The sequence below is a fragment of the Tasmannia lanceolata genome, unplaced genomic scaffold (assembly GCF_043159265.1).
Source record: "Tasmannia lanceolata isolate RefF3 unplaced genomic scaffold, GAP_Taslan_0.1 ptg000015l, whole genome shotgun sequence".
NCBI classification, from domain to species: domain Eukaryota; kingdom Viridiplantae; phylum Streptophyta; class Magnoliopsida; order Canellales; family Winteraceae; genus Tasmannia; species Tasmannia lanceolata.
In genome coordinates this window covers 12,768,580-12,840,668 of record NW_027518692.1, presented here as the reverse complement: position 1 = coordinate 12,840,668, position 72,089 = coordinate 12,768,580, and the positions used below count along the sequence as shown (strand labels likewise).

The window sequence follows — 72,089 nt, the reverse complement described above, 5'->3', positions numbered from 1 at the left end:
TCTTTTATGTTACCTTTAGTTTGCTTACTTCTCTAGCGTGTGATTGATTGATATTTCTCAAACTTGTCTCTCGCATAGGCTCTCATGCTAGTGTGTTTACTTTACTGCTTTAGTTGCTTAACTATAGCATTTATATATTCGTCTTATCCTGATTATCTGTCTAGATCTAGCTCTTTATTGCTTTCTTTATCTCATTATATCTATCTTTGTCTGATTAGTTATAGCTCTGCATGCGGATGTTACTGCTTTCCTAGAATGTGATGAGTTAGGATTAGATGCGATGAGTTAGGATTTGGATGTTTATTTTCTTTTGCCCATCCCGAGTCATGCATGCTTAGATAGACGTTTTCTCGGGGATGCTCATTCCCATTTCACATGATTTTCGCCCAAAACTCTTCAAAGTTAATTAAAAATGGCATAAGAGACCAGGTGCTTGCACTTGGGTGAATTGGGGGTGCTCTTCGGATCTTCCACATTCGTCACCAGGCACAGACCTTTTGTATCTCTGGTTATCCATTGCAACAGAGTATTTTATGAGGTTCCATGGCCCATTTCCTTGGATGGTAACTCTTCTTTATTTTCAGGTGCATCTTGGTTTCGAGGCTTTTGTCTCCGGATCAAGAGGTATCTCATGCATATACATTGCCACCCATGCTATGAGTGGCATCTATTTTGAAAGTTCTTTGGTTGAGCTCTCCTTCACATTGTGGAGATCTTAGAGGATTGACAGGGGATCTCACGTCCCTCGCTCACCGTCCTAGAGATTCTGGGTCCACAGGCTAGCGATTCTGCTGTGGAGTTCTTGAAACATTGCTTAACTCTGTAAATATGCCATTTTTACTAATTTTGAAGCAATTTGGGCCAAAATCAAGTTAAATGGGAACTTTTTTTCGCTTAGAATCCAGGGGCACCAGATAGGTGCGTAAATAAAACGAGGGAATCAGACACTGCACAGCATGTATTATCATATTCTTTATTTCTTTTATTGATTTTCATTATCATTGGTTCCATGGGATAGATACAATGCGTGCCAGGTGGGATGTCATTACCCTAATGGTGCTGTTGAATCTATTTCCAAGCTATGCGCGCTGTAGCCGTAAACACTAGGTGTATTTGTGTTTACAGCAGCCGATGAGCGATGAAGCATACTATGTATAACACTAAGTGTACTTGTGTTATACATCTTAAGTATGGTTCACACGCATAGTACCCGATAGATTAAGTCTAGAGCCCTACTTTGTTTTATATATTATGTATATACTTACTGACTTAGTGAAACTCCACTAGGAAGTACCCGTGTTTATATATGTATATATTGCATTCATATAAGGACGAACATGTGTTGCTTACACATGTGAAGCATAGAGTTAGGAGCCTTGTCCCATTTGTAGACTAGGGTAGCTCACCTTGCGTGGCTACAACACGGTCCTAGTACACTCATCAGTCTGTCATGAGTCGAGACTCTCTCAACTCCGCTAGATTAGACTAGGGTTGGTGCCCCTGGTTAGGATGTATATATATATTATTAAATTAGAGCTTTCCTTCTTAGTTAGATTTTCCTTCCTAATCTAATCAGCTATCCCTATCTATCCGTCTTTCGGATTATGATCAGATCATTGGTTTCATCTCATCATCTTTATAGCCATGATCTATCTTCTATGAGCCTAATCTTTTGATTGATCGTGATCAGATGGCATTCCACTTATCGATTGCGAGTCTATCTTGCCACCATTATTAGAGTACATGTTTTCTTTGCTGAGAGCCTTGCTTTATCTTGACCATGTCAGCATACCCCTCATGTTTAGTGGTTTAGATCCCTAATACAGCCGTCATGCTGCCGGAATTTTCCTAAAAACCTTGAGCGTAATCATTATCCTTTGGGTTTGTTGACAAACCATGTGCTTACCTTACCACATCTCCAAGTATAGCCGTCATGCTGCCGAATTTTCTCTAAATACCTTGAGTGTGGTCGTCATCCTTTTAGGCTTGTTAACAAACCATATGCTTACGTTACCCCATCTCCATGTACTGCCGTTATGCTGCCGGATTTTATCTAAAAACTTTGGGAGTAATCACTATCCTTTGGGGTTATTGATAAACCATGAGTTTACCATGCCATGATCCTTTCGTAAGGTCGTCCTGTTGCCGGATTTTTTTTATCTGAAACACCTTTAGTGTGATGGCTATTCTTTTAGGTGTGAGAGGTCGTCATGACCCTTCTCACGATTGCTATGCTGCTAGTTTTACCGAAGAGGAGGGATGCACTTGTATCATCTTTTGTTTCAATTTGTATGTAATATTGTCATATGATTACCTCTTATTAAAACCTAGTGTTTGTGATGTCCATGACAGGAGTCTTGCCCGATCGCTTAAACATCGCTCCCCGAAAAGTTACCGCTTCTAAGCCTATTTGGTCTCGTCAAACATCGAGACTAAGTCGTTACTCTGATTCACCAGTATCTACTAATCCTGACCTCATGGCTGAGTCTACTGAGAATAGTTTCACGGCCGAAATGAGGGAAATGATGTTGAACCTTACTAGAAGAATAGTTTTACAGCCGAAATGAGGGAAATGATGTTGAACCTTACCAGACATGTGTCAACCCTTACTGAAAAGGTGATACGTCTGGAGGGTCAAGCAAATGAGAGGTCTGCAACCTCAAAGGACCCTGCGGTCCAGAATCCTTCAACTGGAGTCCATATCCCAATCAAATCCATGCAAGCTCTTGCCTATGATTACGATGATGAACAGTACGTTGAGGAAAATCTTCTGCCATCTCCTGCTAGAGCCGGAAAAGAGAAGGAGTTATCCGAGAAAGTAGACCAGTTGGCCCTCGAGCTTCTGAATTTGAAAAATCACAATCCAAGGAAAATAGACATGTCTGAATTCTCAATCTTCCCTGGCGTCACTCTCCCTCCCAAGTTCAAAATCCCTGACTTTGCCAAGTATGACGGAACTAGGAGTCCTAGAAGCCATCTGAAGATGTACATCAATGCGCTTGAGCAGTACAGTCTGAATTCTCAGCAGATGGCTAAATTGTTCCAAATGTCTCTATCAGGCGTGGCGTGTAAATGGTTTCTGACTTTGGATTCAGCTTATACCAAGACTTGGGAGGACATTGTTGAAAAGTTTATTGAACAATTCTCTGATGATGACAGAGTTGAGGTCACTCGTTGAGATCTAAAAATGCTCAAGCAGCAGCTCCATGAGCCGTTTAGTACTTTTGTTAAGAAGTGGAGGAGAAAGGCAGCTCAGATGACTAACCGCCCATCTGAAGAAGACCAGCTCAGCATTATTATCAAAAATCTCTCCGGCTCTTATGCGCAGTATATGGCTACTCAGTACTATCTGGATTTTAAGCATTTCATCCACACTGGGAACATGATAGAAGATGCTTTAGCACAGGGTGTAGTTCTGAAGCATTATGTGAATCCGAAGGAGGGTAAAAGACTTATCAATGCTCCCAAAGAAGTGAATCAATTGGGGACTTCTCGTCCACCTCCAAGAAATATAGTAATGGGAGGAGAAAAACCCATACAAAAGCCAAAGAAAGAGTTCACTCCGTTGCCTTATACCCCATCTTCCATCATGAGAAATCTCGTCAAAGATGGTGTAATTGAAATCTTACCACCAAGACCCCCCCCAGACCCTCTTCCCAGAGATTTCAGAGAACAATTCTGTCAGTACCACCAAGGTCCTGGACACCATACTGATCGTTATAGCCCTGAGATACAGAATTGAAAAACTGCTAGCGGTGGGTGATCTTGTTCTACCTGAACCTAACGTTACTCGAAATCCCTTACCCAGACATACCGCTCCCCCTCCACCTGAGATAGGAGCCATCTCTGACGACAAGCCCTTTGTTGATCCAACCTCTCTTATTTGTGCCATAACTCCTGCAACTCCCTATGTCTTAAATTTTGAAGAAGAGGAAGAAGAATGTCTTGCTGAGCCTGTCATCAATCGTACCACCCAAATTCCTTATGTTTTCCAGCCTAATGAGGAAGACCAGGTGATTTACCCATGTGTCCATGTTGAACGCGCTATCCATCAAGTAGCACGAACTCCATATGTTTTCCAGCCCGATGAGGAAGATCAGGAAGCCCGAATTCCCTATGTTTTCCAGCCTAATGAGGAAGATCATGAAGTTCGTCTTTATGTTTTTCAGCCCGATGAAGAGGATCTGGAGATTGTTTGTGATGAGGTCCACCATGTTACTCGTGGTGGGCATGTCTTTAAGCCAGCCGAGTTAAGGGTTGAGAATCAAGCTGAGTTGGCCAGAGGATCTGAGTTGTTTAAGTCGAAGGCAGATGAAGAAGACGAAAACCTCCTCCGACAGTTAAAGAAAACTCAAGCAAATGTCTCAATCTGGGGTTTGCTTATATACTTTGCAAAGCACCGAGAGGTTATACTTAGAGAGCTGAATGCTGATAAAGTGTCTGTTGATATCACTCCAGATCAGTTGGTCGGACTTGTAGCTATGGCCCGAGTTTCCAAAACCTTGTCTTTCACTGATGAAGACTTGACTCACGAAGGTTGCAATCATACCCGCCCGCTCCGAGTCACCATTTTCTGTAATGAAAAGGAAGTTCTTGAGGTTTTAGTTGACAATGGATCTGCTTTCAATGTTTGTCCTCTGAGTACCGCTATTGCTTTAGGATTTGAAGTTGGTGATTTCATCCCTTCTGAACAAGACATCTTAGCTTATGATGGTACGAGGCGTGATGTTGTTGGGACTTTAGCCACAAAAATCCAGATTGGAGGCGGAATGTTTGAAATCGAGTTTCAAGTGTTAGAGATTAAACCATCATTCAATTTGCTCTTGGGCCGACCTTGGCTTCATAAATATGGAGTTGTACATTCATCATTGCATCAAAAGCTGAAATTCATCAAGGGTAATAGAGTGCTAACAGTTAGAGGAGACCCAGACCTAGAAGTTGGCCAAATTTCTCAGGAGCTCATCATCCCGTCCGCTTTAGAAAAGAATGAAGATGTCAGTCTGACTGGTTTCTCGCTGGAAGTCACAGCTATATCAGTAGAAGAAGCTATGAATGAACCTCTCACTTTCCTTACAAGCTCGAATCCCGCAGTAGTCCGAATGATACGTAAGCAGGGCTATGTTCCAGGGGCAGGGTTAGGTCGCCACCATCAGGGTGTAACTGAGTGGCCGAATATGGGCAGAGCAATTGGACTGTTTGGGTTGGGCTATGAACCTACAAGTGAAGAGATCAGTGAGATGAAGAAGTATATGCGCAGAAAGGCTGCACTTCGTTGTTTGGGGCTAGATGAGCCGAACAGGTCTTACAGTTTGTTGAGGAATGGACATTACAGGAAAGAAGGGGAGGATTTCGCCTTTTGTGGTTTTGCTGAGCCATGGGTCAATCCAATAACCAATGAAAAGCTGCCGGGGTTTGAGATATTCTTCGACATGGAATTACCAGATGAATTCCAATCCTTGCAGATTAATGAGGAGGAATCTGAATCCGACTGGGCTGACCTTATAGAGCCGTACCTTCTGGAATCTCTGTTTAAGATTGATTCGCTTGTTGTAGCTATGATCGGAGAAGATGCGCCGTTTCTGAACCCGCAAGCCATGATCGCCTCAGCTGAAGGAGACCTCACCAACTGGAGTTCTTATGTCTTTCCTCAGGTTGTTATGGAGTATGATGATATCCTAGCCAATAAGTCTTCCAATGACATGAAGTCTGATCATGAATCAGAGTCTGTTGATGTGTCTGAAGTTGAGTTTGAGTTGTCTGATGTAGCTACTGTTAGGCTCGAGTCCACTGATGGGACCGATGCTCAATCTGTTTCTTTCTTTGTTGAGTCCGATGTTGAGCCTGAGTCAGGCGCATCCAATGATGTACTTGCAGTTTCCGATGAAATGAATATCTCTTCTCAGTATGTCTCTGTGTCTGCTTCTTTATCTGATGAATTCAATGATAATAATAATAATAATAAAGAACCCTCCTCGGATGAGAATGCCGACGAAACTCCCCCTGAAATCAAGTATATGATTAAACAGGGGAAGGAGCGTCGAGCAAAGCCACTCGAAGAAGAAATTAAGACCATAAATATCGGCGATGAAACCGAAACTCGGGAAATACGAATTGGCAAAACATTATCCCCTGAGGAACGGAAGGAATTAATTGACCTACTTAGGGAATTCAAAGAAGTCTTTGCTTGGTCCTATAAAGACATGTCGGGATTAAGTGAAGACATTGTCCAACATCGGCTTCCCTTAATCCCGGGTGCCAAACCGAAAAAGCAAAAGCTTCGGAGAATGAAACCTGAGTGGGCTTTGAAAATTAAAGATGAAGTTACCAAGCAACTAGAAGTGGGTTTTCTCGAGGTGGTGGAATACCCTGAATGGCTTGCGAACATAGTACTGGTGTCCAAAAAGGATGGAAAAGTTCGTATGTGTGTAGACTTCAGAGACCTGAATAGGGCAAGTCCGAAGGATGACTTCCCTCTGCCGCACATAGATATCCTGGTGGACAATACAGCCGGTCACGCATTGCTTTCCTTCATGGATGGGTTTTTGGGATACAATCAGATCAAGATGGCGCCCGAAGATATGGTCAAAACAGCTTTCATAACTGAATGGGGAACATATTATTACAAAGTGATGCCGTTCGGACTTAAGAACGCAGGAGCGACCTATCAAAGAGCTACTACTACCTTGTTGCATGATATAATGTACAAAGAGGTAGAGGTTTATGTGGATGACATGATAGTCAAGGCTAAGACCAGAGAAGAGCGTGTTGTGTCATTGAGGAAGTTCTTTCAACGTACCCAAATGTATCAGCTTCGTCTTAATCCAAACAAGTGCGTGTTTGGTGTTACATCAGGGAAGTTATTAGGTTTCTTGGTGAGTTAGAGAGGAATCGAAGTCGATCCTCAGAAGATAAAAGCTATTCAAGAAATGACTCCACCAAAAACGGAGAAGCAAATCAGAGGATTTCTTGGCAAGGTGCAATACTTGAGATGATTCATAGCACAATTGAGTACTATTTGTGAGCCGATCTTCAAGCTTTTGAAGAAGAATGCATCAAAGAAATGGGATGAAGAGTGTCAGCAAGCTTTTGAAAAGATCAAGTTGTGTCTGACCTCGCCGCCAGTGTTGTCACCAATTACGCCAGGCCAGCCATTGTTGTTGTACCTATCTGTGACTAATACAGCGATGGAATGCATGTTAGCCCAACAAGATCCAGAGTCGAAGCGAGAAAAGGCTGTATATTATCTCAGTAAGAAGATGCTTGAGTATGAACAGAAGTACACCCTGCTCGAGAAAGCTTGTTTGGCGCTGGTTTGGGCTACACAAAGGTTGAGGCATTATCTGTTATCAAATAGGGTCTCCTTTCACGAATGGATCCCTTGAAGTATTTGTTTGAAATACTAGCTCTCACCGGAAGAACTGCAAGGTGGTTGTTATTGTTGTCTGAGTTTGACATCACTTACGTCACTCAGAAGTCAATCAAGGGGAGGGTAGTAGCGGAGCAGCTGGCTGAGATACCCATAGAAGAGGTTGAGTATTTGAAAACAGAGTTTCCAAATGAAGAGATAATGACCGTAGAAGATGAAGCCCCAGGGGCGACCTGGTCTATGTACTTCGATGGAGCTGTGAACAAGCAAGGTTGTGGTATAGGGGCAGTACTGGTATCGCCGAGAAAGGAGTATTCCTCTATATCAATCAAGCTACAATTTGAGTGTACAAACAACATGGCGGAGTATGAGGCATGCATTGCTGGTCTTGAAGCAGCTCTAGTTTTAAACATCCAAGACATTGATGTGTTCAGAGACTCGATCCTGATTATTTGTCAAACCAAAGGATGTTGGAGAACAAGAGAAGATAAACTGATCCGTATCACGAGTACTTGGGGTCTCTGGTCAGCAAATTCCGAAACATCTCATTTACTCACCTGCCTCGAGTGAAGAATCATTTCGCTGACGCCCTTGCTACTTTAGCGTCGATGTTGGAACTATCTGCGATAATGGAGGTCCAGCCTTTGGCACTACGATTGCAATGGGCCCCGGTGCATGTTAATGCAATAGAGATAGCAGCAAGATGTCCAGACGGCAAGCCATGGTACACAGATATAAAAGATCTCATTTCGGGCAAGGGGCATTCAGCCGAAGCCTCGGGAAAAGAGAGGAGAACACTTCAGAGATTGGCCTCTAATTTTATCATATGTGGTGGAGAATTGTATAATAGATCGTTCGACGGGATCCAACTCTTGTGTATAGATGAAGATCGAGCCGCTGAAATCATAGAACAAATTCATGAAGGTGTCTGTGGACCGCACATGAATGGAAAAATGCTATCAAGAAAGATCACAAGACTTGGGTATTACTGGCCGACGATGGAAACAGATTGTCATGCTTTTGTAAAGAAGTGTCACAAATGCCAAGTTTATGCTAATCTCATCCACGTGCCGCCATCTCAGTTGCATTCTCTTACATCGCCCTGGCCTTTCTCAGTATGGGGAATAGACATTATTGGGAAGATATCACCGAAGTCATCGAGCGGACATGAGTACATTTTGGTTGCCATTGACTACTTCACCAAGTGGGTAGAAGCAGCTTCCTATGCCTCATTATCCTCTACTTCAGTTGCAAGGTTTATCAGAGCAAATATTATATGCAGATACGGAGTACCACATGAGCTGATTTCAGATAACGGATCTCACTTCAAGAAGGAGGTGGCACACTTATGTGAAGAGTTCAAAATTAAGCACCACAAGTCCTCGCCCTATAGGCCCCAAACCAATGGAGCTGTCGAGGCAGCCAATAAGAATGTCAAAGTTATCATTAGCAAAATGACCGAAACTTACAAAGATTGGTCAAACAAGCTCCCATATGCTCTATGGGCCTATAGGACGTCAATCAGGGCCTCCACAGGTGCAACTCCGTATTCACTGGTGTACGAAATGAAAGTTGTCCTGCCTGTAGAACTATGAATTCCTTCTTTGAGAGTGATGATGGAGGCTGACTTGCCAGAATCAGAATGGGCACGAGCCAGATACCAGAAGCTTCATATGATTGATGAGAAACAGTTGAAAGCTCTATATCATGTCCAAGGATATCAGCGCCGCATCGAGAAAGCTTTTAACAAAAAAGTTCGCGTCAGAGACTTGCAGAAAGGAGATCTCGTGTTGAAAACTTTTCGGGCATCAGTCTATGATCCCAGGGGGAAGTTTAAGCCCAATTGGACAGGCCCCTACATTGTGGATGAAGTCCTACCAGGAAAAGCCATTAAACTCCTCGATCAAAATGATGAAAAATTAACAGAGCCAACAAACCTAGAGCAACTCAAGAAATATTATGCTTAGAGCACCAGAAGGCCTCCTTTGGCCAGCCAGAACCTTCAAAAAAAAAAAAAAAACCTGAAAAACCAATACAACAATCTTCGCAACCCCTTTGAGCTTTACAAAATCAAAAAGTCTTTCAAAAACCCAAGACAGGGGACATTTTGCCTTGAACTACGCCCGACCTGATCCCTATTCTTCCAGGGTACGTAGGCACCCTGGTTTATCCAGGTTCGGTCGCTCTTTCGAAACAAAATTTAGTCACCTTCAAACCTTGAGAACCAAAGAAAAATTCCATCCTTTGAACCCATAACCCACCTAAAAAGTCCTTTTGGTGCAATAGGCAAAGGTTTGCGGCATAAAAAAAAAGAAAAGAGATGGAGCCTGAAGACCCGCTAGGCCAAAAAATCATGGCCTCTCATATGTGTATTGGAAAGAGGGCATGACCAATTGATTTTTTCTGGGACACATTTTCTTTATTTGATAAAGTTTAGGTGCTCAGCTGAAATATCAGAGCTTCATGAATCTGACCCATTATGTCCAATTCGACCATGAATTAGATGCCCCTTTTTTTGTCTTTTGTGAGGTGATATTAGCGCAACCGTGGCTTGTTATGCGCACCATCCTAACTTACATTCCAACCATGTCTTGATAGTGGCATGGCTCAGGTGCAAGTGTCAAAGCTGGGCACTGCAGATGTCTTTTAACATTTAAGCCGACCACATTTGGTTAGTTGTATGCTCCAGTTTATCTGTTCCCGTTAATTATTTTGTGGGAGCTGTTGGGAACTATAGCAACATTCGGCAACTCTTTAAGTATAAAAAAAGAAAGAACCAAGAGGCATCAATTTACACAACAAACATGGTTGTGCTAATATTATTTTTCCTTGAATAATTGCATGAGTTTGGTTTTGTCTTAGCAAATGTCGAAGTGCGTAGGTTAGCCGTCGATCATATATTGTATGAGCATATACCCATGTCATGCCCCTTTCAGTTTGGATTCTGTCAAGAGAAGGGGTAATTTTAAATATTAGTGAATCTTCTGTAGATGTCTTAGTCCATGGGCCATAAGCAAATGAAGCTATATCTCCATTACAAAAGACAGAAATAGAGTTACTTCCAATGTGAACTTCACTTTGATACATGGCTTTTGAAGTGTGCTGAGGCGGCATAGTAGCAGGGCCTCATTCCCCCACATACTTTCATTTTCACCTCTTGATCTTTACAGTAGGCATTCAAAAGACACGTGGATGTTTGGATAGAAATGTATTAGGCTTTGTCTTCCGTTCTAGTTCCTTGTTTTGAGCATTAGGGGTAACTCGCACATCTCATGTCTCAATTCCAACTATATTTGAGCTCCAATGCTCCCTTTTCATTGTCTCATTCTCTCCCTCTTCGGGTTCTTCTACAATTTATCGGACCCCCTTCCGTTTCTGCACTTCCTTCGGCCTTTAGGACTTTGATCGGCTTAGGGCGATCCATCGATTTCCAAAGACTTTATGTTAGGGACAGGCGATGACGGAATACTTCTTGAGCCAACCCCTTACCCTTCCTATCATTTTCCCCCATCTTAGGGTCTTCACAGGGTTAGAGGGGTTTCCTTTCTTTTCGGGACTATTCTTTGAACGTTCCTCGGGATCCTTTTCGAGTTTCGGGATTCATCGATGTTGGGAACACTTCTCTCGGGTTAAGGCGACGATGGACAGAAACTTCCTGAGCCAAAACCCCCTTTCAATCAAAGGGATAAAATATCAAAAATCTAAAACAACAAAAATCTAAAAACATAAAAAACACCAAAAACTTCTTCTTTCGAACTACATTGGCTTGATCCCTTTTCACAGGGTACGTAGGTAGCTTGGGTCCACCCAAGTCCAGTCAAACCTTTTCAAACAAAAACTAAAAACGGGCAAGGATGGTGATTGCCAGGTCACTCGAAGCCCTCTTTTCATTCTATTTCCGATTTAGATCGTTGTTTTCTGATTTTCATCGGTTTTCCGACGTTTTATCGGGTTTTGGGTCGGGCGATGACGTAGCGTGGCCCCTTCACAGGGATTGTCCTCGCTGAAGCCCAACGATAGGTCATGACGATCGCGAGACTTGTCCGATCTTCAGCAGATTATGATCACTGGGCTTGATTCCTTTTTGAATCGCCCTCTGAGCCTATCGTGTGTTTCATTTTCTTTTCCCTGGCATTTCTAGTTCTTGTATACCGCCGACTTTCTGATTCCTTTCTTTTCGTGCATCTCTTAGCGTGTTTGTCTTTAGTTTCTTTTATGTTACCTTTAGTTTGCTTACTTCTCTAGCGTGTGATTGATTGATATTTCTCAAACTTGTCTCTCGCATAGGTTCGCATGCTAGTGTGTTTACTTTACTGCTTTGGTTGCTTAGCTATAGCATTTATTTATTCGTCTTATCCTGATTATCTGTCTAGATCTAGCTCTTTATTGCTTTCTCTATCTCATTATATCTATCGTTGTCTGATTAGTTATATCTCTGCATGCGAATGTTACTGCTTTCCTAGAATGTGATGAGTTAGGATTAGATGCGATGAGTTAGGATTTGGATGTTTATTTTCTTTTGCCCATCTCCGGGTCATGCATGCTTAGATAAATATTTTCTCGGGGATGCTCGTTCCTATTTCACATGATTTTCGCCCAAAACTCTTCAAAGTTAATTAAAAACGGCATAAGAGACCAGGTGCTTGCACTTGGGTGAATTGGGGGTGCTCTTCGGATCTTCCTCATTCGTCACCAGGCACAGACCTTTTGTATCTCTGGTTATCCGGTGCAACATAGTATTTTATGGGGTTCCAGGGCCCATTTCCTTGGATGGCGACTCTTCTTTATTTTCAGGTGCGTCTTGGTTTCGAGGCTTTTGTCTCCGGATCAAGAGGTATCTCATGCATATACATCGCCATCTATGCTATGAGTGGCATCTGTTTTGAGAGTTCCTTGGTGGAGCTCTCCTTCACATTGTGGAGATCTTAGAGGATTGACGAGGGATCTCGCGTCCCTCGCTCACTGTCCTCGAGATTTTGGGTCCACACTTTCATCGGACGTCCGAAGATAGATTCGAACTTTCGACTCGGAGTTCCAAACTCAGTGTCGGACTTCCGAGGGGTTCCAAAAAATGGTTCCAACATGTTTAAAAGACCAATGATGTACTCATGATCAGTTGTACAACCAATTTAATACTATTAGAATGTCCCAACCACAACTTGCACTCTTGGAACCTTAATTTAGACTCTTGGAACCACTTAATACCTCGAACCACTACATTGTGGTTCCATAGTGGTTCTGGGGCGTACGTAGTGGTTCTAACATGTTTAAAACACCAATAATCAGTTGTACAACCAAATTACTGCTATTAGAATGTTCCAATCACAACTTGCACTCTTGGAACCATAATTTGGACTCTTGGAACCACTTAATACCTTTGAACCACTACAATGTGGTTCCCTAGTGGTCCCGGGGCCTACGTAATGGTTTCAACATGTTTAAAACACCAATAATCAGTTGTACAACCAATTTAATACTATTAGAATGTCCCAACCACAACTTGCACTCTTGGAACCACTTAATACCTCGGAACCACTACATTGTGGTTCCCTAGTGGTTCTGGGGCGTACGTAATGGTTCCAAGATGTTTAAAACACCAATAATACAATCATAATCAATTTTACAACCAATACAATACTATTACAATGTAGGAACCACTACTTAACCTGTAGAACCACTATTTATCCCCTCTTGGAACCATAATTTAGTGGTTCCGAGGCATACATAATGGTTCCAAGATATTTAAGACAGCGATGATACACTATTCATCACTATTACAATTATACAACTACCACATTCAGTCTTGGAACCATACTTTACTCTCTTGGAACCACTATGTAACCTCTCGGAACCACTAAATTGTGGTTCTGAGGCCTACGTAATGGTTCCAAGTTGTTTGAAATACCAATTATACAGTCATGACCACTTTGACAGCCAATAAAATACTATTATAATGTACCAACCACTTTGGAACCATAATTTAAACTCTTGGAACGACTATTTAACCTCATTGGAACTACTAAATTGTGGTTCTGAGACCTACATAATGGTTTCAAGATGTTTAGAACACCAATGATATAGTACTGACCACTTCGAAAATCAATAAAATAGTATTACAATGTACCAATCACTTGGGAACCATAATTTACAGTCTTGGAACCACTATTTAACCTCCTCGGAACCACTAAATTGTGGTTCTGAGGCTTACGTAATGGTTCCAATATGTTCCAAACACCAATGATACAATCATGATCCCTTTGACAACTAATAAAGTAGCTTTTCAATGTACTAACCACTTAGGAACCATAATTTACAGTCTTGGAAGCACTATTTAACCTTTCCGAGGCCTACGTAATGGTTCCAATAGGTTTAAAACGCCAATGATACATCCATGATGACTTTTAAAACCACTAAAATACTGTTATAATGTACCAAACACTAGTTGGACTCTTGGAACCACAATTTAGAGTCTTGGGACCACTATATAACCTTAATGGTTCCGAGGCCTACGTAATGGTTCCAATATGTTCCAAACACCAATGATACAGTCATGATCCCTTTGACAACCAATAAAGTAGTATTACAATGTACCAACCACTTGGGAACCAGAATTTACACTCTTGGAACCACTATTTAACCTCCTCAGAACCACTAAATTGTGGTTTCGAGGCCTAAGTAATGGTTCCAATAGGTTTTAAACACCAATGATACAGCCATGATGACTTTTAAAACTACTAAAATACTGTTATAATGTACCAAACACTAGTTGGACTCTTGGAACCACAATTTTGAGTCTTGAAATCACCATGTAACCTCTCTGAACTACTAAATTGTGGTTCTGAGGCCTATGTAATGGTTCCAATAGGTTTAAAACACCAATGATACAACCATGATGACTTTTAAAACCACTAAAATACTGTTATAATATATCAAACACTAGTTGGAGTCTTGGAACCACTATGTAACCTCTCGGAACCACTAAATTGTGGTTCCGATGCCTACGTAATGGTTCCAATATGGTCCAAATACCAATGATACAGTCATGATCCCTTTGACAACCAATAAAATAGTATTACAATGTACCAACGACTTGGGAACCATAATTTACAGTCTTGGAACCACTATTTAACCTCCTCGGAACCACTAAATTATGGTTCTGAGACCTAAGTAATGGTTCTAAGAGTATAGGTATACATACGATGTCCAATCAGGCTTCTCTCTATACACAGAGAGAGAGAGAGGATAGAGAGAGTTAGAGAGAGAGAAAGAGAGGTCAAGATAAACATGGTAATAACCAAACAAAGAGGCTGGTAGACCATGAAAACATGAAAACAACCCACAAATAACATGAAAAAATGAAAACATGAAAAGAAGATGTAAACCCTATTCGAGTAGAGAAGAATGGACATACTTGGAGCTATGTTTATCACCCAAGTAGAAACAAGTAATGGTGTTTTTTTTCCAAAATACAATGGTTGTTATTCACATTGGATAACCTAGCAAGGTGTGGCAATGGTTGTTTTTCACGTTGGAACTTGGTTGGGGAAGAAGAAAGAAAAAGAAAAGGTGGTAGGTGAAATAGCTTAGGGATTAGAGCCTACAAAGTTGGTGGGAAAAGGCAAGGGGGTATATTTGTCCTAAAGGGCCTTTTTTCGTACCTGACAGCCCCTTTTTATAAATTTGAAATCACTACCCTTTATTCACAATATAATGAAAACTTTGCATTATTTTAATAATTTTCCCTAATTTATTTATAGCCATTCCATCTATCTCAATACAAAATTGGTAGCCGAATTCAATCAATGGCCATCTGGTCAGTAAAAGAACTGCCCCCAACAAAAGGAAATTTCATAAATGCCCCTCCAACAAAGAGGACTTGGGTATTACAACCGCCACTACACTAAAATAACTTACCAAAAACCAAACTCTAATAACTGCAAAGATAACTAAAGTTTAAATAGAGTTTTTAAACCCTACATTCTAAACGGAGTTTTTTTTTTTTTTTAAACAGCAATGTGACATTAATGAGAAAGAAAGAATATACAATCCGACCGTGCAGGTCATCGAAAAGAAAAGAAGGAAAAAAGAACAAAGCAACAAGTAAGTCATACAACATCTTAAGGGGGGAGAAAATAAAAAAGTTTAACTCCCTTTTAGAGACTCCTTCTTTAGCCAACCTATTTGCTTCCGAGTTTGCCGATCTTTTTATGTGATGGAATAAGACTCCTAAGTCCTGACTCCCCCACCCTCTCCATGATCTCGTCTATCCAAGAGGAAAATCTCTGAGGCAAACTACTACACTTTAGCCATCAAATTACATTTAGGGAGTCTCCCTCCACAATCACCTGTACATGACGGATGACTTAACCAGTTTCAAGCCTTGGAGGATCGCCCTGACCCCCGCCTCATTAGAATCTGTGTATAGAAGCACCAGTGTTCCAAAAAGTTTTTCAACACGTGTCAAGCATCCATCCGTATCTAGTTATTTCTAACGGCCAAGATAGAAACGAACCCAAAGTTCTATTAGTTCAAATACACATTCAGATGAACCAAAAGAAGCCTCGTGAAGAGCACCATTTAATGGGCAGTAATGAAAAAGGAGATTTTTGTTGATGTCAGAAGGGTATCAGGGTCTTTTTCCCACCTGATTTTGAAGAATCACCCGTGTTTGATGCTTGTTTAAAAAGGTACATCAAATCCGTAATTCCTCGAAACTTCTGCCACATTCCGTACTTTTATCCCAAAACAAATAAGGTGCACTTTGAGGGTGGTACTTTTATTGTACCATCTACACTTGACATCACGGTCGGGCACCACATAATTTCAATTTTGGGCTCACAAACTGTTGCAATAATTTCAATTTTTTTCTTTATATGACTAAGATTAAAATTCATGTTTTTAGTTATATTAATCTCAGTCATTAACGAAAACTGATTTTGGGTGACACAAAAGCAACCTTCCCTAGTTTTACGAAGGGTTGTGATTAAAAACATGGGATTTGCTAGGGACCATCGTAGAAGGCATTTCACACTTGGGCCGTTGCATGTGAGAGCACCAATGGGGCTAGATTTTGACTTCATTCATTTAATTCATTTGAGGTGGCTGCTCTCACATGCAACAGCCTAGGCGCAAAATGCCTTCTTCAATGGTCCCTGGCAAACCCCTAAAAATATATCCTTTTAGCTACTACTACTAGCACTGCCTTTCGAGGTTGTCACGTTGGCTGGCGTAGTGGGTTTGCTCCCCGCTGACACGAGTTCGACCATTCCCGGGGTTTACGAGTGATTGTGAGCATCCGTAGGGAAGTAAACAATATGGGGTACCCTATGTCATAAGAAGAGAGAGAATCATCTAGAAATGAAGTAAGCATGAATAGGAGGAAAGACCAGAAAACACAATAAATACATATTGAAAATATGAGAATTTGTATGGTCTAAGCCCTTAGTCCAGTATTTTTTTCAAAAAGTACTATACAGCTTACAACATAGGATGATCCAAACCATCCATTTGGTGGGCCACAACGTAGATAGGTTGTGCCCAAAAAATCATTTCCATACATGATTCTAGAACTCCGAACTATAGAGGAACTGCATATTATGGAAAACTATAGATTGGAAGGTAGGGATCATCCTATAGAAATTATACTAGTGGGCAACCCGTGCGATGCACGGGGTGAAAAAGAAAAAGTTAGATGATATTTGTTACGTGTCTGTAGTCTGTTAGTTTGTTGAGGTAAAGAAAAAGTAGATGATATTTGTTACGTGTCTGTAGTCTGTTAGTTTGTTGAGGTCAGTAGATTAGGATTCTCTATTTTTATCTATTATTAGATTATAATTGCAATATTTTATTTCATTGGTCTTTGGAGTCTTAGTGTTTTAGGATTCTATGTTGGATGAGTTTTGTTCCTATTCTCAAGGGGTTGAAAGGTACATGTGTGGACCCCGATCTGAGAGAGACGGGGGACGAGCCCCCACGAGAAGGTCTCTCTGGATCATCCACGTGAATGGAGAGCTCTAGCAAAGAACTCTCGAAAGAAATGCCCCTCACAGCATGAGTGGCGATACAAAGGGAGATACCTCTCGATTCGGGGACTAGCCCGGATTCGAGGCGTACCTTAAACAAAGAAGAGTCGTCATCCAAGGAAGTGGGCCCTGGATCCCATAATATGCTCTGTTGCAATGGATAACCAAAGATATAAAAGAAGGTTCGTGCCTGGTTACGAATTTGGAAGGTCCGAAGAGCACCCCATCCGCCCAAGTGCAAACACCTGGTCTCTTATGCCATTTACTTATTGATTTTGAAGAATTTTGGGCAAAAGTCAAATGAAATGGGAACATATATCTCCGAGAAGACGTCTACCTAATCATGCATATCTTAGAGATGATTAATAAGCACACACAAATTAAATAAGTGTCACCTAAGAATAACTAGGTTATGAGTGTCGTACATAATTGGTCTCTAAGTTCTGATGTGCAAACACATGCATGCTACAGCTAAAGGTATAAGGTTTGCATAAGAAAATAAGAAAACACAACAAAACATACATCACTACCTAACTCCACACACAACTCGACTCGATGAACCCTAAGACTCTAATGCAATACTTGACTCGGACCAGGATGGCCATTCATCCTGGCTGCTCTACGTATCCCGGCCTCAGAAAAAATCAGAATCAACGTAGTTCGATGACCTATTCTAAATTACAATGCCTAACCATCTAGAACCGCTATCCTAAACTCGATCAACTAGACTCGACTGATTTTTAAAGTTTTTTGTACGATTGCTTAAGTTCAAGTGGATTGTAATTTTTATGACTCTCTATATGCCCTAACTAATGCAGGTGAGCCCTACATCATGTGTACCCAGGCTGTGCATCCTAAAGAAAACTATGGGCTAACTAAATGCTTCCTAGTCTAGCCATCGGTTCGACTAAATGTCTAACCGACCATGACTCGAGGCCTCCTAACTCTAGGGACACTCACACGACAGGACACACAAATCAACACAAACAGGACAGACTCCTAACTCTAAGACACCCCAAATATCTAGGGCAGACTCCTAACTCTAGGGGAAGATCTTTTTTTGAAAAAGGTTTTAAAGAGGTTTTGTATTTTTGGAAGGTTTGAAATGTTTATTTTTAAAGGTTTGACTGGACCTGGGATAAGAACCCCAAGCTGCACTACATACCCTTTGAAAAGGGATCAAGCCAACGTAGTTCAGAACAGATTTTCCTAACTACTCCTAATGACTCAAGATTTTTGAGATTTTTAGATTTTTAGATGTTTTTGTTATTTGAAATGTTTTTGACACAAAATGACAGAATCCTATCATCATAAGAGTATGACAGACTCCTGATATCCCACAAAGGTTGGACAGCATCCTATGCTTTGCAGGGAAATTGAACAGAATTACGAAAATGCAAGGGTTGGACAGCATCCTATACCTTGCACGAGTGGATAAAAATCACATGACTTGATGAGAGGCTGGATAAAATCCTAACCCCTATGATGATAGGACAGACTCCTGAAAGACTAACTCTCTAACAAAAGACAGACTCATATTCGAAAGGACTGACTCCTAGTGCACAACCCTAAGAAGGGAGTGCAAATGAGACTAGACTAGTCTCCTGAAAGAAGAGGAGATAAATAAGGGTATTAGTGAGACTGGGCAAGTCTCCTAAATGCCGAGATGGGCTCCAAGTAACCTTATCATTGCCCTTGCAATGATAAGTATGGTTAGGGCAACTATTAGACCACGTTGGTCTTCAACTAGTAAGGTGCAACTTGTGAGACTAGAGGTAGTCTCCTATAGGTTGACTCACTAATGAGACAATGCCTGTCTTCAAAGGGTGCGACATTTCTACACGAGACATAGTTTGTCTCCTGAAAATGGTAGGCTCCAGCTAGCGCTATTATCGCCTTCACCCGGAGAAATGTTCCTAAAATCAATTGATCGCCCTAAGTTGACCGAAGTCGACCAAAGAAAATCCCGAACCGAAGAAGAACCCGCAGAGGGAGAGAATGAAACCACGGAAAGGGGATATTGAAGAACAATTCTAGTTGAAACTAGGAGGTGAAATTTACAAGTTATCAATGCAGACTAAGTGAAAACTACACTAAGCAACTCAATCTGAGAGATGGAGAAGATGTGCACAAGACAAGGCAAGTTGAGTGAGAGGTAAGTAGAACTTCAAACCTTAGATGCACAAGAATGGGATTCCCAAAACCCAAAATGAAAACTAAGAATTGACAACACTTGGTGACTGGGAAACAGGAATCAGAACATGACCATGGTAAAGGGACTACTTTTGAAGCAATGTAGACGAGCCATGAATGTCCTAACCGAGGAAAAGAATTTTGATGTACTCATTAATAGGAAGCAATTCCAGCATCAACACCTGTCATATTTATCTGCACTACAATATAGGGATAGAGTCCCTGCTAACATTGACATACACTCATCTGTTTGAATGTTGATTGAATGACATAGTATGTAAATCAATCGTTAAACCTGGTGAATGTAAAAGAATATAACAATATCATCATCATAACAGAGTAGTTGCCAATATTAGCCATCTAACACTACCTTAGGGAAATTATATCACTACGACTGTATTTTCTAAAGATATATCAACTTATCTTCCCCCTTTCATCCAATATAATAATCAATATTATCACAGATTTCAAAGGAAAACTTCCATACAATCATTCTAACAGAGAGGATAAGCTAAGCTCAATTAGCATGGTCAGTGACATGCTTCAATACTCCTACCTAGCCCACCTCAAATCTTATCACCAAAGGATCATTCAAATTATTTAAAACCCCAAAACCTTCTTGAAACACAAAAGGATTAATTGCATGCCGCTTCAGAACCATATTGCAAATACCAATAGTCAAGAGATATCATTCTAAGCAATCATTACATCCCAGCCATTTTACTTCATACCATTGGCATCCATGACATCATTACTGAAAATCCGATATAGGGGGTCCCAAGTTATAATAGAAATGGCAACTATGAGGAGGGAGAATACGGTTGTTCAAGAAAACTAGATTTTACCAATTTGAAAAACTTAAACCGATTAAGAGATCAAAAACAATATTTTAAGCATACAAGTTAAATCTAATGGTGCAATGCAAATGAAAGAGCAAAGAGATAGAAAGAGTGCACCCGAGATTTAAAGTGGTTCGGTCCTCAAACCCGAGGCCTACTCCACTCCACCAACCAAACCCGTTGATGGCTTCACTATTTGATCTTCTTAACCTTGGCGAAGATCGGTGCCAATTACAATTGCTTTAACCTTGGTGGTAATCCTCACCACGGAGAAAAAAGGGCTCCGCTTCTCCGAATACTCGCCCGAATACAAATCTTGAAAGATGAAAGAAAGAACTAAAAAATCCCTTCACAAGGGTTACAAAAGATGTACAATTGAGAGCCTATGATCCAAATCCTAGAGTTGGTGATGAGAGGCACAATTGAAGCTTGATTCACTCTTGGGTATTCAAATGAAGTTTGTGAGTGTTAGGATTGATAGTTTGTATGTTTAGAACACCCATATTTATAGGAAAAACAAAATATGACCGTTCAGTGGCATTACGGTAATTCCAGCAAAATTCCAAACGGCTCTTTTTCAGACCGTTGGAGTGTTCTCGGAGTTCCGAGAATAATTCTCGGAGTTCCGAGAAAAAATCTCGGAGTTCCGAGAAGCCACACAGAAATTGGAAAAAGTCTACTGGACCATTTCTCGGAGTTCCGAGAATAATTCTCGGAGTTCTGAGAATTCTCGGAGTTCCGAGAAAACCTCTCGGAGTTCCGAGAAGCCTATGCAGAGCAGATTTTCAATTCTGTTTTTGGGCTTCCAGTTCTCAACCAAGATGGGATTGCTATGAGGGTTCCAAGGTGTTGGAACTCCACAAATACAATCACTTGTCTATTTAGGGTGTGTGAGATTACCTTAATTATGCCTCTAAAAACCTAATCTAGGTTTGGATCAATTACATTAAGAAATGGTCTTCAATATTAATTTCTTCATGTCTTCAAGTCTTCATGACTTCTTGCTTGATGACTTTGGCCTTCCAATTAGTGGTCCAATGTGGGCTTCTTGGTCTTCAATCCAAGCATCCTTGATCTTACTTTATCAAGATCTACAACTTAGACAAACAAACACATTAGTGATAAATGATCACTTGTGTATTGGAATCATCAAAACAAGATGGGAATGCCAAGGTAAAAACCATTGGGCTTACAATTACAGACCAGTAAAATTCATAAAAATAATCAATGAAAACAAAAAAATGGCAAGCTAATCTCATGTCTTTACAAAAGGTAGAAACTGAAGCATGAAAGAGATAACTAATCTATACACCATTAGCCTTCAATATTTGCACTACTCATCTTGTCTTTTAACATTTAAAGAGCTATGCAACTATTATTACAATTCTCATGATAGACATTCACAAACCGATTGCAGAGGAAAATATAAGTTATAATCTTTCAAATTACAAATATATTCTAACAAGAAAATTATATTATCAATACTATGTTTGGCACAAACTGATCATTCAACATGTCATACCACTTAAAAGGAAAGCATGGAAATCACACACTAGAATTACACAAGGATTACCAGGTTAAGTTCTACCATAACAATGATTATGCTAATTCAATCAAATGATATTTAACAGTCTAAGACATTACCTGAATTGTTGAGATGGATGGAACAGAGAGGCAATTAATAAGAATTCAATCCAAACAGAGTATCTCGCCAATGTTATAAAGAATCGCCAATTCCGAAATTTATCTTGTAAAAGTGAGCTGATCTATTTCTCCTTCCTTTTCCTGCAGGATCTAAGATGCTGATGACACTCTTACTGAATAAAAGACAATTAAAGCTTGAAATTACTTGTCAAAGACAAGGATCTATGAGCTCCTAGCTCATCTGTCTTCTTTCAAATAGAATATGTTCAAATTCCACTTTAAAATCTCTGACTCTAGACTCAAAATCTGCAAATCAGAGCTCAGACAAACTTTTAAAAAAAAATTGCATCTGAGAAGTTCAAACCTCCCTCAATCAACTGGTACTTCACAAACTTATAGAGGACAAAGGTTAATGAAGGTCGGATCCTGAGATTTTCAGAGGATCTAAGATTCAAATCAAGGTTTTAATGAAGTAGATTCCGGAATTGTGAAGGAAGAATACGATGACAACAAAGAAAATGATCGGAAGTTTTAATTGATCAACCGAAAATTAATCGGAACTTGACCAGAGACTTGCCGGAGCAGAAAGGAAGTTTAGGTTTTTTAGAAAAAAGCTAGGGCTTGATCTAATGTTTTAAAGGCACGGCTGATGAAATAGTGTGTATAGAGGAGGAAGAAGGAACAATAATGTTCTGGTAAGAAATCCGGCCGGGACTTGGCCGAAATCCGGCTAGATCCACCGGAGAAGAAAAGTTTGAACCTAGGGTTTAGACTAAAAGATTAGGGTTTGAGGTAGTAGATCTAGGTTTTAGAGGTGCTAGAAGAAAAAAAACAGTGATAGAAGAGACTAAAGAAGAATAAAGACATGGTGATGATCGGTCGGAGCTCCGGTGAGCTCGTCGGAGAAGAAGAACAATGAAGAAAACATAAATCGCCATGCTTCTCTCTCTATCTCTCTTTATCTCTCTGATTTTTTCAATTGAAAATGAGAGTTGCTTCCAATATCTCCATAGATCTCTCTCAGTTCTCTGAAATTTTTCCCAAAATTGAGAACCCTCCTCAAATAAACGAGTTCTCCAGCTTTTTATAGAAAAAATAAAGTTCTGATATTAGCACTACCGCTATTGATAAGCGCGCGGTTGCGCAAAAAAATGATGAGGCACGCGGTTCATCATGTCCCATTCGGATCATGCTCTGCACCGTTCAAGATATTTCACCCCCTTTTCTGGTTTACACTATGGTCCTCTCTCGGCTCGTTCGCTAGGCAAACGCGCTCGGATTTCAACGAAATTTTGCAGGGACCTTGGTGGGATCCTACCATAGCTTAGGGTGCAATTTGGGATTTTAAAACATTGGTTTAATGGGGTTTTGCTCAAACACGGAAGGTTTAGGGCACGGTCAAAACGGGGTGTCTACAACATGTAAACGTTATTTTAAATATTGAATGAAGAGGAAAAAGGCAGCAGAAAGTTATTCCAGAAATTGTGTATTGCGCACAAAGGAGGATGACCCTTCCCTCGAAGTGGGTCGAGAGGCTGATCTTCCCTCTGAGAAGATCAATCCGTTGCGATCCGAATCAGGTTCGTAACAAAGTTGTATAAGAGCAAGGCATGGATGATCCAAGTATCAAACGGTTGGAAGCTGCGGTGCGTTCTCTTGTGGTGGGACAAGAGAGAATGATCAAGGAGATGGAGGTGATGTTTTCTTCTATGAATGCTCGATTTGATGAGATGGCAGCTACACGTATGCGCAGCCAGGAGGAAAGCTCCAAGTCTCCAACAAGAGTCGTAATGATGGAGGTAGAGCATATAGCCTTTATGTAAAAGGTGTTTTTGGTTCAATGAATTCTTATATTCCCATGCTCAAAAAAGAAAAAGCGAAAAAGCCATGAAAGAAAGGTGTTTATCATCGTTGTCAATTTCGACAAGGTCGTCGTTGGAAAATCCGTCGTTCCTCTCAACATACCCAACGCCACCAAAAAGAACCTCATCCACGACCATCCGTGCGTCAAAATTCTAATAAAGCTTCGATGGAGCCATGGATGAAGAGCTTGTCAATCGGTCACAAGATCATGTCATCCCACTTTGCCGAGACAACAAGCCAATATCTCTACAGCCTTATTGGTACCCTAACTGTCCAACGTTACTTGTGTGGCTCAATAAAATCATGTCCAATACGATTTGGGATCCCGATGGAATAAATTATTTTTTCCAATTAATCCAACCTTGGGGACAAGGTTGATTTCAAGGAGGGTCGAATGTTTCATGTCTGTAGTCTGTTACTTTGTTAAGGTCGGTAGATTAGGATTCTCTATTATTTATCTATTATTAGATTATAATTGCAATCTTTTATTTCATTGGTCTTTGGAGTCTTAGTGTTTTAGGATTCTATATTGGATGAGTTTTGTTCGTATTCTCAAGGGGTTGGAAGGTACATGTAAACGTTATTTAAAATATTGAATGAAGAGGGAAAAGGCAGCAGAAAGTTATTCCAGAAATTGTGTATTGCACACAAAGGAGGATGACCCTTACCTCGAAGTGGGTCAAGAGGCCGATCTTCCCTTTGAGAAGATCAATCCGTTGCGATCCGAATCAGGTTCGTAACAATATCTAAAAATAGATAGATAACGAGAGGGAATTGGGAACCAATTCTCAAAGTTTTTTATGCGTTTATGAGTGAGTAGAAAACAATTTAGAGAGAGAAAATAGCCTAGTTAGAGACTTTTTAGAAAAGGAGATTGCCACATGGGATGAGGAATCATGAGTATTCTTGTTAACTTTATTGATTTTAGGAAAAAATAGCCAAGTTAGAGACTTTTAGAAAAGGAGACTGCAACGTGGGATGACGAATCATGAGTATTCTTGTAAACTTAACTAATTTTACGAGATTTTGTGGAAAAATTTAAAAAATTAGTAAAATTGAAATACGGGATATAGAATCTTAAGAGAAAAGGAAATGGGGAATAGAAGGAGTGACACGTGGTGCATACACGTCATCCAGAATTTTGTTTTACATATATATTATATGATATGATATGATTAGGAACACAACCTATTTACATTTTGGCCCATGGACAGTTTGTATCATACTATGGTGTAAGCCACACAATACTTTTTGAAAAATACTGGACTATAAGGGGGCTTACACCATATAAAAAGTTAAAACTCTGAAAATACGAGGATTTACGTGGTTTGGCAAGGATGCCCACATCTACGATGCTATATTTCCTCTTTTGTTGGGAATGCAAGACTCATAGGTGTCCTTGCAAAAAAGGGCACCAAGGGTGCCCTATTGGGAAAAAAAAAGGAACACCCCATTGGACACAGTCCATTTGTGACAGTTATGTTGGCAATCGTAATTGGATTTTGTCCAATGGTACCCCCTTTTTCCACTTTTTTGCAAGGGCGGCGCCTATGAATCTAGCATTCCTCTTTATGGATATACCATTGCCCCAAAATCATTACGGTCGAGCAGTGCTAAACTACTAATTGGATGGTTAGGACCGTGTGATTGTCAAGTACATGGCATATTGATCTTGGATTTTGCTGGATGAATAGCTTGATCATAACAACGCCATGATACTACTGGTTTACAAGGCTAATGGGTCCGCTAATGAAATGATTGGGCCCATTAGCCTTGAATCAATTTAGTTAATTCCCTTTTAATGATTCTTTTGTTATATTCGTAGGAGAAATAACGAAAAATGTCCTATACCCCTTTCTTTCCATAACCATGGCCACGTGAACTCTCGATTCATACACCTTTCTTTTGTTTTGTTTCATGTTTTTGCATTTCCATTGGGCAAATCTTCTATGTCATTGAGATTTTGTAACACAGTAAGGCACTCCCGCTATACACAGTGGGTTCCACCTTGGTTAGAATCATCTATATTCCAAAAATCAAGTCAATAATTGGGCAAATCTTCCATGTCATAGAGATTTTGTAACACAATAAGGCATGGCCACCATACACAGTGGGTTCCACCTTGGTTTGGATCCTCTATATTCCAAAAATCAAGTCAATCATCCAATTATTGTAACATCAAATAATGTGTATTTTTTTTGTTGTTGAATATGAATTGTGAAAAGCTATATATAGTTGGTGAAAAATACTTGTTATGAGATCCCAGTGTTTTATGATTGCCATGATTTTTAGGGTCACAGTAGATCCAAATCAAGGCCCATCAGATGGACGATTCAGATCGGTAAAATGTGGAACCCGGTATGCAATAGCAGGCCCATCTCATTGTATTATGATGTGAAGCATTCATCCCTCAACTAGGGGTGCGACTTGGGTCGGGTCGGGTTGATCTTTTGCTAAAAAATGAATTGAAATCGACCCGAACCCAGCCCATTCTTAAGGTAAAAGCTCAACCTGAATTCCTAAAAATTGACCAGAGTTGCACCCCTACCCTCAACCCCAGGTTCGCTACAGCTAGTCAATTTAATATCCAACATAACGCTTCAAGTCAATTTTACATCCAACATAAAGCATAAAGAGTTTTATGTTTGGTGTGTGTAGTTAAACCAATTCACTAAGAGAATCACATGTCCTTAATGCCCAATTATTAAAATAAAAGTTCCACCAATTATTGTTACACCTACACAGTTATTGGATTCTTATCCTAAGAGCTGATTTTTTTCTTATCATTTATCATATTTTATTTCATTGTTGTAGATTATTGTAAATAAGTTACTTTTTTACTTACTAGTTCTCACAACCATCCAATTCCTTCCTCTTCATAGTGACCAACTTCTTTACCCAACATTTCATCCATCCCCCATGCTTGTCCTTCCAATCTAAGTTTTATATCTTGAAACTTCAAATTCATTCGCTTCATTTCTACTCAATTTTCCAACCTAATTGCAAGTTTATCCCAGTAAAGTCCAAATATTAATGTTTTCATAAACATCCATTTGGGTAGTGAGAACCACATGGGCTTTTTTTATTCAATGATCAGCAATACTACCAAGTATCCTTCTAAGTAGCATTTACTCAAATGGGACAGGAGAGAACATTCATATGGGCCATATGGTTTTCTTTTTGGGCAAATGAATGCAGTTACTTAATCATAGTGACATGTTTGAAAATAAACTTTTTTTTTTTTTGATGGGTAAGCTGGGGTTAGGGAAGGACCCCGACGAGAATAAATTAAATATTTTTGTTTGAAAATAAACTTCTTCGAAGCACTACTGTATTTCGATGAGGGCACTCCTCATCTTATTAAAGGTACGGTATGGCTCCCACCATAGGATGATCCAAACCGTCCATTAGATGGACCACAGCCTTAATAGGTTGCGCCCCAAAAAATCATTTCCATAGGTTGATCCTAACCCTCCGATCTGATTGTTAGAGGGTTGATCCTAACCCTCTACAGATCGGAGGGTTAGGATCAACCTATGGAAATAATTTTTGGGGCACAACCTATTTAGACTGTGGCCCATCTAATGGACGGTTTGGATCATCCTATTGTTCAGGCAATACCTGTACTTTGAATAAAGTGAGGAGTGCCCTCATCAAAATAGAGTCGTGCTGATAAAATTTCCCAAAAAAATATGAACGCAGTTACTTGTACAACAAGTCAACAACTACTATTTGTTCCGCAAAGCAGAATACCATCAGCTTTTTTTTCTAAAAAAAAAAAAAAAAAAAAAAAGGGGCGATGACAATTTTACCCACTCACACACACAAGTACGCATTCGCCCCACTTTTAACACGATTTGACGTCAAAAAAGCGTTAAAGTTGCCCAGTGTTCATGTTATGGGGGGGAATGCGTACTGCAGGGGGGTGAAAATATCATCTCCCAAAAAATTATTATTGTGAGAGACACTTTGGCATGTTTTATTGAAAAACAAGAGGTGGACCAAAGAGAGAAAGAGACACGCTGATCTCATGTTGAGAAATGGGGAAATAGAGCATATGGCTTGAGATACAAGGAACGTTGAGAAGAAGGATAGAGGGTTTGATAGGGTGAAATGGCTTAAGGGTTTGCAGCTTGTGCTACAAGGGAAAAAGGTGGAAAATGACATGGCAACAAGAGGATATGTTATGCATGATTAGATTCACAAATGTGGTAGGAACGGTGCTCTAGACTTCACCCCTGTCTAAGCAAACCAACAGTCTCTCTCTCCTCTCCCTCCACCATCTCTATTTCCTCCCCTCACCTATCATGAAACACACCCACTTCTGCAAATGGGGTGGCTGCAATCCCTCCTCTCCCCTTTGAAGAAGCTATGGGTTCGAGCGCATTCAGCCCATAAAAAGAGTAATCCATATTTTTTAGAAGTCTCTTCTCACTATAGTTTTACCATACTGTAATAGCTTGCAGCTTTTCATGCTTCTTTCCTTCAAACGCATTACATAAATACTTGATTCATTGCATCCATGCATTATTGCCATCTATCTCTAGTCTTGTTTTTTTCTTTTTTTCTAAAATGGTTTTGCTCAAAAGCCATCTTCCCCAAAACGTCATTCACTCAGTCATGCATCACTACTATCTACTTCCATTGCTTTCTTTTTCTTCTTTTTAGCATGGTTTTGCTTCAAACTTTTTCTCTCTTTTTAGCAGAGTTTTGCTTCAAACACACCTCCCAAAATTCTTCATTTTTAATTCAATCATCTTATTTCGTGCTTCTTTGTTATTGGCTATTCATCTTCTTTCTCTTCTGTTCTGTACCATTTATGTTATTCATAAGCTCAAGTTCTCAATCTGTGGATCATGGCCGTCCATTTTCATTCATTCATTCATTTTTTTCCTTCTTTACAACATTTTCATTCATTTTTTTTTATTTTTACAACATTTTCTCATGGTTTTTGTTGTTTTGTTTTCAGGTAGAGGGATATACATTCTCTACGAAGATGTGAAATCCTGCCCATACGAAGATGTTCACGTGTTGTGGTCAATCCTAGTGGAGTCACAAACACCTTCCTTGCCAGCTAAACAATGAGGCTTCTTATGCCCACAAAGTAAAATGAGAGCTTCCATGTACATAATATTTATTTACGTATACAGACCTTTTTATTTTCTTTACTATCTGTGTAGTTAGACATAGCAGAAGGCCTTTTTATACTGGACTTTCATGTCTCTAAATTGAGAAGAACCCTTCTTCCAAACCTCCATCCATGGCTTCACATGCTTGAAAACCAGTGGTCATTTGTAAAATACAAACAAGATACTAGTGGAAGTTTTTTTGTTCTGATTTTTGCTTTGTCTATTTTGGGTAGTTGGGTGGCGGTTGGAGTTTCAATTCAAATACTTGGTCTCTTCTTTAGGAGTGGATGGATTTGGACACTTTAGCTCAATAGAAAAGTAGACAGAAGTAACCCATTTAAATAGTTTATGCATCCAAATCATGCATTAGATATGAACTTATATTTTGTCTATTTTGGGTAGTTGGATGGCAGTTGGAGTTTCAATTCAAATCCTTGGTCTCAAAGCAATTCTAATAATGATGTTCTTTGACTTAACAGGGGAAAGCCTGTATATTAGATTCAAGCACGGGGTTTTGGCCCATAAATTCTTAATGCAGAAAGTATTTCCCAATTAGTCATTGAAAATTATAAAGTTACAAAAGCATTTAACTTATTGAAAATTTTCTCTTAGAAGTCTCTATATACTGCATCAAACTTTTTCAACAAAACTGCCCTTCAATCCCATATAAAATCATTTTTTTGGCAGAGTCACGGCAGCCATGTTACACATGAGTTTCCAGGGTTAGGTGGAATCTGGTGGAATCTGGTGGGAGAAGCTGACTTGTATGTGTAGCTTCAAGACACATATAGGTAATGATTTCTACATAGGACCCGAGATTTTAGGGATGTGAAGTTCATTGTCTTAAAAGGAAGGAAAAAACAACTCTGAGAAGTTAGAGATGTTTTCGTGATCAAAAACCAGTTTCTTCGTGCTCAACTCTTTTCAGTTTAGTTTTGCAATCACATATGGTAAACCCACATACCAAAAAATTTCATTATTTATGATTTCAATGCTTGATGTTCAGCATTTTTTGCATGAATAGATTTCAGCAACCTACTTCTTACAACTATGTGCAGTTAAAATCATCAATAACTTTAGCCCCATCTCATACATTAGGCATCAAATGGTGCAGGGGAAATTAACATGGCATTAATTAATAGCTAATTTGGTTCAGCATTTTCTTCCCTACTGAAACATCCCTGAAAACTTTGGTCCAGCATTTTTCCCCTACTGAAACATCACTGAAAACTTAACAGAACAAAGAAAATCACTCACTTTCAATAATGATTTTCAAATGGTCGAATGGAAAGATAAGCCAATAATGCAATTTGGTTCGGCCGACAGACTTATGTGTTTATCTAACTTCTTCAACATAAAAATAGCAGTCTATGACACCAGAAGCCAATAAGGCAAACTGTTGTAAAAAAATCCATCATGCCTTCCCTGCTCTAAAAGGCACATATACAATTAAAATAGTAAATAAACCACAAGCACAAAGATGCACGAGGTTTTACATGGTTTTGACAAAATTGTCTACATCCACAAAAGAGAAGCCATTGTCTACTATGAGCAACAAAGCTCAAGCGATTACAATGGGATAATCATAAATCCCTTAACCCAATCCTTATACATTCAACTCTAATAACACTGAAGATCAACATAAGAGAACCCAACATCCAAGTGAAACCACTGTCACTTTTCACACATCTCAAGCTTTCTCTATCTTTTCTCATCTCGTCTTTTGTAAGGTCTACCATAAGCCATATAGATATTTAGGTTTGCTTACGCAAAACCATAAAACCTCCTTTATTTTTTTTAAAGATCCTTTATTTTTATTGTTTTGAATGGTAAGATACTTTTATTAAAGAGAAAACAAGGGAACAACCACGACCCGAGATGGTCAATACAAAAGAAAAAAGAAATGACAAAATACAAGAGAGTCCCCGGGAGAAATGTGCTTCCCTCACGCTTCCTACTCGTTTTCACTTAATTAAAAATATGCTTTCATATTTAGGTGATTATTTTTTCCAAAAGAGTGCCTTCTTCCTTTGATAATGTCAAATGATAAGTAAATAGAAATTTTAAAACTCATCTTATGTTGTCCATAGCCGACCCCAACTAGTTTGGGACAAAGGCTTAGTTGAGTTTGAGTATGTTGTCCATCTCGGTCTGGGTGCGGGCCCTTTGTTCTTTTTTTATATTAATGAAATTCTTTACCAATAAAAAGCAATCCTTAAGTTTTAAATGAAACTTATATGAATCTTTTACAAAAGAATAACCTTATATCTACATGAATAAAGTATATGAAATTACAAATCCCTAAAACGTGTAACTCTAATCAGTTGTGAAGTCTTTATCGCTTGTAATCCTTACCAGCATTAACCCAAACCTACTATTACATAATCCTTACCCGCATTAACCCAAACCTACTATTACATAATCCTTACCTGAATTAACCCAAACCTACTATAACTCTGCTCGTTATATACATTTCTTGTTCGCTTCAAATGAGGCTTATTTACCTGCATTAACCCAATCCTACTATAACTCTGCTCTTTATATATTTCCTGTTCGCTTCCAATGATTCTTATTACATGCTTCATACTGACTTTCAACGACCCTTCTTTAACATTTAGTTTTACTCTTGATAGATGTTTTCATTTCTTGCATTTCCCCCCTAAACACCTTACATGAAATTTATCAAGCTTAGTATGTTTTGAACACAGCAAGAACATCACCATTCAACAACCACAAGTAGTACAAAACAACAGCAAATCAAGAGCAAGAACACAGCCATTCAACAAACACAAGTAGTACAAACAAAACAACAGCAAATCCACATCAAGCAAAAAGGACCCACCTCAAGAATCCTTCTCAATTGCAGCAGCAGCAGCACTCAGATCCTCATCCAAGAAAATATCCCAATCCCCATCCCACCTAATGAAAAACTCAGTATCCTCAAAATACTTCACCCTATGAATATCACCCGCAGGCGTAAACAGATAATCCCCCACACCCAATTCATAACTCTCCTTCTTACTTAAATTCCACACCTTCTTACTCCCCTTCATCACCACCAAATCATGCCCAAACTTATGATGATGTGCGGGCTCCACACTCCCAGCCTTAAACCTAACAATCGCCGACGTCGGACTCTCCCTCACAATCTTCATCTCCCCACCCGGCATAATCTCAACCGGCTCAAAAACCCTAGTTTTCGCCAAACAGCAAATCGCGCAAGATCCAAACCGTTGATCAGGAATCTTAGCCATCTCACCAATTGAATTATCCAAAAAAGTACTAATCTCATCTGGCCAGGGTTTAGAATCTGAAGCAGGGCAAGGGGCTTTGAAGGGGGTTTTTAGCCAAGCTTCAAGGATTTTAATACCCTCTTTTGGGTCAGTTTTCATCCCTCCAACGGCAAGAACGTTACAGTTGTTTATAGATCGGGTGTTTAGGGCTTCTTCTACGGATTCACAGGTGGCCGCATAGACACCGGGGAATTTGTTGGCGAAGATCGAGACTCCGACTCCGGTGCCGCAAGCGACAAGGCCTCGAGTTTCTTGGCCGGAATTGGGGCCGGAGCTTATCCGGCGGCCGATTTCTTGGCCGACGGAGTAGTATTTTCCGGTGCCGATGTCTTCTACGTCGATGTTGAGGGATCGGAGGTGGGTGACGAGCGAGTCTTTGAGGGTACAGCCTAAGTCATCGGCTCCGGCTATGATTTTGAGGTTGGGTTTGTTTGATTCCACCATGGAAGGATTTTGTTAGGGTTTGCAGGTGGGTTGTTTGAGAAGAGAGTTTACAAAGAAGGTGATGACGTTGTCTGATGAGGGAACAGAGTCAACAGACTAGTGTTTTGTAACTGTGGAACACAAAAGCTAGCTGGGTTTAATCTATGCCGTTGATTATGATGGGCCCAACTGTGAATGGGTAGATTTCCATGTTACAGAAATTAGATTGATTTGTTTTATCATTTTATTATAGAGTCGGTATCTATAAAAGTCACTTTTAGGATGGATAGTAAATGGGTAAATTTTTGGTCTCATGAGGGACATGGGGCCACCATGTCTGTTAAATCAATCCTAGTGATTGTTGGATGTATATGCAAGACTGATTAATCTTATAGAACATCATGAAGGGGCCAACATTATTTTGATCCCATTGTAAACAAGGGATTTTGCTAGGGACAATCACAAAAAGGCTTTTGGCAGACCAAGGTTGGATGTTAGCGCAGACACCTCAGATGAATAAAACAAAATCTGCTGAAAAGTGAGCCTACCCTATAAAAAGAGAGGTGATGCAACTTACGGTGGGCGAAGGGGACCTTGAGGATTGGTATTATAGAGGATAATAAAAGGAGATTTGCTAGCGTCCATCGCATAAGGCATTTCTCAAATGGTTTGTTGCATCTGACAGCAGGCACCTCGTGGATGAAGACAAAATCTGCTCAAAGGTTCCAAGACAAAATCTGCTCAAAAGTGAACCTTTGTGGCTTCTTTTAGATGCAACAGACAATCCGCGAAATGCCTTATGTGATGGACACTAGCAAATCCGTAATAAAAGAGGGATGACACAACTTATGGTATGCAAGCAAGGGACCTTGAGGATCTGTTTTATAGAGGATTTGGGAGAGTGTGGTTAGGCTCCACACCACACAAACTACCCCCCGCGATCTCCCCCTCAATATACGTTCATGTTTTCCACTTTGTAAAATCCCGTATCTGTTTTCATCAAAACAGTTAGGTTGTTTTTATCACCATTTTATCCTAGCCGTATTATTAAAGTAGGTGCCCTAAAACCCAGTATATTTCGCATGTTAATCAATAAAAGTTTCTTTTAATGACAATTAATGGGTAACTATAAGTTAAATATGTGTGACATGTTACTTGTTATTAACACGTATTTGTCATTAGGTAGCAAAGTAGGAAACCCATGCTCATGGATTCACAGATCCTAGGGAGCAAGGAGATATGAGATTCTGGTTCTTTGCAGACCTTAATAGTTCCTAGTTGGAGTTGAGGTTAGACACTTCCTCCTGTATACAACTAGCATCTATCTTGCCAACATGCACGAGATGTGGAGTGACTTATCTCAATCACTCGGGTAGTGGACCCTAAGCAAGATAGAATGTGTATGACAATAAAATTGCGTACTGAACGGGATAACATTAGAATAGCTTGTGGACAAGAGATAGTTGAGTTATTCTACCAGACAGGACCCTTTACATGTCCTTTGACCAGAGGGGTCATATTGGTCTGTTGGCGAGTCTCTCATTCTTGGTCTATCTAACCATGATTCTCTTGGAGTCACTACAGGGTAGTACTAGAGTATTGGACAAACCTTTGAGGTCAATAGTGATACCCGACATGGAATTCTCCGCCTATTTCATAGGATAACATCTACGGTTTTGGTCAAAGCCGTAGGCCTGGAAAAATACCTGGCTATGTGGATTTGATAAAATATTTATCAAAAGGATTTCACAAAATAAGTTTTTGAAATATTTTCAGCAAATGCATTTGCGGGCCGACACTGCTTGACTAAAAGGTATACTGTGAGTGAGCCCAGGGGGTAGTTGATGCCCACCCCCCGTAGGACTCAACTTAGTAGATGTGGACTTGGAGAAAGGACTTGCACATTTGATATGATTCCCTATGATGATTTGACTGTTATCTTCAAGGTTACGTCTTGATGGAGGCCACTCACTCAATGCGATTGTAGCATTGGCTACGGAGCAATAATCGTAGTGGGGCCCACTTGTGGGTTCTGCAGGATCTACCGTCGAATCCCTGCTACGATCCCACTCACTACTCGATTGACCTATTATTATCTATTAGATAGAGGTCCCACATTTTTTATGTTGCTTACACGAACTAGTTTCGTGGCATTGGATGCATTGAAAGGATATATACAATGTATATAGTGTATATGCACTATGGGATACATTGGGAATACCAAAATGGTTAAGTATAAACCATAAGGGTATTTTGGGAATTATAGAAAAATATGGATGGAGCTTTTTATCCCTTTAGATGAGAGGAAATATGTTTATTTAATTAAAAGAATTAAATAAATAATTGTAAGTTTAGCTTATAGACTGGTTTTACTAAAACAGTAATAACTTACTCATATCTTGTCAAAAATTAATATAAATACTCGTTTCGAAAGATTTTGAAAGATCTACAACTTTGTAGTTTGTGATTTTTTCTAATTCGGCCATTTACTTGTCCAAAAATGAGGTCGAAATTTGACCTACAGGCTTATGGCGGGAATGTTGAAAAAGGAAACAATGTGTGAGATATTTTTGGGCTTGTTTTTATCCAATAAAGCAACCATGTTTTTTACTTCGAAAAAACTCAATTTAGGGATTTCTAAAAGTCCAAGAATTTCTAAAGACACTCCCACATTATTTTGAAAAAGCCAACTAGCTTGTTTCCAAATTGGAGCTTCTAACTGTGGCTAGTTTTCATGTTTTGTGAGATTTCTCTAGAAGCTTTGGGTTGTGTATATGGAAATTAGAACTCTATAAATACAAGATAAAGAAATAGAGTTTGTAAGAGCTCTTCCATAATTCCATGTGTTGGAAATTGGTAGAGACATCTCAAAGTCTTTCTCTTCTTCTTCTTCAATTCCATCAACTAGTTTTGTCTTTTCTAAGTCAAAGACAAACATCTAACAAAACTTCATTGATCAAAATACATATTCCCACGTTATAATCTGATTTATATCAGGTTATAAAGTAACAAAGAGTTGTTTACAAGATCCTTTGTGCAAAGAAAAGGAATCTATCGGTTTAACTTGTGGTTTCGCATCGATTAGATCTTCGAGGAGTAGATCACGCAGACATTTTTCTTCTCATCAGCAAAATAAGGTATTTATATTTGTATTTATTAAATCATATTAAAATTAATTAGTCCCTAGGAATCCTAGGTTAGAGCAAAATTTTCGTTCTACATGGTTTATTCTTCTGCAATGTATAGCGATTTTGCTCGAGGTTTTACAACCAATTTAACACGTATATCATTGTAGAGGCCACCTAGGTCGGGATTAAATCCCAACAAGTCATTCTGCCAATGTTACATATAACAAATGCACACAACAACCTCGACACTTGATGTGATTCCTAGTTTTAGTCTGTGAGCACAACTAACAAGACAATGACAGTAAAAACTGCCAAATAAGTGATGATTTGTGTACGCGAAATCTGACTTGTTAAAGGCATCTTGGTAGGAAAATCACAACGATCCATCGAGCAAAATAAGCACCAAAGGCACGCACACGAGCAACGACGAATTACCAAGAGCAAAGACATCAGCAGAGTAGCACAAAGCCAATAGAAGAAGAGCTCCCATCACTAGAAAGGTGAGAGGAACCAGCTAACGACAACGGACAACACGTCGCCTAGGAAGATAACTGACCAACGACGGCGGACAACACGTCGCCCGGAGAGATAACCAACCAACAATGGGGACACCGTCGTCTGAAAAGACAAGGTCGAAGGAGGATAGCACATCTCCTGAAGCGATAATCAACCAACAGCGGGGGACACCGTCGCCTGGAGAGACAAAGTCGACGACAGACATCACATCGGCTGAAGAGATAACCAACCAACGACAGGAAACACCGTCGTCTGGAGAGACAAGGTCGACAGAGGACAACATGTCACATGAATATATAACCAACCAAAGACAGGGGATACTGTCGTCTGGAGAGACAAGGTGGACGACGGATAGCACATCCCCTGAAGAGATAACCAACCAACGATGGGAGACACTGTCGTCTGAAAAGACAAGGTCGACAACGGACAACGCGTCGCCTGAAGAGATAACCAACCAACGACGGGAGACATCGTTGGCTGGAGAGACAAGGTCGATGGCAGACACTATGCCACCTGAAGAGATAACCAACCAACGATGGGGGACACCGTCCTCTAGAGAGACCAAGTTGATGGCAGACAATACGTCACCTGAAAAGATAACCAACCAATGGTGGGGGACACCGTTGTATGAAGAGACAAGGTAGACGACGAAAAACATGTCGCTTGAAGAGATAAGGCTGAAAGCCACGCTAACGACCGGGCATATAACCAGACAATGAGAAGTTGATTGCAACGCAAACTGTAAATGAATGCGTAAAACTACGAAAGGAAACTACACACACGTGTAGAAGGAACCAACCAAGAACACGAAGAAGGAACAACGAACAATGCAAAGGACGAACAATGCAAATAAGAAACCAAACGACCACAATGGTGAACAACATGTAATAACCGGTAAAATATATATATATATATATACAAATAAATAAAAATGGCCTCATAGATGGGTAATCATCGGCCATTACTCATTTTTTCCCAAGTTAATCGGGCATGAGGACATCTGGCATAATGGGGCGTACGCGATTCGAACCCAACGCTGAGCGAGGATTGAACGGCTTCCTACCACTAAACCACCGCCCCAAATGTCAACTAAAAATGAGTAGATACTTACACATATTAAAAGTTACCAATAGTCACTATTCATAATTACTATTCACAATAGTCACTATGCAAGATTACTATGCAGAAATACTACGTAAGATTACTATGCAGAAATACTATGCAAGTTCACTATATTCAAAATTACTATTCACAGTAGGACCCACCGAGTACTATTCACAAGCGGATCCCACCAACAGTGGGTCCCACATCAGCGGGCCCCACACAAGCGGGTCCTACCACCAGTGGGACCCACAACAAGCAGGACCCACAAATAACAGGACCCAACGCCAGCAGGACCCATCACTAGTGGGAACCACTACCAGAAGGACACACCGCAACCACTTTCATTAACTCATTGGTTAAGCGGGTCACTCCACAACCACTATCATTAATGAGTAGTTGCGCTTCACCGACGAAAATAATAATTAAATAATATTAATCATCCTGTTACTATTCAAGCAGCCTTTACTATTCATTTATTTATACCTTTACTATTCCTATATTTTTGTAAAAGCATTTAAGAGAGTAGTTGTGAATTTAAGACTGCAGTTGAAAAAAATACCTATAAATAGAGGAAGAGAAGAAGAAGAAAAAAAAAGAGAGAGAGAAAAAAGAACGAGAGAGAAGAAAGAGTAAGAGAGAGAGGGAAAAAGAGAGAGAGGAGAAGGAAAAGGAAATCCACTTCATCACTACCAAGGTAAGTCTTTCATATAGATAGTTAAAGTATTTATTATGGGTAATATGGTTGGTTCTACCACCTATGTAAATATTAGGATAAAGCATGCATAAGAGGCGATAACTCGCTATAGATTATGCAAGTTTTACCATCTTATTTGAACGGTGAAATGCTAGCATAGTAACCGTAAAGTAAACTTTAATCAAAGAAAGGCGAACTGCTGAGCATAGTAGCCAAGAAATAAACTAAATCAGATAATGGTGAACTGTTGAGCATAGTAAACTGTGGGGTCCACATGAATAGTAACATGTGGGGTCCATATGAATAGTGAATGCTGGGCCCCATGATCTTAAAAATTTAATAGAAAGAACACTGAACACAGGGAACATTATTTTGGACATAGATAGACATTACCTGGACAGAAAGGACACTGCCTTAAAACATGAATTTGATAAAATTAGAATATATTTACAGGTTATCCACTCCAAGGTGTAAGCTCAAACAAACCTGTGACCGGAAAACTATATGTAAGGGTTTTCTTCCATTGATTCTCTTTTGCTATATGTAAGGATTTTCTTCCATTGATTCTCTTTTGCTATATGTAAGGGTTTTCTTCCATTGATTCTCTTTTGCTATATGTAAGGATTTTCTTCCATTGATTCTCTTTTGCTATATGTAAGAATTTTCTTCCATTGATTCTCTTTTGCTATATGTAAGGGTTTTCTTCCATTAATTCTCTTTTGCTATATGTAAGGATTTTCTTCCATTGATTCTCTTTTGCTATATGTAAGGGTTTTCTTCCATTGATTCTCTTTTGCTATATGTAAGGATTTTCTTCCATTGATTCTCTTTTGATATACTGGATGTGAATATTTCATATTCTTTGATTCTCTTTATACGCAATTGCTATAAGAGTTTCTATCCTTCTAAGATCCACAACTGATGAGAATCCAAGGAGGATCCTTTCTTTCAGACCCCATTCCTTTCAGATAAATGATTTTACTGATAAAGCTATAATTCTATTTTGTATCCTCGAAACTTGTTTCCGTGAGATATATTTATGTTTAGAGTTTATCTTGTGATACCCTAATTCTGAATATGGACTGAGTTATGATATGATGACGGGTGAACGCGTTATAGTCCTCCATGTGCACGTGGGTAAAGACGACTCTAGAGAGTGTAAATCTAGAGGATTATGAGCCGAGGTATGGCTATGAATGGGCCGAGATATGGCTATGAATGAAAGCATCTATGCTTAATGAAGTATATATATATAATTCTATATATAATTCTTGATATCAACTTCTGTAAGTTTTCTCTATACGTTTGGAAAGTATGTTATGCTTATTCTTTCTTTCCATGTTTATAATGTGAGATGTCCTATCTACAAAATATCATGTTCTTATGAGCTTGACAATTCTACATCACTTGTTGTTTATACCCTACTGGGCTATTTGAGCTCACCCATTTTTTTCCTTGTTTTATTGTTCCAACCCCCAGGTGAAGTATAGATGAAAGATGAGGAATGCTAGAGTTGAATCCAGAACTGTTCTAAAGGACAAATATGTTTTAAATATGTATCAACTATGTCTTGAATTAAGATGTAATAAGTTAGACCTAATTTCTGTAAACCCTCTAAACGTAGTTGTTGTATTTGAGATCTTGGGAATAATGAAAGTTTTTGAGAAAGATGATGTAATATTCTTCTACGCACCGAGTTGGTATTTCCAAAAATCCGGGGCGTTACACAACATCAACTAGAGAAGACAACAAGACAGACGAGGAATAACAACTAACAACACACCACTCCATCCTATGAACTACATGAGGCCTACAACACTCCTCTTCAAGTTGAGGCCGAAAGCCCTCAACTTGCAACGAAAAGAACTTCAAGGCACAACAACCTTCTTGGACATTTCACCAAACACTTGATGGGCACCTTTGAGATCAAGATAAAAGACATGGAATATAATGAATATAGATTAAAAGACAAAAATTAGGATGGAGTGGATAGGGATAGACTCAAAAAGAAAGAAAGAAAGGATTTAAACCAAAAAGAAAGAGATTAGTAAGGTAGAAAGAAGAAAATTAAATCCATGCCTACAACATACTTTACTAGAATAATGCTTTCAATGTGATCTCTGCACCTTCCTTTTGATAACCCAACATTGTATTGTAAAATTGTTTAATAGCATCTGAATTGATCAAGCTAACTTCGTACCTGTGGCTATATCAGAGAACAAGTTTGACCGTTTCTGCATTAACCAGGCTAACAAACCAGCTTAACTTTTTAAAAGAACGGCGCTCCCAGATTGTACATGACCTTCAGACTATGGACACAAGTAATATTCCCTCTTCGCAGGAGCGTTTGTTCTGTCCTTTGCCTAAAAGCAACTCTAGATGATTCAAGTTTTGAGCTGAAAGAGAGTAATGCTAATGATTTCTTTCCATTTATAGTCATCCAAATGACACCTTATCTAGTTTTTAGCAATTGTTAGGGTTGTTTCCAAGGAACTTGTTATGCTACAATCATGCTTGGAGTGGCAGTTGGCAGTTGAGGTCCAAAAGCTGTAATGTACAGGTTTTCTCTGCGCTTCTGAAATGTGGGTTGTATCGGAAAGTTAGTTGGAACACATGTCTTCGAATTTGCTGTCAGGATGTATTATATTATCATTATGTATGGAGACTGCAAAAACTAATTCCGTTATTCATCGGATTTTTTTTTTTGCAGAAATCAATTCATTTAAGTGCCTACTATTTTGAAATAATCAGAAAAGTGATTATGCTCGGTTGAGCAGATAACTTATTTGCTTGGTTGGGCAGAAATACAGTGGGTGCCCACATTGTTTGGGTGATGTAAACCATTCATTTGATGGGCCCAAACATGGATGGGTGTGACCCAAAATCAGCTCCATAGGATCATCCCAACCCTTCGATTTGTGGAGGTTAAGATGGATGGGTATAAACCTCCACAAATCTATCCATTTTTTACCTCTACAGTTTGAAGTGTCATGATATTAGAGAATGAAATCAAATCAAGATCAAATATGAGATTAGAAGATTTGATTTGATTAGGCTATATTGGTTGGTTGGGTTAGATTAGGCAAGTGAATTAGATTAGGATATTGTCTTTCCATAATTATCTTATTCTCTTGCTATGTTTATCATTTGAGTGTTCTATAAAAACACTCCTTGTGCTTAATGTAAATCATCCAAGATTAATAGAAATCTCTAAAATTCTTCATGGTATCAAAGCGGGTCGATCCGCCCCTGTGCTGATCACAACCTCGCAGAGCTCGTCCTCCGGCGGACGGCTAGATCGACCGTCTGCCGGGCCCCAATCGATTGACATTGCAAACACAACCTTTTCATCATCTTCTTCAATTCTACCCGGCCATAGTAAGTAAATCGTTAGTTCTTCTTCCTTGTTTGGTTTTATCTCATCAAACTTTGTTCGGCTTGCTGCTCTTCAATCATCATATACTGGTTCGACCATCCCATCCCAAATCTTCTATAAATCTTATTCTTTCCTGCTACAAGCCCCTGTCGTTACATCTCTCCAAAACTAATTGATGAAGATGCGGTCCAAGCTAAAAGACCCATATTTTCGGTGAGTCAGTTTCGGATTTCTGTTGGGAATAAACCATATGCTCCTTTTTGGTTGCCATTTGAGATGATATTTTTTCTCTCTTTGAGAAATTCCTATGATATTCCATGATATCTATACCCTTTAGAGAAGAGATGGAAAAAGACATGATATCTGAATCTTTGCCAGAGAGGGTTTCTCACGAGATGGGATGGGGATGAAAGGTGTGAAAATATCACCCATTTTATTTATTTTTGAATCCTACAGCCCTTTTGTTTCAATTTCTTGGCTGCATTTACATAACACCCCAAATATTTGTAATGACACCCCCTTGGAATGATTACCAATTTTTCTAGAAGGCCCAAAATAAACAACCCCAAAATTGATATTTTTACTCCCACAAAATCCGTGTTGTCGTATTTCGCCCTATCCTAGCCGCGAACTTTTCGTTGCCGCTCATCTTATTTTCTTTTTCTTCAATTCATTTTTGCATTTCAATTGAGGTACCTTTTCTTAAGGTGCGTGCCTGAAATAGTGCTCTACTCGGTTGAGGTGCATCGGTTTGAGGTGCGTGCCCGAGAGAGTAGTTTCAAATTCCCATGAGGATTGGTATTCTAAAACCGACCCATGTTGTCTTGGTCCGTAGTGACTCATTATTACTCGCCCATTGAGGCTTGAGTCTTCTCAGGGATCTATGATCCATTAGCTTTTATAAGCCCTCTTGGCGGCATATCAACAAGAGACGTTTCATCAACAACATCAGGGTATTATAACATCAAGGGATATTTTTTATTTTTCATATTGGGGATTTTTATTGTAATCAAACGTATATCGATTTTCAATCCATATACGTTTGAGGAGGCATGTTAGAATATGTGAGATCCACCGTTGGATTAGGTGTAGATCTCACCTTTAGATCTTCTTGTGGGAGATTAGGCAAGTTGGTTAATGAGGCAACCCACTAGAATAGGCAGCTAGAATGTTCCTTTGAAGCTGATTTTTGGTGCACACCCCATATGTGAGGGCCTATCAAATGAATGCTTTGGATCACCCAAACAATATGGGCCCTCTGCCGACCAAGCAAATAACGTAATATGCTCTCGCATGCAATAGGCCATCCATGAAATGCCTTCTACGATGGACAGTGGAAAATCCCAATAACGAAACACATGCTGAGTTAGTGCAATTATCAAAACATGGTATTCGTGACTTAGTACATTGCCCAAAATCAGCCGTTCACTCTTCTTTGAAGGGCTAAGATTAAAAAACTTGTTTTTAAGTGAGATTAATCTGAGTCTTTCACAAAAGATAAGAAAAAACCTACATATCTTTTCTTTTTTAAATTTGCTGCTAAGGGCATATTTTTTGGGAAGGGAAATGAAATCAGCATAACCATATTTTGATATTTTCTCAAACCCATCTTGACTTTATTTAAAGATTTAAAGAGTTGGCAAAGGTTACTACAGTTCCCCAAAAAGCTCTCACAAGCTAAATTAGAAAAGAAAAGAAAAGCTGGGTTCGTGCAATTATTAAAACATAGTTGTGCTGGTTCTCATTTCCCTTTACACAACAGTAGAGTCTAAGGAGGGAGAGAAAGAGAGAGGGAGAGAGAGAGAGATATGGCCACCATATGTTGTATTGGCCCCCCAACACTCAATCTCCGACCCAGAGTAAGTTTCTTTTGGCTCACTCCCCACCTAAAAAGGCTTCTTTTTCATTAGTTGTTAGTGACATAAGATTTCTCGGATTTGTTGAAAGTATTTTCCTTTTATTTTTGTCCTTCCTTCTGTTCGGAAGAGGAATGGGTGCATTTGGTGTTCATCGAATAGACAGCAGGACAAGAGGGAGACACCTCCTCTGTTAAAGATAGCAGTAAGTGGTGTCACAGAGCTTCTCAGATTTTTCTCTCCACCGAATAACAGGTATCTTCCATTTTCCTTTCTTTCCTCTTCTTTCTTCTAAATTCGCTCATTTAGTGGTTGTATTATAATTTATCAGTCTCTCGATCTTCTCTATTTCAGATTTCTTATTAAACTTGAAGAAATTGTTTATGGTGCGTTTGGTATACACCAGATTTACAATTGGCCTTTTTAGATTGTGTACTGCAAGGAAAAAAAAAGGTCAAATTGCAAACTGGGTGTAAACCCATTATATGTGAATAATGTTGATGGTTAGTTGTATTGTTGTTATTATGATTGTAGTTGTAGTTATATAGTTTTATTTGGTATCGGATACGAAATGTTAGGTACCTAACCAATACCTCAAAAGCTGATGGAACGCTTTAGGCACATGGGCACAAGAATTTTTTTTCCTTTGAAAAGTGACGGAGATATATTAATAATTCATATGAAAATTACATGAAAAAGGGACCAGGAGTCCCCCATGAACTACATCGTATGAAGGCCTACGAGATAACTCCAGGGCCTTGAAAAAGAAAAATTCCAAAAACTATTCCCCATATCCCCTTCCCTTTACATCCACCATTCCAAACCAAAAATTCCAATTTCTGCAACCTTCCTAGAAGGTCATTTAAAAAAAAAAAACCCTGATAAAACTACCAAAGAACTTTTGCGATCTTCCAGTGAAGATCTTGAAAACAAATCCCCCATAAAACAAAACTTCACTCCTTGTTAGATCTTCCTCGGAGATCTTGAAGACAACCTACTACTAGCAATCCTCAAAACATTCCGTCAACAATTCCAGATAAACTCCCCTTCAAGAAGAACACTTTCCCAACTCCCTCAGAAGAAACTCAATCTCAAAGCCAAACACATCTTCTTTTGACAGGAAGATAGAGGGATCCTTCAGGGTCCGAATCCATCCCTTCAGATAACTTTTTTGCAGCGATCATGTCTTCCAACTTTTGAATCCCCGCCGCTTTGTCAGCCTCCCATCGAAGACACCGCAATCTCCTCTCTTTAGCCAAAGTTTTGTTGAATAAAGGGTGTTTGTACAAAGGCACGTGAGTTTCCTTTACACTGTAGGACCCAGTCAAACGGAAAAGATCCTCCGCTTTCCGATGAGCCTCTTCCTTAAACAACTTCCATTGCCTTTTGAGAAAATCCTTAATAGTTTCCCTGGGGGTCGATGCAAACCTAGAGGCCCTGTCTTTGTTGTAAATCATCGCCTTCATCTTGCGAAGGGCCTCGTCCAGCTCCGAGAGATCCGTGGACCATTTCCTTTTCCGGCTAGTGGCTTGACCATTCAAGGAACTGGAAGGGAGGGAGGAGTTATCATTCTGCTGTTCTTTTTTTAGTTTTTCAGGGAAAAAACGAAGGCTTCTCTCTTTCAAATCTCCTGAATTATCCCAAAAGACATCTTTTTAAGAGAGAGACCGCCTATGATGGCCAATAGCCGGTCCCCACACCTCCCACGATTGCGTGTGAAACAAGATTTTCCATACTTCGATGGTAAGACATTTATGGGACCAGATACAATCGCTTGTTCCTGACAGATATCTAATATCCGACTTCGACTTCCAATGACGCCTTTAATGTTCCAGAATATCTATTCATGACTAACGTCAGTTTCGAGGAAACCGTCGACTCCACGTTGCCACTTTCAATGATACTGTGAAAAAAACCTCGCTTCAAGCGCTTTTCAGTCCAATATTGCCTTACACAATCGTTTGCTTCATACGAGGACGCCTTTACACCCTGATCCCCACCTCTGACTATAAGGAGACCCACCAAATGTTCGTCCTTCCATTTCATTTTAGCTTGCTTTACCTTTTATTCCCCCAATCCCCTAAAAACTCCTTTCCATCCATCTTCATTAACGGCAGAAGCTTGAGAAACCCCAATGACCTTTCTATCCAATCACCCCAGGACTTTGCATGCCGTGGAAAGATGATGGGGAAGATGAACATTATTTGAACCCCACTCAACTACTCTTTCCTTCGGATGATTTCCTGAAGGTGGCTTAATATTGTAGTCAGATTTTGCCCTCGTTATTTTGGTCTTTGCAGATGAACTCCCCCCAAATTGGACCCCTGAGAGTTCTTGACCTACTCTCCGCTTCCACAGAGAGCAAAGTTTAGAGTTCCGTACCTTAGAGATCATTCCGGTAGGGCGCGGTCCAGGAGTCCTATTTTTAAGAATGCCCAAGGTCTTATTTGATTTTGTTTTCATTCCGGCTAAATCCTTAGATTTAACTGATCTATTTTGCTGAGGTCCTCGATCGAGGGTAGGTCCCACCTGCCCTAATAACCCTTTTGGTGCAAAGGGTACATCAGACTGATCAGGTAAAAAGCCCTTTTTTCCAACCGACTGACCATAGATCCCGAAACTTTTCCATCGGTCACTACAGGGGGGGAGACGTGATGAGAGATCCTTGGGAAACACACCCTTCTTTGTTGATTGGTGATGGGATTTGAATTTTGAATTTGAATGGAGGGGCCCCAAGAGCTCAACGGTCTTCCTGCAAGGGTTCCTTCAGTCAGTCTACAAACCATGACTCATGACAGGGATCGCCAACGGTCTTGCACAATCGAAATTTCGACCCACAGGAGAATCAGCCACTCGAACCGGTACCCGCGGATTCGTCGGATACATCAGGTTTTAGGCTTGCCATTTGGTGGGAGTCAATGCTGGGTGAATCCGAACTTGATTGGGATTTGTGAGCTTCGATTCCAATGGTGAAACAATCACCCAAAATCCGAAGATGAACGAAAGGCCGGGATAGGAGTGAGAATTTTAGCCGACACATAATTCATACAGTGGTCATGATTCCTTCCATCTTTACTTCCTAGACCGAACCAAAGATGCTTCCTAAAGCTTCAACAGTAGAAGTGGCCCATGCGTGCAGCGGAATTCCATAAAAATTAACCGAAATTTCTTCCGCTCTTTGTACAAAGTCCCGATGCCAGGCAGAAAGAGAGAGCCGCTGGTCTCCACAGGCCTTAAGCTCCTTGGCTAGTGTCCTGGCAGCAAGGTCTGCTGATTCAAACATAAAGAGAACTTCATCCTTCGCTAGGGCACAGGGCCTCGTAAGGGAGGGAATGTCCCAAAATCTTTTAGCCCAAAGCCAGAGATGATCTAAAGTCCCGTTAATCGCCCTTCTCCTATCAATCAGGCATGCTTTTAAGATAACTATTCGCATCTTCACTTCCTTTCCCGAGATAGATAAAGCCAATATTCCTTACTCAACGGTTGTCAAGATCACCCTGGAGTCAGGCAACCAAAGTCCCTCACCACCGACGCTAGCCGGTGACTTCTGTGGGTGACAAAAAACGGGAGTTGGGACAATTGGGGATGCAATTATCTTTTTCTCCTGATAACACCACGGACACCGATTTCGCCATTTGAAGTTGTGGTAATCACAGATTGAGCAAAACCAATCCCCAGGCCACCTACCCATTTTTGCCTTGATATCCCCCTTCATCTCCCTCAAAATGACTAAGTCTACTCCTGACACTAGTTTGGTTCGTCTCATTTTTTCATGGGCACAAGAAATCATTCTGCTTCGAAAGAGTGCCTACCAATGATAGAACTCATATATAGAAATTATTTTGTTTGTGTACATTTATTCAGTCACACGCTCATTTTTTTTTTAGACTTTTGAATTTTGATTTTCATCATGTTCAACAGGGCAGATCATGTAAAGAGAGATGAACCTTCCGTTTGTGGTATAGACGATGTAATAGCGATCCTTCAGACTGATTATGAGCGTGCTTATTTTCTCACAGGTAAAAATATTTTGTTTATTCTTCTTTTTCGAGGTTCCACACTTTTAACAGCTTGTAACCACTAATCACTGACTCTGCGAGTGGATAAAGCCCCCACATTTGAATTAACATTGTTTTATTACCCAAATTTATCACAGATCCATTATTTTTTTTTGAAATGAACAGTGTCGATTTAGCTTTTCTTGGCGGAACCCTAATTGATAACTTCATTCTGATCCATTAAAAATTCTGTAACTATTGCAAATACTAGATTATCTTAATTTTTGGAAACCATCGCCTTGTCTATAATTTTTTCTCGAACCTTCTCGTTTTATACCCGCTGTATCATCTTTGCACCATGTCTCTTCTATTCGCTTGTGTTACCTATTGAAAAAAAAATTGTCCTTCCCAAGAGAGAGTGAGGGCTGTTAAGTTTGGCTCAATACAAGGGAGTTTATTATAACATTATAAAATCTACTCGATGTGTATAATTCATGATTATAAATTTACTACCATATTTCTGTGCCTTGGTTCATCTTTTGGTTTGAGTGGATGCATACACTATTTTTTTCGTTGTTATATTTTCTATCACGCATATTATAAGAAATTTGTATTAGAAGGTATTGCATAATCAAATCTTTTGTGCTTGTTTGTGATAAGAAAATCTCTTATTCTGTTCGCCATTGCAATATTCTATTTTGCGTTTGTGATAAGAATTAAGAAATAACACTTAGATTTTTTTATTATGCATCCAGTCAGCCCCATTAGTTTATTAGAAAAGATGAAAGGTAATCCCTGTAGCAGAATTTAGTACTGAAGCTGAATATTGAGCCATATCTGCTACTTTGAAGTGAAATTGTATGGATTTGGGTATCTTTGAAGACTTGTTCATGCTCAAAATTGCATTTTTGTCACAAAATTAGCAAACACATAGAAGTGGGTCTTCATTTTATCTGAGAAAAGCTCATAATGTAGATTATCTCCTTGCCACATCCCACTTGGATTACCGCTTGCAGAATCATCACCAAGTCCGTGATGTCTTCTAGACACTCTCTGGGTGAACAAATAGTCATCTCACTCAATAGTGATGACAGCTTGAGGGATTGTTAGATGATAATGCAGAAATGATTATCTATTCAAGCACTTTATGGAGATTTTTATTAGTTTGAGGTTGTTTGTCCATTCATTTATAATTCTGGAGACACCTGTTGTTTACCCCTTTTCCCTCTGAATTGTATTAACAACTAATTTTTGCATTCAGCAATTATACACGCATCATACCTCCAAAGTCTGTCTTGTCTTAACATTCTGGGGGTCCTTGTTCTTTGTTTACTTACAATTGAGAGTTGAGACTAAGATATAATACTCGCATTTAATATATTATTTATCTTTTTTATTATGTTAGTAGACAGTTGTTTGTTGCCTTTCAACTAAAGCTGTTTCTAATTGTTTTGAATTTAAGCATACTTATTTTTTAACTTGAAACTATTTACAAAATATATTCCTACAAATTTTGAATTCTTAAGTTTATACATATTATATATGTGTGTATGTATTATTAATAATAATATCTGTAAGGGCAGTGATAAATCGATTCCCAAAGATCTTAAATCGACCCCCCATGTGTCTTTCTCTCTCCTCTTTCTCTTTCTCTTTCTAACCCAGAGGAGAGAGAAAGACACATGGGGAGTCGATTTAAGATATATGGGGGTCGATTTATCACTCCCCTATCTGTAAGCACTAATTTGGAAATTGGCTTCTGATTGCCTAGGAATTACAACAGGTTTTGATACTTGCAGATGTAAGAAAATAGATTAGTTGCAGATCTAAGAAAATGGATTTATTAAAACAAAAAACTTTTGAATTAGAAAAACTTCCATAGGTTCCACTTCATTCTTCTAATATAATCTTTTTCATTGGGTCATTCCATTTGCTAATACAGTGAAATCTTTACATTCTGAGAACATGAACTTTCCTGTAAGAAGCCATTCCTTGCATCACAATTAAATGTTTTTTTTTTTCCATCTTCATGTGGAAATATTGATCATGTTAGTTGCTATCATCGAACAAAAATCTCGGGAACTTGTACCCTGAAAAAAATGAAAAAGAAAGCAAAAAATCTAAGGAAAAATAAATAATTAATCTTATTATAATGGTGCCAGGGAATTTCACTTCAACAGTTTATGCAGATGATTGCTCGTTTGAAGATCCAACTATTAAATTCCGTGGTAAGAATTCTATCTTGGCATTAGTTTAGTTATTTCATTCTTTCTTTTCTTTTCTTTTCTATCATAATTCATTGTTTATTGTATTCATATTAACAGTTTTTGTACAAATCCACTGAAAACGGAGTGCAAATTTGTTTTACGCCTATTTTACGTCGAAAGAAACAGAGCCTTCGTGATAATTATTTACAATTTCTTATGATTAGTCCAGTATCTTGGTCATAAGAAGAAAATAAAGGATAGTAGAATTCCATTTATTCTCATTGTGGTCACATGATTGATATAAGAGTTCACTCTCTTATATAAGAGATTTTTTTGAATTTTGCTTGATTGTATATTCTTGGTTTTGCTCTCTCTCTTTTGTACTCTGACCATCTTGGTCCTTCGGACCCCGCCCCCCTATTCTTATGAATATATTTCCACACCCTTCGAAAAAAGAACAGTATAAGAGTTCACAGTTTTAATGAAAAGAAGAATTAAGCCCTCGTAAATGACATGTACTTATAAATATAAAAGGGAGGTAAGGAAAGGTAACCCCACACACGCGCGCTCTCACGTGTTTATATATAGATTTGTATACAGGCACATACACACTTCACAAAACTTGTATTCAACATGCACCATCCGATCTATTTCAATCCAACAAAGATTCTGTGAACTATTAGCTAATGTTATTTATGAGTAACCACCTTGTGACCAAGTTGGCTAATTACTGATTTGAGAAAATATGTGGAGGGTAATGATGCATCAAGTGAGTTTTGAAAACCGTTGTCGTGTGCCTTTGTTGCCAGAAGGACAACCACTTTGGTGGACGTTGTGACCCTTGCAAAGAATCAAAGTTTTCAGACAGGATAAAAAAGAATGGTCTCTGTATGTGCCTTTGGGACGATCATGTACTAAGATTCACAAACTGTGAATGCTCAAGAACAAAGGTACTTGACCAGAAATGAGACAACATAAGTAAATGAGCCTCTGCTTGAGCTTCCAAAGAGAAAGGCGCATGTACAGCCATTTGATTATCCTTAAGTCATTCTCCAAAATTGCCCATAAATCTCCTTTGTTTTATGCATATGGAATTGGAATCCCCTGCTTTGCTATTGACGAAGCACTGGGAATAGAAAAACAATATACATGTATATTGCCGCCCTTAAATTAGGAGTGCCACCCGTGCAAGTTTGTACCGTATGTTAAAGAGTAAAATTAATTCAATAAGGGAAGCAAACATGGTTAGAAATGCCTAAATTTGTGGGAAGCAGTACCAAGTAAATAAAAGCGAAAAGGGAAACGACAATTTGAATGTTCATCTCAACAACAAAACCAAAATCAAATTTTAAATAATGGGCAGTAACTCTAGCAGATCATTTAAACAGTAACGTGGGAAACTACGAAAATTGAGATGGTTATCTATGGGGCCAGGGGCACCAATATGTTCTTCTGATCTTGATAACATGTCATGCTGCAAGGGTTCTGAATGTGAGTTCTCTGTTCTCTTAGACAGTTGAATTTTTTTGTGTGGTAGACATGGATTGCATCCTTTGATAGGCTAGCATATAAGTTTGAGCATCACAGGGACATGATTAATCATGAAAATTCACTACGAGTTACCATTAGAAAGGAGAGGAAATCATTCTCTTTTGCACTGCAATATATGACATTTGTTAATTCAATGGAGATCCTCATGCCCTCTTCATATGCTTTTAGTATATTGTTACTTTACAACTCTTCACTAAGCTCTGGATGATTTGTTCTGATTAATGACATCTGAAGGACTAATTGACATTGTAGACCATGTGCAAATACATTTCAGAGGAAACTCAACTAATTTTATGGTTTGTGGGCTGTCCAGGTAAGGATCTGTACTCTCGCAACTTGGGGTTGCTTGTAACTTTCTTTGACAGTCCATCTCTTGTATTACAAAAGATTGAGAAGGTATTCTTTGTTTATGTTTGGAAATTTTACTAATAAATATGAACTACTTTGCCCTCCGAGCAAATTTATTCCTTCTTAAAATTATAGTCAATTGTAACATTTACAGCCATATAGAGAGGAATGATGAAAATTACTGTGTATTGTATAATTCCTAACATCATTATTGGCTTAAGGGAACACAAGTTGCAGTGCTTCTGTCGCACTTTCCAAATTAATACGCCCTTCAATTCCCATGAAAAATTACTCTATATTAAATTAACATGCTTACTTTAAAAAAAACGAAAAACTACTAAACCAGCATCCGATCTGAACTGGGGAGCCAATTCATCAGTTTAGATTTGGTTTTCAATGAGTCAAGTGGGGTGATAAGTTGGTAGCCACAATGGAAAACGTGTACTAATTTAGGTCAACAGTTTCTCTTCCACACTTATATTGTAGACTTCCACTAAAATACAGATGAAGACATTGTGGGAATAATGATAAAGAATGTCTTTTCAATTACACTAGTTGGTTTGCTTAGCTTCTAATCCCTAACGGCTTCCCTGAGAAACCCTCAAGAAGAATACTGTTATTGCATAGGAAAGCCAAATTATAATGCCCTTCTAAATATTTAGGAGTACTCTCCAGAAGCCTGAAGAAATGCAACATCCCCGCATCAGAAGCCAAATTATAATGCCCTTTTATAACCTCTCAGACCAAAATTTGTGTAACCAAAAATTGGATCATAAAACTTAAAAAGCAATTGAATCTTTAGTTGGATCATAAAACTTCGAAAGTAATTGAACATTTGGTTCTCACACTGACGTGACTAAAGGCATCACACCCAAGGATGTCAAGGCATAACTCCAAGACGAGGGAATCATGCCCAAGGACTTCAAGGCATAACTCCAAGACGAGGGAATCACATCCACAAGTTGCACTTGCTGCTTATTTTTTCACTTCAGAATTTTCCCGATTCATACTCTTATTATGATGTGTTGGAGAGTTAGATTTTACAAATGACGAAACGGTTTTATTTAGGGAGATGATAAATTCATATCCTTTTTTAACTTTAGCCATTTTAGTGGTTTTATGATTAAAGACAAAATACTTCAATAGTCATAAATCCACTAAAAGGTGTTCACATTAAAAACCTGCATTTATCATCTCCATAGATATAATGCTTAGTTTTCCATGCATAGAGGATGGAGCTTAAGAAGAGTATTAAAATCATGTGTACTAACTTAAAGATCTGTGATATAGAGAAAGTACTTGTTAGTTTGTACTTTGTACCATGGCAATGGGAACAGGGGAAAGACCGAATACATACTCAGAAATCGGGAATACTATGGAAAAACGGATCAATGTCACAAACAGAACATTGTGGGGCCAAACAATTGAAAATTTACCAAGCTTACAGTAAAACAGAAATAAATCCAAGGTAGCAAATAGCAAGACCAAAAATATTTAAGAGAAAATTATCTACAGATAGCTTGACATAAGAGCAAAAGACACAAATAGAAGTTGCCTTACAAAGGACTTCATAAAGGATTGAGAGACATACCAACCTCCAATTTTGCATGCATTAGCCACTGTTCACTCTTTTTCATGCAAAATGAGGATGATAGGGCGTTATTTACCAACCTTGAGGGGTACTGTTGTCGTGAAAATTTTCATATTATTGGATGTCTACCTTTCTTTATTGTAATTTTTGGGTTTGCATTTTGCATATCTTTGGTCCTCCCAATCTGTGTTTTTTCCTCTCATTGCCGCATGCAAATATTTATTCCTTCTATTTTTGAACAAAATGACATACAATTTTTAGAAATTTCATAATTTCTTCTACTTTGAGTATGCGATGATTTTCAACAATACATGCCTGCATGGATCATTATTCACTTGGATACAGTTTTATCGTGATTATTTTCTCTTCTAAATTATTTTGTAGCAGTTGATTGCAAATAATTTAATAGTTTCTTAATCATACTAATATTTGGTTACTTCTATGTGGGTTGCCAAATTTGAAAGAGACTTTGTACTAGCTACATGGATATAATGTAATAGCTGCTCTAAAACACACTAATATGTGGCTATTTCTATGTAGGGTACCGATTGTGAAACAGAGTTTGTACTAGCAGCATGGAAATTAAGGTATATATGTGTGTGTATATATATATATATATATATATTGAAATGGATGGAAATTAAGGTATATATTCTTCTTGTCTAGCCTTTCTTTAAATGGTGACTTGTCGTGCCTGTTATCTCCATTGTCGTATTTCATGTGATTTCTGGATGAAAACTAAGAGCAGTGATTATAGAATTCATTTCATAGAAGTCAACTTCTGCAGTTATAGAAAACTGTTGAATAATAATTGTTGGCAAGCATTCAGAGCGGTTCTCTAGAATATCCAAGTATATAAATAATAAATATGCGTGATCCTATTTGGGTACTTAGCTTGGTGTTTGTGCTCCTTTAGTATGATCTTGGAAGCACATATTCTATTAATCAAGGGCTAGCTACACGACTTCTTAGTGTCAAAATGTCCTAGTAAAGAAGTTTTTATTAATTTACTAAGGTTGCGTTTGGTAACCATTCATAAACGCTCTTTTTCGCTTTTCCTTAGGCTAGGGAATGGGAATATAAAAGAATGCCGTTCATTTTAAAAGAGTGAAGCTCATTTTACGTTTGCCAACACACCAATTATTTAGAGCGACAATTTGTCGCTTTGAAGAAATAAAAAATGCATTTTATCGGGATAGTCTTTTTCTCATACACCTTTTCGTCGCCCTAGTAGAAATGAGCTCCAGCTTCTCTCCCTTCGAATGTCGTTGCTGCTCGCCCCCTTCATCTCCCTGCTCACTATCTCTCTAATTCCTTAATTTATCAGCAATTTTAGTCTCTTTTTCCTTGATATTTTCAATCGAGTTCTCCTTTCCAGTTATGGTAATGGATTTGGATAGCAAACTCCAATGCATTGATCTTCAATGGGGTTTTCCAAATGGTTTGACTCTTTTACACACTCGTAAAGCCTGCATCCAACCTAGTTTCCAGCAGATTTCGGCCTAACTTAAGCTAGAAGAGAAACCCAGTTAGGTTTCAGCGGTTGTAGTTGAAACTTCCATGGCAGAGTCAGAGATGAGGTGCTGCAAAAGCTCTTGAGATGAGGCGAAGAATCCCTTTTGGCTACGGTTTTCGAAAGCTCTTGAGATTAGGCGCTTTTCTCTTTGAGAAACTCTCTAGAATTACCATTTGTTCTCATTTGCAATGGAGTTCAAACTAGCAATCAATTGTGACAAAGATTGGCTGTAAACTTGTGGGATCAAAGCCTGCTCTGATATCTCCAATTTAGAACATGGTAAGAAGGTACATGCCGATCTGCTCAAGATGGGTTGTGATTTTGATGTTTTCATTGCCAGCGCTTTGATAAATTTCGACCTGAAATTCAATCTCACCGGAGATGCGAGATTGGTGCTAGACGAAATGTCTGAAAGATGTGGTGTTGTGGAATGCCATGATTAATGGGTATGCCCAAATCGGATCTTTGATCAACATGTATGGGAAATGCAAGAGCATGTCTTGCAAGAGAAATCTTCGAATTGATGCCTGAGAGGGATATATTTTCTTGGAACTCAATTCCTTTCCAAGATCCATTTTTACTGTTGTAGCCAAATCATTCTACTTAAAAAATAACAGAAAAATTGATTTTAGATGTAAGTTTGCCGAACACGATTCTGTTGCAAGGAGCATTCAAAAAAATGTATTCTGATTCCTAATTTCAGAATGAGAATCAAGAGAATGGTTGCCGAACGCACCTTAATTTTCTGATCCAAGTTTTGGAGCAAATTGATATGGATCCATAACATGGGAGGTATATGACATTTTGGGCTCATTTATATAACTATTGCATGCCAACGATACAGGTTACTTGCTCATCGCTCTTGCCACACTTTTCTATCCATTAGTCAATGCTATTTCTCTTTTAAGGATCCATCTTATGCTTCCAGTCTGGGCTATGATTATGCTATTTTACTAAATTTCCTTTACTCTTTAGTCTTAACACGTGTTTTTTTTTTTGAATGGTAGTCTTAGCGCATGTGTTAGTAGTCTTCAAGCTTCTAGGAATTCTTTGGTCAAATCTCAATGGTAATTACATTCACGTAAAAGCAATTTCCAATCAAGAAATATCTGATCTGGTTAACTTCGGATGAAAAGGTAGTTCCATTTGCTATAAATTGTTGGAGAAGAACCAAAATGAGAGAATGGAATGAGTTAGGGTCTCTCCCCTTCACTCAAGTATATATAAGATGGGAAAGAGGAAAAGACTACTATGCCCTTATGGCATACATACATAAAAACACACATAGATATCCAAGTTGGAATGTATATATTACACAGTCTAGCTTGTTACAAATATCAATAAATTTAGCTTTGCTCAATGGTTTGGTGAAGGTGTCCGCTAGTTGGTCGGCCGATCGAGTGAAAATAGTACGTAACACGCCCTGCTGGATCCTGTGTCTAATGAAGTGGCAGTCCACCTCAATATGCTCGGTGTGCTCATGAAACACAGGATTGTTCGCAATATAGATAGCCGCCTTGTTGTCACACTGCAGGAGAAGATGGAGGAAACCCAATCTTAGATAGTAGAGAACGTAGCCAAATGAGCTCACTACAAGTGTGAGACATAGCCCTGTATTTTGCTTCAGCACTTGACTTAGATACAATATTTTATTTCTTGCTACGCCGTGACACAATGTTTCCTCCAACAAAGGTGCAATATCCAGTAGTGGATCGTCTGTCAGCCGGAGAGCCAGCCCAATCAGCATCACAAAAGGCCTCTATCTTCATGTGACTATGTTTCTTGAAAAGTAGCCCTTTCCCTGGAGCACTTTTCAAGGAATGAAGGATATGCACTACAGCTTCCCAGTGAGAGGTACGAGGGTCACTCATGAATTGGCTGACCACTCCTACAGCATAGGAAATATCAGGACGAGTGACAGTAAGATATATGAGCTTTCCAACAAGTCTCCTATATCTGCCAGGATCCTCTAATAAGTCTCCCTCTTCTGGAAGGAGCTTTTTATTTGGTTCCATGGGAGTACTAGCAGGTTTGATCCCCAAGGTTCTAGTCTCATCCAGAAGGTCCAAAACATATTTTCGCTGAGATAGGGAAACATTTGTACCAGAGTACAATACCTCAATCCCTAAGAAGTATCGAAGGTGACCAAGATCCTTCGGAGAGAACTGCTTCTGAAGAAAACTCTTCAATAGTTGAATGCCACAAGAGTCACTCCCTGTAATGATAATGTCATCTACATAGACTATGAGAATGACATATCCAGCATCATATTTGAGGCTAAAGACAGAGTGGTCCACTCACATTGCTTCATACCATATCCTATGAGAGAATCACTGAACTTGCCAAACCAAGCACGAGGGGATTGTTTGAGGCCATATAGGGACTTGTGACGACGGCAGCCAGAGGTGGTCAACTCCCTTGAGCAACATACCCTGGAGGTTGCTCCATATACACCTCCTTAACCAAAGTGCCATGGAGAAAAGCATTTTTGACATCAAGTTGGTGAAGAGGCCACCCATAGTTGACGGCCAATGAGATAAGGACACGCACAGAGGGTATTTTGGCAACAAGAGAAAAGGTGTCAGTGTAATCAATTCCATAAGTCTGAGTGTATCCTTTAGCAACCAAGTGCGCTTTGAGGCGCTCAACTGTGCCGTCAGGAAGGTATTTGATGGCATAGATCCATCTGCATCCAACTGGGTGAACTCCAGGAGGAGGGGTAACAAGAGCCCAAGTCTGATTCTCCTGAAGGGCGCTCATCTCATCGTCCATAGCAGCCCGCCAGCCAGTGTGTGCCAGTCCTTCCTGCAAAGACTTAGGCAAGGAGACAGAAGACAACGAAGCTACAAAGCCACGAAATGCAGGTGAGAAACGGTCATAAGAGACATAAGACGATAGAGGGTGAGCAGTAGTACGTGAGCGTGTACGAGATGCAATGGGAGAATCTAGTGGAGGGCCAGAAGGCTGCAATACCTGTGAAGTAGGTGCTGTGATCTCTGGTTGGGACGAGATTGGTGCAGGCAGAGCTGGAGACGGCTGAAGACGGGATCGACGCTGGTAGATCCTAACGGGGCAGGGAACCTGCGGAGGAGGTGGAGACGGAGGAGCCTGCATGGGGGCAGAAAGAGAGGGTACCACATCTTGAAGCACTGGGAGAGGAAGAGGAACCGAAGGGACCAGTGGAAGAGGAGGACTCGCAAAATACGGAACAAACTTGAAGAAGGTAACATCGGCAGAAACAAAGCACCGACGAAGGCTAGGACTGTAACACCTGTATCCTTTCTGGGTGCGGGAGTAACCCAGAAATACACACCGCTCAGCCCGGGAGTCTAGTTTGTCCACACCTAGGCCCAGCTTGTGGACAAAAAACACACAGCCAAACACGCGAGGGGTAAGAGGAAAGGGTTCACCGTGAGGGTGAAGGACCGAAAATGGGGATTGATTGCGTAAGGTTGACGAAGGAAGACGGTTAGCGAGGAAGCATGACGTAAAAATGGCATCACTCCAATATAACTTAGGAACATGCATATGAACAAAGAGTACGTGTCATGTCCAGAAGGTAGCGCAACTTCCTCTCAGCAACACCATTTTGCTGAGAGGTGTATGCACATGAGGATTGGTGTAGAATGCCATGAGTGGCTAAGAAGTCCTGAAACCCACTCGAAGAGGAAAAATACTCTAGCATTATCTGTTCGTAAACACTTAAGGGGACAATCATATTGAGTAGTAATTTCAGCATAAAAGGTGCGGAAAGCAGTAAACACTTCAGTACAATTTTTAAGTAAGTAAACCCATGTCATTCGACTAAAATCATCCACAAAGACAATAAAGTATGCATATCCAAAAAAAGACTTGGTCCTTGAGGGACCCCATACATCTGAATGAACCAACGCAAAAGGTCTCAAAACTCTACTATCAAGCCTAGAAGGGAACGACACACGGTGGTGTTTCTTGAGTTCACACGACTCGCACTGAAAGGGCTGAAGGCTAGAGGAGACAATGGAGGTCTGCCTGAGACGCTGAAGAGATGGATGACCAAGACGACAATGCCATTGATAAGCATCAATAGAGCTGCTCAAAATGGTGGGAGAGGGATGGCACTGGAGGTGATAGAGGCCACCCAGCTCATGACCCGTTCCAATCATCTTCCTAGTCGAAAGATCTTGAAAAACACAATATGAAGGGGAAAATGAGACATAGCAATGCAAAGATTTAGTAAGCTGGCTGACTGATAACAAATTAAAAGGAGAGGTGGGAACACACAAGACAGATGATAGAGTTAGACCCTCATGGGGTGACAGAGAACCATTACCAGAAATGGGAACTTTGGTGCCATCAGCCAGAGTGACAAAACGAGAATGAGAAGGAAATGACTGAAATGATGTAAGGGATTGAGAGTTACCCGTCACATGGTGGATGCCCCAGAATCAATGATCCAGGAGTTGGAGCTAGTGAGAAGGGAAGCAGGTGCACTACCTGATTGGGCAACCACGGCGGATGGAGGGTGGCTGCTAAGGCGGAGACGCTGAAGCTCCTCATAATCAGCTCTGGTGAACTCAAAAGGCTCATTTGGAAGATCTAAAGTAGCAGACTGGATTGTGCCATCAGGAGGGGACGCAGCAGAGAGGTGGGCAGCGCGGGAATGATGGAGCTCTGGATGAAGCACGAAGCAAGTATCAACACGGTGACCATCCCTATGACAGTAAGTGCAATATGGCCTACCACGACCACCTGTACCACAGCCACCACCCACCACACGACCACGACCATGGGCAAAGGAGCCGCGAGCACGGCCAAAGGAGCCAGTGCCCCGACCAAAAGGACCAGTGCCATGACCGGAAGAAGTCCCAGTGTCATAAGAAGCAAGAGCGGAACCCTCTGAAGGAAGCATCGTGGAGGAGCCTCCCGGGGCACACTGCTGAGCACGGGAGTAAATCTCTGGGAGAGAGGGGATGGCCCCTGAGCCAATCATCTGCTGACGGAATGGTAAGAAGTCTGTTCCTAAGGACTCAAGATAGTGTATAGCCCTAAGCTGATCCCGCTGACGAGCTAGAACCGTCAGATTTGAAGTGAGGGGCATAAAGACATCGAGCTGCTGGCATAGAGAGATAAACAGGCTGTAATGGTCGGAGAGGGATAAGTTGCGACGTTCAAGACGAATCCACTCACAGTAGGTCTCACAGATGCGAGTGAGGTTATCAACCCCAGAGAACTTGAGAGCAGCATGCTCCCAAATGTCCTTGGCAGTCGCCAAGTCCATCATCGGCCGAGAAATATGAGAAGCCATGCTCTGCCATAGTAACGTGCGAACCATCGCATAATCCTGACGCCACCGGTCATAGGATGGATCTGAGGAGGGTGGAGGACCTCGCTCAATGAGAGACACTCTGCCGCGAGTGAGAAGATATGTCTCAATAGCCCTCCTCCAGCTAAGATAATTGGAGCCGTCAAGGCACTCCGAAGTCATCTGGGGAAAGGACTACTCAACAGAGGGAGAGTACACTCTGGGATGGTAGCTCAAAGGAGAAGGAGCCCCGGGAGGATCAGTCACACTGTCAGTAAGGGAGGGTGAGAGAGGAGGATCCGAAGTATTCGATGGATCCATCGGAAGAGAAAAAGCTCACGACGGCCCGAACGAAGATGAAATAGAAGTGCCAAAGAGAAGTCACAAGTGCGACTCCATCAGATGAGCGCGCCTCCGACGACACAAGAGAATGAGGAGAGGCATAGAGAGACAATGCACATGAAGGAGCATAGAGAGAAAGATTCGGGCCAATGCCGAGAGGAAATCGAAGCCGCAAAGAAGAGGAATAATAGAAAGAGGAGTTTAGGCCATTAAATAGGTAGTGGGTGAGGGATTTAGGGTTTTATGAGGTAGAGGATTTAGGGCTTTAAGAAGAAGGGGAAATTAGGAGTGAAGATTTTGGGGTTTTAGGAGGGAGAAGAAGAGGGAAATAGAGAAAGGAGGGAGTGGAGAAAGAGGGATAGCAGGTGTGGGGGGGGGGGGGGGGGGGGGGCAGGGGGGGCAAGAGGAAGAAGAAGGGGCAGCAGGGGGCGACCAGGGGGGGCAGGGGGGCGCGCAGGAGGAGGGAGGAGAAGGAGAAGAAGAAGAAGAGGAGAGGAAGAGAAGAAGAGGGAAGAAGGAGAAGAGTGGGAAGGGGTTGGGTGGAGAGAGTGGAGAAGAAGAAGAAGAAGAAGAAGGAGGAGAAGAATCTCCAATTTGGTCCCTAGGGCACAAAAACCCTAAGGCTCTGATACCATGTTGGAGAAGAACCAAAATGAGAGAATGGAATGAGTTAGGGTCTCTCCCCTTCACTCAAGTATATATAAGATGGGAAAGAGGAAAAGACTAGCCCTTATGGCATACATACATAGAAACACACATAGATATCCAACATAAACCAATTTTCCAAAACTGATTTTCATTTGGTAACCCAAAGTGTGCTACATTCTTATTCATGGAAGTTCATGTGGATGCCCTATTTGATGTTTGAACCTAACAATTTTTCTTATCCAATTTGTTTTTCTTATCCAATTTGCAGAACCTACCTGAAACTTCCTTGGCAGCCTCTCATTTCTATCGAAGGAACTACTGTTTATGATTTTGATGAAGATTTCAAAGTGAGTCAAAAAATTGTTTATAATTGAATATGTGGTGTGTTTTGAATGTACATGTGCATGGCTATGATAATATCCCTTCTACAGATTGTTAGGCATGTGGAGAGGTGGAATGTTTCTGCAATCGAAGCGATTGGACAAATATTCACACCTGGAGCGGGAGAGCATGCTGGATGAAAGAAGTAGCTCTTGGAAATATATGATTATATTATCCTGAGTCGTGACAACAATTCAAGTGAATCTCTTGTATTATTGAGCGTTTGTGTATGTCAATTTATCTGTACCGTTGTTACTTGTCACATGAAAAGCTCAAGAACCCATTGTTTCTAAACCAACTTGCATGATTCCTTTTTTCTATCTGTTATTGAGCTTTCGGTCTGTCAATTTATCTGAATTGTCTTAAGTACTATGATCACCACTGTTGTAGCATGAAAAGCTCAAGAACCCATTGTTTCTAACCGAACTTGCTTGATTCCTTCTTTTTTTATCTGTTATTGAACTTTTGGGTCTGTTCATTTATCTGAATTATCTTAAGACTCACCTTGTTTTACATTGTTTTACTAGCTGTTAACGGCTATCACAATTCCCAAAAAGCTCTCAGCAGCCAATTAAAGAGTAAAACAAGGTGAGTTTGCCCCGTTATCAAAACATGGTCGTGCAGATATCAGTAGCCTGATTACTTGCAGCTAACCCCGGACGCTACGTAAAAATTCATATATAAAGTGAGTGGGCATTCATCATTGCATTGCTATTTCATTCCTAGATAGATTGGCGACCAAAAAGTAAAACTACTTTTTTGTCCTGTCATGGTTGGAATTGGAAACCAAAAACAAAAGGAATCACTTTATGAGGAAGTCTTCAACATATAGATGAAGAGATAAAGGTTGAAAAACATTGTAAAGGGGAGCCTTCTTTTCAATCATGCATTGTGGCTAGACCCCTCATCATATCTGTAAGTGGAGAGACAGTGATGAGAACTTGTTCTCCTCTTTGGTTCATGATAGCTGTCTCAATGAGTATCTTTTTCTTTGGGGTTCTGAAGTAGCAGTAGCGGCTCATTTGCTATTCAAGCCAAAGTCTAGTCTCTACTCTTTTGCTAGCTGTTGGATTCTTCTCCTTGTATGCCCTAGGCATGTGTTTGGATTGCTGGACTCAGGAGTCGGAATCGAATCCTTGTTCAATTTCTATTCCAATTACCTTGTATATAGAATGGAAAAAATAAAATAAAATAAAATTTTAATTAAACTTTTTTAATAAAAATTCCCTTTGGACAGGGTTGGAATCAGAATAGCACCTTTTGAACCAGGAAACAGATTTTGGCATTTCCCTTTTTATTTTGCCTCTATTTTTTAGAACCAAATGTTGGATTTGGGTGGAATCGACATTGGATGTCAATTCCCGCCTGATTCCTCCTCTCCAAATGCACCATTCAAGTTCTATGCAAATAAAGTATGGGTTAGGTTAGGATATGTAAGCTTGGAAGAAGGGGTAGAATGTTAGAAAAATGGGGTTGAAAATATAGTTCACCAGAAAAGATATTTTCCCCTTATAATTTTGAGCGGATTTTACATCTGGTGTGGCAAGTGGATCGCCAAAAATCAACTCATAAAAAAACCTGTTTTTCAATTAGACTAATCTTAGCCATTCACGAGAAAATGAACAGACTGATTTCGGGGGTGACCCACTTAGTCGTACTCGTGACACAGGTGAAACAGCCTCTAGATTTTTTTTATGCTCTTTCCTTATTTTTAGGGAAAAATGCAGATACACCACCTCAACTTTTTGCCGTTTTCAACGATAATCCTGACTTTTCGAAAAGTCATCAACAACAACCCTTTAGTTTTCAATAATGTTTGTTACGTGATTGGGTGGACAAGAACAAAGAAATCGTCAGAAGTGTCTTTGATAAATTTTGAACTATAGGGTGAAAAGCCCGGGGGTGTCGGTGATGACTTTGACAAGTAAAATGTTGGCAAGTTGAGGGGGTGTATCTGTATTTTTCCTTTTTTGTTACTAGGTAAGCTGTGATCGACCTCAAGGTTGAGATACTTAGCCTCAACCATTGGGCTGCAGGCCCAACCCCCTTATCCTCCTTCCTCTTTGTCTTCTCCAAAACATGACATTGCCAAGAAAAGACAAACAAAAGGGGTGGAAATGCTCATACCATATTTAACTTAAAACTGGTTGCATATGATGTAGAAATTTATAGGTATGCAGGTACATGCATACGTAGAGTTTGGCTTGAATAGAAAAGGATTTCTCATGATGAACATAAAAAAAAATCAAAATTTTGATGAAAGATCTATATTCATAGCAACAAAGAATCAAGTAAACTAATGGAATTCACTCAGTCCTCCAGGCATACAATAACAAAGAAAATCCTCCACTACCCGCAAAAGAACTACACGAAGAAGTAGAAGAGCAACTGCTCTCTTCCGACCACTGCAAAACACTCATATTCCCTGGTGACGATGCTGTGGACGACGACGACGAGAAGCTCTTCCTCATCAACTTCTTCTCGGGTCCCACCATCTCCGGCAAGACCCCACCATCCCCTACCTGAAAAACAAAAACTCCATGCCCAGCATCACCACTAGACCCAAATACCCAATTGAAAACATCCCAATAAAAATCCACATCCAATCCACCCACCAAAATCCTTTGATTCCCTCTAAATTTCCACGCCAATCTCTTCACAACCAAACACACTTCCCCATCCACCTTAACTGTAAGTGTTCCACCTGCGCACTCTATAGAAATCTCATGGCTCGAGCCCAAAAACCGAGCCCTGACCGCATAATTCCGTTGGCCAAAAATGTGTTCCCGGCACGAAAGGAAGGTGGGCTCTACCTGTTGAAATATAAATGATTAAATAACATTAACTTTAACAGCTTAAGCTTATGAAGTAATTGGTTGTTTCACATGGTATCAGAGCCATTGCCTCATGCGAGGTCCCAAAAAAAAGCTTATGAAGTAATTGGTTGTTTCACATGGTATTAGAGCCATTGCCTCATGCGAGGTCCCAAAGAAGGGTCATAGAAGTGTTAAAGTATAAATAATTACAAAACACTAAGGCTCTGTTCGTTTCAAATTGTGACAACCAATGGTGAGGGCCCCAACTGATTATTGGCCCAAAATTATGAACATGGCCTAAGTCTGAACAGCTTAGGCTCTCCTTGTTTAAGATTATGACAACAGCGAACAGGGCCTAAGTCTTAACAGCTTAGGCTCTGCTTGTTTAAGATTACAACAACGATTGAGAGTGTCGAACTAATTATTGGACTCAAACATTAAGTTTAAATTTGAGTCTAATCAGTTCAGCACTCACAATTGATTGTTTGTTCATTTGAGATTATGCCAACAGATTGCGTGAGTCCAAAACCAATTATTAGACTCCAAATTAAACGTAAATTAGAGTACAATAACTGGTTTTGGACTCACAATCGGTTGTCATAATCTTAAATGAAGAGGGCCAAACAGGCCCTTGAAATAAATTAGTTCTTTCACAGTACCTGTGGCGAAGAAACAGCACCGGAACGACGTAATGCATCTTCTTGGAGATCACCGAGAAGGAATAAGATGTGGGTTTTGTCCGCGATTGCTAGATAGAAGCCAGAGACTGGCTCTGCCGATTGAGGGGAAAATCTAGCCCGAGTGAAGTCCCAGTAGAGCTTGGGCGTGTGGTTATGTGTAAGAGAGAGGGATTTAGAGCCGGGTTTGTTTCGGAATAATGAGAACGTAGAGTGGGAGATGGAAAGAGAGAGAGAAAAGGAGTCAATGTTGATGGTTAGGGAGTGTGTTGAGAGGGTTTTGGACCAGGTTAGTGTGAGGAAAGTTGGAGTCTTGAAAATTTGGGTCTGATAGATGCAAGTCACAAGCTTTTGTTGCATTTTGTTGCTGTTGCTGTTGTTGTTTTTGGAGGTGAGATTGTTTGGGTTACTAAAGCAGGAAGGGAGGGAATCTAGTAACATGGTCTTCTCTTCTGTTCTCTAATTTGTTTTCTTGAGTAAAATCTAGTGTTTTAGGGTTTTGGGTATCGAGGATTTCTTGTTAAAATTGGATCTTGGGAAGTGGGTGTTCTTCTGTTTCTCTCTCCCTTTGGGTTAGGGATTTTGAATGTTGGATTTGGAGTTTCTAGACTGGTGAGAGTGAGATCAAGAAATGTTGGGTGTTTGCTCTATTTTCTCCCCTTTGGGTTAGGGATTTTGAATGTTGGATTTGGAGTTTCTAGACTGGTGAGAGTGAGATCAAGAAATGTTGGGTGTTTGCTCTATTTTCTCCCCTTGGATGGTTTTCAAAAGCGGTTTTGGGAGGTTTGTCTTTTGTAGAATGTGCTTTGGATCCTAAATAACTGAATCATCAACATCAGCAACATCATCATAAAAGGCTTCATGTGGGATTTGGTTGGCTTGATTTGCGCCATTGACAAAGAGAATTTGGTTTCTCTCTCCATAGAACTCTCTAATCTCTATCTAAGTGAGCTGTTTTGCACTCTTTTCTGCATCCTAAAGGAGATGGGGTATTGGAAAAAGATTATCATTTCTAGAAGGAAGAATTGCAGCAAAGCTGTATTGGATTAAATCATTGGAATATGGATGAAAATTTGAAAATACAATGGTTGAAATCTTTGGCCTTAAGATTGAGATTTTTAAGGTGGAATGATTTGGCTACCAGTGCAAGTCAACACCTACTATCCCAAAATTCTTCTTAGCAAATATTATTTTAGATACTTTCCAGGCAGAAACAGCCACTTTTGATAGCTTCCTATGGGGAAATATCTTCTTCCCTCTAAGCTTTGATTAGATCAACACTGATGACAAGTGAGCCCTTCATTATCCAGATCACCTTATTAAACAGTCAAAGCAAGTATTACCTTAGTTTTCACTAGACTATTCCAAGATGCTCTTTTATAGGGTGGATGCCTATGGACTATGGGCCTCTTTGGATACCTCCAAAAATTATGTGCACAATCTTTTATTCAAATGGTTTTGAATTCAAATATCATTGTAACGTGACGAATGAGTCGAGTCGATGGTCGATCACCGATCACCGTTAACAGCCGATCGGGTAAACCGTTGAATCTGAAAGGGATGTTATACGACTACGAATCCACGAAGAACAAGTAAAACCAATACTTTCTCGAAAGAAGAAAGAAGAAAGAAGAAAGAAGAAAAGTTTCTTTGATTTCATAAAAAATAATTTGTCAAAACATGCCACAACCCTTTGCACATTAGGTTTTTAACATGTAGTTTTCCCATTCCCACACTAAATTAAATAAAACTCCTATATGTAATTGGACCCTAACTAGACTCAACTATTGAAAATAAAAAACAAGAGTTAGCTTGAAGTGATTTTGGACTGGTTGTAAATTGTTCTAGAAATGATGTATTTAATGGCTTCCAAAGGAAGCTTAATGTCCTAAGTTTAAATTAAAACAATATCATTCGCAGAAAAGACCAATTTTAGTAGCATCCAAAAAGGCCTTGGGCGTGGGTGTTTGATATACAAATGAATGGCACTTTTTCAATAATCCCAACTGCTTATTTGCTAGGCCTTGCCATGGATGGGCCATGCACCAAAATTCTCCCCCATCGAATGGTTCTGAGTGTCATTGGGTAGCCTTCAAATTGTTATAAAATAAAAAACATTGGTCCATGTTTACGGGGAAAGACTCCACAAATTGTTTTAAAGTAAAAAACATCTGTCTATATATTTATGGAGAGAGACTCCACAAATGAATAGTCTATATTTATCGAGAAAAAATCCATAAATAATCAAAGGAATGGGAGAGGACATTTTGTTACGCTATCTATCGACGGCAAGACCTACGGGACAGATGGTCTGGATTATTGAATAAATGGTCCTCAGTCACCAACTCATACTTGTAACCTTACTTAAATATTAATCATTTTACTTAGAAATTATTCCGTCCTTAGATACAAACTTGGGGTCGGTCTTTATAGTTTTGTACTATCGAACCTTAAAATTGCCTCATCCGAATATATTACTCCATTTGAATTTTGCCATCTTTTAGTTGATATGGGCACTCCTCTATTTGAATCTTATTGTTGGAATCAGGGTTGTATATGTCTCTCTGTCAATTTCAGCCATAGATTTTGATACAAATCCACTAAAATCGAGGAAGTTTATGTAAATACGTGTATGTTGGAGTTCCACGCAAAAGCAAATAGTCCCACATCGGTAAAGTGAAGTGGATGGGGATGGGTTATAAGGGAATGGACACCCTCCCTCTAAGTCTCTAATAGCTAGTTTTTAGGGGTGAGTTTTACCCGGTTAAATTCCCTACAAATGGCATCAGAGCTGGAGTGTGGTAACTCCTGGGAAGGTCTCAGTAACCCCGGTGTGCCTCCGAGGACTGTGGAATTCCCTCGGAGAAGATCTCAATGGTTAGTTGGAAACGGAGTGGACACGTAGAGTGTGCCTCCGTGCACGGGAGAAGATCTTGATGGTTAGTTGGAAACAGAGTGGTAGCACGGTCTCTTTTGCAGTTGGTGCAGAGACGAGTTTTCAGGTTGCAAACAATGGTGAGAAGGGCAAAGACGGGTTTCCAGGTTGCAGACGATGGTGAGAATGTGAAAGTACATGCGTTGGGGAGGATGGATCAAGATCCCTCTCTAAGGTTGATTAGGTGAGTCAACGGGTTGGCAGCTACACATGTGTATTGGTCGTGTTGAAGGTCGATGGTGGTTTGAGAAGGTGAAAGTACCTGCGTTGGGGAGTATGGATCAAGATCCCTCTCTAAGGTTGATTAGGTGAGTCAACGGGTTGGCAGCTACACATGTGTATTGGTCGTGTTGAAGGCCGATAGTGGTTTGAGAAGGTGAAAGTACCTGCGTTGGGGAGGATGGATCAAGATCCCTCTCCAAGGTTGACTAGGTCAGTTAACGGGTTGGTAGCTACACACGTGCATTGGTCGTGTTGAAGGCCAATGGTGGTTTGCGGCGATAGCGAACCGGTGGCGACATCAACAAAAAATCTTCAGGTGACTGGGAAATGAGCCAAGGTGGAGATTGTTGGGAAAGTTGCCTTATTTCAAACCCACACATATTGCTTGGGTGGGAAGGCAAGTAATTGGTTAGGAAATAAAAGCTTTTAGGTCTTCTTTAAAACCTATGGGATAGCAAGTTTCTCGTGTGGAAAAGGCAAGAGGAGATTGGGGGTGTGTCAGCTACCCTAAGGAGAGTGAGAAAAAGAGAGAGAAAGGGAGAAGAGGTTTTTTTTCTCGGGTTTTTCTCTTGCGTTCTTTTTTCGGATTTATCTCTCGGGATATCTCTTGTGTATGGTATTGGGTTTGAGAAGCAAGGAAAGGGTTGCGGGTTTTGGGTTTCGGTTTAAATCTATTGTAATCCTTGTATATTGTTTTTCTCATAGTGGCAGATTGTGTTTCTCGCCCGTGGAGTAGGCTTTGCTGAACCACGTAAAATCTTGGTGTTCATCTTGTGGCTTAATTTATTACTTTTACTTTCTCCGTTAATTTGTGCATGATCGGATCAATTGCCCGGCGGTTTTTCTCAACAAATGGTATCAGAGCTGAGGCGTGGTAACTCCCGGGAAGATCTCCATAACCCCGGTGTGCCTCCGAGGACGGTGGAATTCCCTCGGTGAAGATCTCGTGGTTCCCACGTAGCCGCCGCATGGAGGGGTGAGATGGTCCACTTTGCTTCTGCATGGTGAGGGAGATTGTTGGAGTTCCACGCAAAAGCAAATAGTCCCACATCGGTAAAGTGAAGTGGTGGGGATGGGTTATAAGGGAATAGGCACCCTCCCTCTAACCCTGGCTCTTAGGGGTGAGTTCTACTGGTTAAATTTCCTACAGTGTAAATGATAACAATTTTAGATGAAACTTAAAAAAAATGTTGGAATAAATAAAAATGCACACTTTGATACCATCATCACACACGGGGATGCTCTGAGGACCTTGGTCATACCTGGTTCAAAAAGAAGAAGAAGAAAAAGTAGTAACCATAGCTCATGATTGACATTGAAACACCATTAGAAAGCTTCCAAGTAGAACAGAAGGAGCGTCTAGAGATAGACATTTGATAGTGGGCCACTTACGAACAAACTTACTGTGGTGATCTAGAGATCTCGTAGACATTTGACAGTGGGCCACTTACCAACAAACTTACTGTGGTGATCTAGAGATCTCCTATAGGCTTTAGTTAATTGATGTCTGATTTGAGTTCAATAGGGATTATGTCATTCACTATTTTTGGCGTAAGGAGATGGAGATGAAAGAAGAGTCATATGCATTGCCTAATACTTGGGTGAAGGATTTCTGAGAAGGGTGATAGGGACAAATTTGAAGAAAACTTTAGGTTCATTGAAGAATGGATTTTAATGGTCAAGATAATTGCTTCCCAGTCGGAGGTGCTAGGGTGGAATTTTTTTACCTCCAGACATTTCAAAACTGTCTGAATATCTTTGTTTAGAAAATTGTTTTTTTTTGGGTAGGTAAGCTGGGGTTTGGTGGGGACCCCTACCAGTTTATTAGATAAAGAGAAAGATGTTACATTCAAGGGTACAAGGCACCATCCCTGACGCGGAACTCATGGGAGAGGGAGATCCAAAAACTCAGCATAGACAAAAAGCATAGCACTAAACCTAAGAGTTCAGACTGCTCAATACTCTCAAGTTACATAATCGATTAGTTTGATGGGAACATGTTGGGATCTTTGGGAGCGTCTAAGTCAAGGAATGCAGGGGTGTTTCTTCTTTGGAACTGTCTGCCATGGTTCACCTTCGGAGTCGTTTTCTAAATGTATTTGATAATCACTTTTCGAGTCTACTTGGTCCCTGGAAGGGGGATGTAATTCCCTTTCTTTTTGTTCCTCCTCTTCTTCTTTATATTCTTCTTCATCGTCTTCTTCTTCTTGAGAATTTTGGTCACCTATATTCGATTCCTTGTTTCCCATAGCATCAGTATGTGAAGATTGACCTGATGCTTCTGTGTTTGAATCTGCCTCCCAATTTTCCTCTTGTTCTTCACTTTCTTCAAGAAGAGAGTAGCTATTGTGGGTGAAGATGCTAGAAGTAAAGTTGGGGGTCTTTCAAAGAAGTTGATTGATGTGAGCCTTTTCTTATCTTGCCTTCTTCTTGATGGTTATGATCCATGTGTTCTTCCTCTTGCGGCTTTGATGAACAACACGGTGAGAACTGTTTGAAGATGGAGCTGCTGCGACCGTCGGCAACGACATGTGAAATGATGACTAATCATAAGACAAAGAGAAGAAGAAAAGGAGAAACACAGAAAAAGACTTTCGAAAAATGCGCAAGATCTGATTCTTCACCAATTGATCCGCGTTTATTCTCAAACCTTGGGGACAAGGTGATTTCAAGGCAGGTGGCATGTTATGCGCCTAGATGGGACCCACTTGTGATGGAATAAATTATTTTAGATTTTATTAATTGAAGGATTTGCTTTGTAGTCGTTTGAGATGTGTAGGAGTCTTTGAGATAAAGATAATCTTGATTAGGGCTTTTCTTTAAATAACTTGTACACAGCCTTCTTAGATGAATGAAGAAAATTGTTTCTGAAAGTGTCTTTGTGCACAAAGGAAGATTGATCATTCCCTCTAAGTGGATCAAGAGGTTGATCTTCCCCTCTAAGAAGATCAATCACGTTAGGAACCAATTCGGGTTCGTATAAATATGTGGGATACAATTTGAGACATAACTATAACAATTTTTTCCAAAACATTGCCGCTGTTTAAATTTTCTAAGATTTTCTAAGCCTTTAGGCCCACCGTTTATCTGATTTCCTTGATATTTTGTGTTTTCATTCGATATTGACAAAAAGCTTAGTTGAGTTGAATTGAGTTGTGTATTGAACTCGAGATTGACATTTTTCACAGCATTTTGCTTTATTTTACATTATTTTGTGGGTTTTCCATTCTCTAGCACCCAAATTGTAATCATATATTAGAAATTAAGCACATAATTTGGAATGCTTGATGATTGGAAAGAAGGAAGAGTAGTTGTTACTTCTTGGCTGTTGAAGAGGCAAAGTTAGAGAATTTTGATAGAGCAAAGCCCCAAAATGCAATGTCTGAAACCATTTATAATCCCACATGCATACGATACTAACAAAAAAAATTATTACTCACCACTTGACATTTCTTAAGGGATGACCTACTCTATTCCATTACTTTTCATGGAGGAGTTAGAAGGAGAATGAGGTGTTACTTTTTCTTGTGACATGGTACCAAAACACTTTTAGTGCTGACTGCCTAACTATGATTTTCTTCCCATGCAAATAGAATGCTAGTAACAATCTATGGGTAAGAGACATGCTTTTGCATTTCAGAATAAGAGACAGTCGTAGACACAAAAGTCGACAATAGGTGTTCCCTGCCCATCTCAAAAAATGCACCCTAAATTCAGCTAAGGTCATGTGCTGATTAGCTCTACCCACTAAGAAATGCATCTCTGTATTAAATGGGGTTTCCAAATTTGCGAAGTATGTACAAGCTTGTGGGACCAACAACTTTATAGGGTTGGCAGTAGGGGTGTAAATGGATATTCGGAAATTCGATTACCATCCGCATCCGAATCCGTTTAAAGCGAATATTATCCGAATCCGTTTCAAGCGGATATTATCCGAATCCGTTTATGAGATATCCGGCTCTTAGCGGATGCGAATCTGGTAAATGGTATATCCGATCCGTTTAACATCCGAATCCGAGAAGTAAATCATTTTTATTTATTATTAATAATATCATTAATATTTATTTTTAGTAATGACACACTATCTTTTGTTTCTATAAGAAAAGTGAATATTCTTTTTAGAAAAA

General features: G+C 39.8%; 3 protein-coding genes and 1 long non-coding RNA gene across 6 annotated transcripts; 2 read left to right on the top strand and 2 right to left on the bottom strand.

Annotated features, from left to right (window-relative positions):
* Positions 1 to 27,937: 27,937 nt before the first annotated feature.
* LOC143846394 (uncharacterized) lies at positions 27,938 to 29,264 on the top strand. Its single transcript, XR_013234756.1, has 2 exons — positions 27,938 to 28,330; positions 28,897 to 29,264. It is a non-coding gene; the product is annotated as an uncharacterized LOC143846394 (long non-coding RNA).
* Positions 29,265 to 31,750: 2,486 nt separating this feature from the next.
* DRT102 (DNA-damage-repair/toleration protein (DRT102)) lies at positions 31,751 to 32,905 on the bottom strand. The gene has a single exon (XM_077355064.1). It carries the CDS (start codon positions 32,791 to 32,793, stop codon positions 31,900 to 31,902), a length of 894 nt encoding a protein of 297 aa, XP_077211179.1. The 5' UTR covers positions 32,794 to 32,905; the 3' UTR covers positions 31,751 to 31,899.
* A 14,410-nt stretch (positions 32,906 to 47,315) lies between these two features.
* Positions 47,316 to 62,312, top strand: LOC143846372 (adenine phosphoribosyltransferase-like protein, putative (DUF2358)). 3 transcript variants are annotated; one of them, XR_013234755.1, is made up of 7 exons: positions 47,316 to 47,465; positions 49,607 to 49,672; positions 51,516 to 51,598; positions 53,682 to 53,728; positions 61,200 to 61,278; positions 61,363 to 61,510; positions 61,840 to 62,312. XR_013234755.1 is itself a non-coding variant. In XM_077354803.1 (6 exons), the coding sequence occupies exons 1-6, from the start codon at positions 47,357 to 47,359 to the stop codon at positions 61,450 to 61,452; spliced, it is 474 nt and encodes a 157-aa protein (XP_077210918.1). In that variant the 5' UTR covers positions 47,322 to 47,356; the 3' UTR covers positions 61,453 to 61,764. The 3 variants fall into 3 exon arrangements, 1 of the variants encoding a protein (XP_077210918.1); XR_013234754.1 differs by having other exon boundaries at positions 47,317 to 47,465; positions 61,363 to 61,539; XM_077354803.1 differs by lacking the exon at positions 61,840 to 62,312 and having other exon boundaries at positions 47,322 to 47,465; positions 61,363 to 61,764.
* Positions 62,313 to 63,543: 1,231 nt separating this feature from the next.
* LOC143845746 (uncharacterized) lies at positions 63,544 to 66,075 on the bottom strand. Its single transcript, XM_077354155.1, has 2 exons — positions 64,788 to 66,075; positions 63,544 to 64,125 (listed from the first exon to the last, which is right to left on the bottom strand). The coding sequence occupies exons 1-2, from the start codon at positions 65,244 to 65,246 to the stop codon at positions 63,619 to 63,621; spliced, it is 966 nt and encodes a 321-aa protein (XP_077210270.1). The 5' UTR covers positions 65,247 to 66,075; the 3' UTR covers positions 63,544 to 63,618.
* Positions 66,076 to 72,089: the final 6,014 nt, after the last annotated feature.

What these genes read in the sequence shown, in the direction of transcription:
- LOC143845746 (XM_077354155.1), bottom strand. Translation starts at nt 65,246, where the DNA reads ATGTTACTAGATTCCCTCCCTTCCTGCTTTAGTAACCCAAACAATCTC. An exon ending in GTGCTGTTTCTTCGCCACAG is followed by an intron (nt 64,126 to 64,787) that starts GTACTGTGAAAG and finishes ATATTTCAACAG; the next exon opens with GTAGAGCCCACCTTCCTTTC.
- LOC143846372 (XM_077354803.1), top strand. Translation starts at nt 47,357, where the DNA reads ATGTTCAACAGGGCAGATCATGTAAAGAGAGATGAACCTTCCGTTTGT. An exon ending in TATTACAAAAGATTGAGAAG is followed by an intron (nt 51,599 to 53,681) that starts GTATTCTTTGTT and finishes ATTTCTATGTAG; the next exon opens with GGTACCGATTGTGAAACAGA. An exon ending in CTAGCAGCATGGAAATTAAG is followed by an intron (nt 53,729 to 61,199) that starts GTATATATGTGT and finishes TCCAATTTGCAG; the next exon opens with AACCTACCTGAAACTTCCTT.
- DRT102 (XM_077355064.1), bottom strand. Translation starts at nt 32,793, where the DNA reads ATGGTGGAATCAAACAAACCCAACCTCAAAATCATAGCCGGAGCCGAT.